General features: G+C 36.5%; 5 protein-coding genes across 10 annotated transcripts; 2 read left to right on the top strand and 3 right to left on the bottom strand.

Moving 5' to 3' along the window:
* Positions 1-11,975: 11,975 nt before the first annotated feature.
* Positions 11,976-14,421, bottom strand: LOC136206339 (thioredoxin-like 1-1, chloroplastic). 2 transcript variants are annotated; one of them, XM_065997359.1, is made up of 5 exons: positions 13,939-14,421; positions 13,481-13,654; positions 13,225-13,389; positions 12,515-12,840; positions 11,976-12,193 (listed from the first exon to the last, which is right to left on the bottom strand). In XM_065997359.1, the coding sequence occupies exons 1-4, from the start codon at positions 14,197-14,199 to the stop codon at positions 12,559-12,561; spliced, it is 882 nt and encodes a 293-aa protein (XP_065853431.1). In that variant the 5' UTR covers positions 14,200-14,421; the 3' UTR covers positions 11,976-12,193; positions 12,515-12,558. The 2 variants fall into 2 exon arrangements, with proteins under 2 accessions (XP_065853431.1, XP_065853430.1); XM_065997358.1 differs by lacking the exon at positions 11,976-12,193 and having other exon boundaries at positions 12,232-12,840.
* Positions 14,422-24,339: 9,918 nt separating this feature from the next.
* Positions 24,340-26,241, top strand: LOC136207102 (uncharacterized). The gene is made up of 2 exons (XM_065998379.1): positions 24,340-25,875; positions 25,962-26,241. Exons 1-2 carry the CDS (start codon positions 24,395-24,397, stop codon positions 26,038-26,040), a joined length of 1,560 nt encoding a protein of 519 aa, XP_065854451.1. The 5' UTR covers positions 24,340-24,394; the 3' UTR covers positions 26,041-26,241.
* A 126-nt stretch (positions 26,242-26,367) lies between these two features.
* On the bottom strand, positions 26,368-28,435 carry LOC136207103 (pentatricopeptide repeat-containing protein At1g09220, mitochondrial). The gene has a single exon (XM_065998380.1). It carries the CDS (start codon positions 28,327-28,329, stop codon positions 26,809-26,811), a length of 1,521 nt encoding a protein of 506 aa, XP_065854452.1. The 5' UTR covers positions 28,330-28,435; the 3' UTR covers positions 26,368-26,808.
* A 7,004-nt stretch (positions 28,436-35,439) lies between these two features.
* Positions 35,440-36,945, top strand: LOC136207324 (uncharacterized). Its single transcript, XM_065998601.1, has 4 exons — positions 35,440-35,501; positions 35,774-36,002; positions 36,076-36,258; positions 36,322-36,945. Exons 1-4 carry the CDS (start codon positions 35,440-35,442, stop codon positions 36,943-36,945), a joined length of 1,098 nt encoding a protein of 365 aa, XP_065854673.1.
* A 13,669-nt stretch (positions 36,946-50,614) lies between these two features.
* LOC136206891 (U11/U12 small nuclear ribonucleoprotein 65 kDa protein) lies at positions 50,615-55,762 on the bottom strand. 5 transcript variants are annotated; one of them, XM_065998094.1, is made up of 12 exons: positions 55,558-55,762; positions 55,141-55,212; positions 55,024-55,053; positions 54,708-54,923; positions 54,058-54,139; positions 53,732-53,911; positions 53,134-53,316; positions 52,881-53,051; positions 52,297-52,384; positions 52,054-52,112; positions 51,505-51,570; positions 50,615-51,197 (listed from the first exon to the last, which is right to left on the bottom strand). In XM_065998094.1, exons 1-12 carry the CDS (start codon positions 55,692-55,694, stop codon positions 51,114-51,116), a joined length of 1,368 nt encoding a protein of 455 aa, XP_065854166.1. In that variant the 5' UTR covers positions 55,695-55,762; the 3' UTR covers positions 50,615-51,113. The 5 variants fall into 5 exon arrangements, with proteins under 5 accessions (XP_065854166.1, XP_065854168.1, XP_065854167.1 ...); XM_065998096.1 differs by lacking the exon at positions 55,558-55,762 and adding an exon at positions 55,419-55,435; XM_065998095.1 differs by lacking the exon at positions 55,024-55,053 and having other exon boundaries at positions 55,558-55,760.
* Positions 55,763-72,089: the final 16,327 nt, after the last annotated feature.

The raw sequence follows: 72,089 nt of genomic DNA, 5'->3' as shown, positions 1-72,089 counted from the left end.
TTCTTAGCTTGCCAGCTCTTGGGTAGACTTCTCAAGATTTTCTTCACCTGCTCTTCTTCTGTGAAGTTCTTACCGAGTCTTTTCATCTCATTTATGATATTGGTGAATCTTACGTTCATTTCAGAGATGTCTTCGTTGTCATTCATCTCGAACAGCTCGTATAATCTCATATGTTGGTTCACCTTTGATTCCTTGACCTTGCTTGTACCTTCATAGGTCACTTCCAGCTTTTTCCATATTTCCTGTGCTGACTCGCAACCTGAAATCTTATTGTACTCTGCAGCATCTAAAGCATAGTGAAGCATATTGATAGCCGAAGCATTATTTTGTAGTTTTCTAAGGTCATCTTCTGACCACTCAGTTTTACTTTTAACAACTTTCTCGTTGTTAACCATTTTGTAAGGCACAAATGGGCCTTGAACTATTCCAAGCCACACACTCATGTTTGTAGCTTGAATAAAGTTTTTCATCATGTTTTTCCAAAATGTATAGTTTGATCCGAAAAACAAGGGAGGCCGACTAATTGATAATCCCTTAGGGAGTATCTGTGTTGTTTGGTGTCCAGGAAGGAAACGAGTGCTGTTCTCAGCCATTTATAGGGATCAGCTCAAGATAGTTATATCTTAGAGTAGTGAGCTACTAAGCTCTGATACCACTTGTTGGTCCCGTGTGATTAGTTCCAAGCGGGGGGGGGGTTAGGAACTAATATAACTTTTTCGTTTAATTACGCTGACTTAATCAATTCTTTAAATTACTTAACTCAGTTTTGGTCAGCACAGCCGAGAGATGCAAGACAGCTTTAGTCAGAGGCTGACTAGAACCGTTTTACAGGTGAGTTGGGAATTAACACTTAAGGTCAGCTTCCAACTCAGCACTCTGATTACTCAGTGTCAGCTTATACAATTTATATCCTGAGTAATTTAAGCAAACAGCACATACATATATATTAAGAGAAAGGGTTAGAAATTACTTAGCAAGATTTATCCTGGTTCGGCCTCACCGCCTACGTCCAGTCCCTAGAGTCCTTCCGGTCTTTTTCAATCCAATACTGAGCTCTTTAAAGGTAGAGCACAAACTGTTTACAAGGCAGTTGAGTATGCAAGAATACCTTCCTCTATTCGTCTACTCAACTCCTACTGAGCGCTATAACCGAACACTCAGATTTTCCTCTACCGCTGAGTACTTAAAACTGAGTACTCAGCACCACTCTCTCAATTTTACAATTGATACAAATCTGTTCTTTCTAGATGAAGAACACTTTAGATGAATACAAATTCAATCTAGCTTTTACACAGAAATAGAAATTTGGTGCAAGATCTTTTTCTTGTTTGAATGTGCTTTGTATGTATGCTATATTTCTCTTGTATTTCGGCAAAGGATCCAAGAGATGGTCTTGTCCTTTTATAGTTGATTCTGAAGCTCTAATCATTTGAATCTGGAAGTATCCGTTGGATTCAAATGGCTCTCTTGCGTCAGACGCTTGGTCAGCATTCAGAATTCGCAGGCCAATCCTGTCGTCTGAATTTAGCAGGCGTCAGCCTTGTCTTCTTCCGCCAGGTTCGTCTTCTAGCGCCAGTTTCATCTTTTAGCTAACGGCCAGTTGACCCATTCATCTCGAAACTATCTCCGTGCATAATTCCAAATCTTCTGTTATTGGTGCAGACAGTTGTCGGATCTTGTCTTTTAGCAAACAGATCATTCACGCTGTCCTGACGAATACTCAGCTTGAACTTTATAGACGTTGCTTTTTTTCTTTGTCTCTGGCGAGACTGAGTCATATTCTACTCAGCTTCCGTGGTCAGCTTCGTCTACAAGCTTTAGTTTAGAGGAAGACTTCTCTTCTTTGATGCTCAGTTGTGTTCTACTCAGCTTCATCTTCAAGCGTTCATTCTGAAGATGACTTTCCTTCTATAATGCTGAGTTACACTCCACTCAGCTTGTGCTGTGTTCTCATGCTGACTTCATCCTGTCTTACTTTTTATTTCTGTTTTCATTTATACTTATACTCAACATTGAACAAACATATTAGTACAATTAAATCAAAGCACTTAAATTTAATTGCCCCTTAATCATGGATTAACTTAAATAATTTTGTCAAATCAAAATCATATGGAAAGGTGTTTCAACAGTCCGTTTTTGTTCGTGTAGCGTGTGTTGTGCTTTTGATTTGTATACTAAACGTTTTTATGTTTCGCTTTTTTGCAGTGGCTGGGGATCCCCGGGCTAGCATGGGTTTTGACATGATGGAGTTCACAGAGGGTATGGTGCCACTAGAGGATGCATTCGATGGTGCTTCCGCCTCCCTAGCTTCCCTCGACTCTTTGGAGGATACAAGCCAAGTGGTTCTCTGCATGGGTGGAGTTTTGGCTATGAGTGATGGGGCCGGGATAGGGGATGAGATTCTGCTTGCTCGGCTTGTTGAGGAGAAAAAGGACACAGAGGCGACGGTCGATGCTGAGATCGTCATCATTGATGATGACGAGGGCGAGAAATTGGAGTGCCATGGTCGTAGTAAAAGAAAGCTGCACGGGGAGAAGGGTAAAATGGTGGAGACAAGTGTCGGGGCTGATAAGGAGGGTGAGAGTCAGTCAGAGAGCTCGAAAAAAGCTCGAGTCAAAGAGATCAAAGCAGCTACCATGGGGCACATTGGTGATCTAAATAGCACGGACCTGGAGATCATTGTTGAAACACCTTTCCACGATTTTGATTTGAAAAAATTATTTAAGTAAAATTAAATATATTCTAAACACAAGTTTAAATGCTTTGATTTATTACACTAATGTGTTTGTTCAATGTTGAGTTAAATTGTTTATAAGACATAAAGACTAAAAGGCTTAAAGCCCAATACGGAAGTCAAAGCCCAAGTCAAACAGATCAAGACAAATCGGCCCGCGTGTGCAAAACGCTGTCGTTATGAACAAAACGCAGCTCAGCGGAAGAAGGATCTAGAAGACCTTCGTTGAACAACTTCAGAATGAAGCTGCTGAGTTGAATCGACAAAGAGTACAAGACAGCAGCTGAGCAAGAACAACTTCCAGATAAAGTGTTTCCACTTTGGGTAAAGTTCAGAAGACACAGGACGCTGTCTAGTTGACCTTACCATAAATGGAGAGACATTCTGTCGAACTGACTAAAAGCTGACCGAGGACAGAAGATACTCAAATCTGATTGGCCGAGAGCTCTGAGCAAGACTGAGTGACAACGACAGGAAGCCGTTTCCCTCCAACTGTTATTTCGAAATTCAAAATGACTGATGTCTCAGACGTCTCTATAAATAGTGCCCTGCAGTTGCTTCATTTCACACACAGAACATTATCAAGCCATTACGCTGACCAAAATTCTACTCAAAGTTCTGTGAAGAAAAGCAAAGCAAATACTTACACCAAATTATATATCTTTCGTGTAAAAGTCTAGAGTGATTATTCAATCATCTAAGGTGTCTTATCAATTGTTGTTTAGGACAAATCTTTATCATTTCTAGAGATTAGAAAGGAGAGGCTGAGTACTCGGTTATAGTACTCAGCGAGAGATTAGGAGTGAGTAGAGGTATAGAGGAAGGTACTCTTGTTATATTCAGCTTCTAAGTTGTAAAAGGTTTGATGCTCTACCGTTAAAGAGCTCAGTAGAGAATTCGAAAGCTCGGAACGTGTTTCGGGGACAGGACGTAGGCTTAGAGGCCGAACCTAGATAAATCTGCTGAGTAACATCTTTCTAACCTTAAAACTCCTTAATATATATATTGCTTGCTTAAACAAAACTGACCAAGTAAAGAGGTCACGCTGAGTTGTGTTGAATTGAGTATCCGAGTTCAGGAATAGACTTAAGTGCTATCTCCTGACTTAATGAAAGAAGCTGACTTAGTCACCAGTTGACTAAGCTAGTATCTTAATTTACTCAGTGCGCTGTGTAATCCTTTTTCAAAGAAAAAGAAGTCAGCCTTAACGTATTAAAATTTAAAGTAGTTCATATCCCCCCCCCCTTGGAACTAACTTGTTACGTTATAAGGGACCAACAATCATAGCCCAAATGGAGAGGATAGCAGAGCGGTACCTGAATTTCATTCGTAACATGACGAATGATGGGACCATACTGAACTCTAACCTAGCTCGCGAAGTTACGAGGCTTGCTACCGTGCCGGGGAGGTCAAGAGGTGCCTCTCAGTGTTTATATTGGAGCTGTTGGGGGAGACCCTGTCCATCATAGGAGTGGTAAGTTACTCCAGACTGGCCTTGTTCCTTATGTGAGACTTGAATCCTTTTAAATTGCTTTTATTTTACTTGATCGTACGCTTGGTGGATTGTAATAGGGCATACACATTGTGTAGTCATGATAAGGAAACGATCAAGTCCTTTCGCCAAGGACTGCTAAATGCGGTGGCTGACTTTGAGAAGTCAAACGAGAATGTTAAAGCCATGAAGGAGGTTTATGAGGAGCAACGAGTGGAGATTAAGAAGCTTCGCAAGCAACTGAGCTCTGCGAATGTGCAGTGTACCGAGTCAGAGGGTAAGCTCGAGGTGGCTCGTGAGGACATTCGTCGATGTGAGCTGGTCATGCGAATGGCTATAGATTGGGTGCGTTGCGTAAAGAGTACTTTCGTGGAGCAGAAAGCTTCGATTGAGTCCGCAGCTATTGAAGAAAAGAAGACTCTATTGGAGGAGAAGGAAAGACTAGAGAAAGAACTGGAGGTTGCTCAGAAGGAAGCTTCTGATCTCCATGACTTCACGGCACAGCATGAAGAGAAACTAGTGAAGATGGATCGAATGATGGTGTTGAGCACTGCGCATGCTGCTGGTTATGCCGTGCCTGCCGAGGTGATCTTCGCACCAAAGGTGTATGATAAGGACAAGCAGCAGAAGGCCGTCTAGTATTGCTAGACTCTAAAGAAGAGTAGTTAGGTGTTTGTAGGTTAGGCATGATTTGTACTGACATTTGTACACTATATCTTTTGTGTTTGATTTCGTGTATTGGAAGTCAAAACATTGATGATTGTTTCTGAGTGATGTGTAAATTTGCTTTTGCTAAACTGTTTTGTATATCACTTTATTTGTTTGGCTATAAATAGCGGTGTTTGTTGATCTTCATTTTTTATACATCTATAGTACTTTTGCTTGGTTTGCTTGTGTTTCTTTATTTCTTTGTTCGATCGTTTGATATGTTGCTTCGGGATGTTGTCGAATCTGCGAAGGTGCTGAAAGTTCAACAAGCCATTTCCGTAATGCCGCATCCTTATATTTATTAGGCCCATCTTCTTCGGATCGGGTACGCAAAAGGGGTGCTTGATATGCGTCCCTGTGTGGATGGATCGTGGGGAGAGTTCTCGCGTTCGACGGTTGGACAGTGAAAATTATGTGCCACATACGAGGTCTATGATCGATTCTTGTGATATAGTTGCTAGTGCTTGGTCTGCAACGGGAAAAGATCCCCAAATGTCGAACGAAGTGATAGGATTTGTAGGTCTAGATGAGCCGGCCATCACCGTAGTCAATCTGCACCCTTCATTGTTTAGAAGGTTGATTATGATGAGACCTTGCGAGTGATGAGCGTGGCGAATGAAGCTCCGTCTCGAAGAGTGGGTCAATATGCTTCCCCGATGAAACCAAATGGTCCTACATATGTTGACCCGCTGAGGCCATGAAGTGTTGTTTCTTTGGAGTTCTCACGGCGAGGGTTGATTGGATCCATTCCCACGGACCCGAGACACCAGGTGACTTATAGGGGTGAAAAACAGATTATTTGTTAAGGAATTTGAGTTCCTAACACGATTAGAAGCTTACACTTAGGAAGGAATTCTATGTCGAGCTAACCGATTATAAAGTAGCGCTTCTTGGGAGGCAACCCAAGTTTTGATTAAAAAGATTCAGGTTTGTTTTTCGTTTTAGTTTATTAATCTGTGAGTTGTCTTTTCCACCCTAACTATTTACATTCTGTGTTCTAATTGTCAAAATTGCAATGTTGGAACTTATTGAAAATTTTAAGTGTGAGGAGGATGGGTAGACAAACTTACAAAAACTTGTGTATTTTTAAATTTTTATTGCGTCGTGTCTAGTCTAGTTTTATGGTGTTTTGAGTGTTTTGTGTGTTTTGCTTGTTTTAGGGCCTAAAAACCCACTTCCTTCGAAGTAAAACTTCGTTACTTGTCATTAGGAATTGAGAATCGAATCTAATATTGCATGCTAACTAGTTTAGGTGTAGAACACAATCCTTGTATCTGTAAAAGTATGAGCTAAGATCATATCTAGACCATACTTTAAAAGAAATGCTAAAATCATTACTTAGGTAGATAATTTAAGAATTGAAGGCATGTGATATTAAACTTGAGCTTGGGAGAACTAATAAGAACAAAATTAAAACGCAACGAATTGTGAGCTGTATTTGAGCCGAAAAGCGAACATAAAAAAACTCTTTTTCTTGACATTTTTGTGTGTATGCTTTGTGTCACGTCTGTACCCAAAATTTATATATATATATATATATATATATATAAAATTTGATATTAGATTATATAATATTTTGAATTCATTATTTGAAATTTAATTCTAGACCCAAAATAACATATTTGGGTTTAATCGGTTTATATTTTACGTGTGATTTTAATAAGAATCGAGATTGATTATATGTGATGATTTTTTTATGATCGAAATAATAAATAATAAAAATTAATGTTAAAAACCAATTGATTATCTGAGTTTTTAGTTCTTGGACGGATATTGAGCAATTAATTGTTTCATTTTTTATTTACTCCTAAAGTAAAAATAACTACGAAAATGATGAAAGAGTGAATTAAAGAATAATTACACGAATTGGAAGATTCAGAGCTAAATTGAAGAATTGGGATTAAATTGAAATGTTAGAATAAATTAAAAGGGGAATTATAGGGACCTAACTGCATATTTTAGTAAATTGAGAATAAATTATAAACTTTCCCTAATTCCAGCTGTCTAACACTATCAAATCTAAGGATTCATACACAAACAGAATGGTCTCTCTAGAAGGGGAGGATGGACTTCATCTTCTTCCTCGCCTTGCTTTCTCTCTCTAAACCGATTCAACCTCTTCCTCACTTCGTTCTCTCTCTATTCGGACATAGAAAGGCTATGATGAGTTCAATTTGTTTCCTCCATCCATGGTCGCCGGTGAGATAAGTCTCGCTATTTCCACTTTGGAAGAATTCTGTTTCGATTTATTCTGGTCCTCTCTCAATTCTAGAGTGTTTTGTTTCGATATCTGAGTCATAACTTGCACTCTTTGTTTGTTTATCACTCACTCTGTTTCTTTCTTATGTGTTTCAATTGAAGCAATAGTCGTGGATATAATTTCTCCTATTTCTTAATCAACAACAACATGTTTCCTCTCTTCCTTCAAAAGACTCCAGGTATCAATCATGCTTAAGATCTTCAACTTTTAGTTTGAGTAAATTCATTTTTATACTATTACCTGAAACAGGACAACTGCTTTGCTGCTTAATTCATTGAATACTTAACAGCTAAAGTTTGTTGTCCATATTTCAAACATCTATGTTTATTACTTTGAAGATAAGCACTCAATTAACTTGTGTATTTTATGTTGCAGGGAGCAAAAGGATGGAAGAACCTGCAAAGAATGTGCATAACAAGTCATTATATTCAAGGTTTAGGTGTTTAGGCTTCTTATATAGTTAAATGTTAGTTTTGTAATGAGATTCCTTTGGTTAGGAGTGCGATCTTCACATATGTACAAGTTTATTGTTATATATAAAGATTATTTGCAATCTATTTTGGTTATATATACAGGTTCATGAAAGAGGTAAAAACAAAAAAAAAACAATGACAAAATTTTTATAAGAAAATGTCATCTTACTTTATATCTAACGACACAGAACTGGTAACCAACTGCCATACTAATTACGTTCCAATAACATGATTTAATACAAATTATATCATATGAATTACGTTACAACGGCATAAAAACGGTCATAAAAGCTTTATTTTAACTTGATATTTTTACAGATTATTTAAACATGGTGTCATGAGAACGTAAATATGGTGACAGTTACTATTATATGATATGTCATATAATTCGGGGTCGGATGACAGGTAGCAATTTGGTCAATGTCATGTGATGTTATTTCAGATGACAGATTTGAACTATCGTCTGAAGCATCAATAGACGACGGCGAGCACCGTGATAGTTTTATTTTCATCGGGATGACGGTTTTTAACCGTCATCTGAAGGGGTTATCAGCGTAGTGTTGGCTATTTGTTAATTTTTTTTATTAAACCAAAAATAAATAAACAAAATGAAATTTTAACGCTAAGAATTTGCATTTTAAAATAAATAGTGATAGTCAATCTGCTATGGCTTTTGCAAAAGACCAAGAGTTTCATAGCAAGTCAAAGCATATAGAGATTAAATATCATTTTGTAAGAGATTTAATTGCACATAAGAAAGTCAGCGTGAAGTATGTATCGACTCGTGACATGGTTGCTGATCCTCCCACGAAACCTGTCACCAGAGATGTTCATGAGAAACATATAAGATCCTAAGGTTTATGTAAGGTCTAGAGATACTTCTTGTCATGTAATTTGAGAACATGAGTATTCAATAAAAGCCTTTTGAATTTTATCAATACACAAATGTAAATATTTATTCGTTGAAATGTTTACTATTATATAGCGATGCATGTGGGACGAAGAAGTAACTTACTTACACGAGTGTTTACTCTTATTTTGTGTTATGATGACAAAGATAAGAATGAGGCTGTTTTTTTTATCAAACGAGATCTTGCTCAATAACTAAAGTCATCTTATAAAGAACTATCAACAGAATCCATTAAGGTACAATATTTTTATATACATATTAGTATATAAAGAGATCGTGGATTGATATGTTGGGTAAAGTTCTGGAATAGTTTAAACCTATTTGTCTTATTGCAGAAAGTAGTTTTGAAAGTAAGGGAACTTAAGGTTAGCTACTCGAAACATGTGAACCAATGCTTTCATATGGTGTTTTAAACATGCACTCTCTTCAAGAGATAAGACACAATACCATAACACATGAGTTCATGTCATGTGTGTTGAGCGACCTTGAGATGGAAAAGTCTGAACTTAGCTTCCTAGTGTAAGACTCGTTTCGTAATTAAATTATTGTGGTTTACAAAAACTTAACCTTTGAACCTTAACTTATTCTAGAAGTACAATTTGGATGTGGTTGTCTTAGAATGATTCTCTCATAGGCTATGTGATAATACTGTTCGGAAAGGGACTGACTAGATAACAAATACAAATTATGATGAAAGGAATGAAGTTGAAGGGAACGATTATCATTTACACATTTCTAGTTTCTATGTTTCACAGTCCAGACATTTATACTGAAATGTATAATTATGGAAATAGAATATTGTAGAGATATAAGTAAAATTACATGGAATGTGATGTGAAAATTAGGATAATGGCATACAATTTTTTCGATATTTTTACAGCAGTATGTATATCCTTAACATGTGTATAGTACTCTGTAATCGATGCTTTGTATATCTCTAAGAAATATATAACAATGATGCTCTTGATAGTATGTTGGTTGTATGGTCTATTTACGAATATAAAAAGAAAATAGAAACATGAATTTATTACATGCAAGTGAAAGATGTAGGAATTATTCATCTATAGTAATTCAGATTCGGGTTTTATTTAATTGTGTTATTAAATAATTAGAAATTCTAATTGAATTAATACTATATAATCTAATTGGTCTAAATTAGAATACTAATTGATACGTTTAAATCATGACCTAACCGTTTATTATATATGTTAGTTGTATCGACATCTTTATATGATTTTATTTCAAGATATTTTTTGAGAAGTACCCTAATAATGTATGGCATAATTAATCAATCATGTCAACAAATGGGTTTGAAAATAGGCTTAATATATCATTTGCACCTTGAACTTATCCAAAAAACTTGATTGACCCCTGAACTCTTAAAGTGTTCTGATAGCTCCCTGAACTTGTATAAAAAGTTCAGTTAGCCCCCTCAACTTGCGTAAAATGTAATCAATTGATCACTCGGTCATAAAAAAGTAAGCTAAATGCGGAAGATGTATTCCACGCATCTTAGAATGTCATTACATAATTAAAAAATAGATTAAAAATGAAGTTATTGCTTGCTCAACTATACAACTTGTCTTCTCTAATATTAGAATCGTAACTCCGATTTTGGTCGTTTTGCTTTTTTTAAAACTCGTGGAATACATCTTTCGCATTTAACTTACTTTTTTACGATCGAGTGATCAATTGATTACATTTTACGCAAGTTCAGGAGGCTAGCTGAACATTTTATGCAAGTCCAGGGGGCTATTGGAATACTTTGAAAGTTCAGAAGGGCAATCAAATTTTTTAGACAAGTTCAAGAAGCAAATGATGTATTAAGCCTTTAAAAATATATACTAATTGTGGACAAGAACTAACACCTTATTGCAAATGGTATTTCGTGGGAAGAGAGTAAATAATGAAATAAAGTAGGATTTCCTTTTGTGTGTTGAATACGTGGGAAGAGAGGAGCTTTTGACAATATCCTTTCCTTTCCTTTGTGTATGGAGAGAAAAGTTCCACAAATACCTCAAATAAAATAATACAAAAGCAACCCTTTCAAAATATATGTAATCAAAGCTAAGGCCACGTTGCTTCACATCCCTAACCCGGTCCATTTATTTGCATTAAATAAATAAATCAATTAAAATTTTATATATTAGTTAACACAAAAATATATTAAAAAATAAAAAATATTAGCCTCTTCAAAAAGTAACATATTTGATTTGAAAACAACAGTGATCACTATTTTTTCTAATTTTTTTCTTTTTAAAGTTATGCACAATGCGTTTATATTAAAGAAGAAAGAAAAATCCTCAAAAATATCGGATGTGATTCGAACCTAGCACCACTAAAAATGTAATTATATGGAGAATCCACGGATCAAACCTGATCCAGTTTATTTAGAGAACACCATACCTAACCATTTAGCTATAAGCATCTTCTCACTATTTTTTCTAATTTAAATAATAAAAAATATTTTATTTTTCAATAAAAAAAAAAAAAAAAAAGTCTCTTATTCAATATTTTCAGGTGAATAGAAGGAACTTAATTATATAATGTGTTTTCTTTTCTTTTTCAAATGGTCCACAGCCTTGATGTCAATCAAATAATGGAGCCTCAATTCAAACCTCACTTTCTGCTCACACAATTACAACAGTTTTTGAAACTTCAAGTTTGCTTTTCTTAATTATTAAGACTACTATTTCACTACTTTACAGAGCCAAACTCCAATTTGAGTATTCAAATATTTTAGAAATTATTTAGATATTCAGTTAAAAATCCAGAATCAACTATTCTAATTAATATCAAGATAGCTATTTAATTACTTGGATTTATATTAATGACACGAGTATATACAAGACCCTTGAATTTAATCAATCTGAATTTAATGGTGGATTTAACGGTAATTGGTCAAATAGATCATGTGACCACTATTGATCTCACGCGAACACTATTGATATCAATGAATATAGATAGCATTACACCATTTGGATCTCTAAACTAAAGTTTCAAAGTCAATTAGAATCCCAAACTATCAAAATCATCAATCAAATCCCTGAATTAAATAAAAATCATCAATTGAATCTCCATCCGATTTTAAAATCGGAAACTGTAATGTGTTGGTTCAAAATGAGATTGAGGAAAAGACGTATAAAACTGAATGATTTTTTCAATAAACCTTTAGTTAATAATTTTTGTTTAATATGAAGATTTAATTGATGATTTTTTATTAGTTCAGAATGATTTCAATTGTTTAAAGTCCTAATTGATTTTGAAATCTTAGTTTAAAAATCAAATAAATATTATATTTATACCAATATAGATTATATATTTATTTTATAATTAATAAAAAAATCAATTTAATGAATAAAAAAATCAATTTATTGTAATGATTTTATTTTCAAATATACATGAAAGATTATTCCTCACTATAATACATAATCTAATAAACTGTATTATAAACATCGGATACCAATTTGATTCAATATCTAAATATTAACAAATCTCCATAATTAGTACAATTCGATTGAGAAAGCCAAAGAATCGGCACAATCCAATTTTAGAGCTTTATATTCAAATATTCAATCCGATTCAAGAATCTCCAGCCATATAACGAATCATCACACTGCAAATAACATTGATAATTAATATTTTTCAAAAAAATTGAAAATTAATATTATAATAGCCATATATTATTAGATTAATTCTACATCACATAAGACACCACATGTTGTGTTATCAACATAGGTAGATAAGTAGAGCAAAAAAAAAAAAAAGTAGACTTTTTTATACATACAATAGATCCCCTCATTCAAGCAAGCCAGGATCACAAAAAACTAAATCCTAAAGCCTGCAATTCTATGCAAACACACAACGAAGTGTGCTTTCAACACTACTAATTTTTTTTTTTTTGGCTGATAAAATGAAAATAATATATCTCACATACTAGAAACTGTACAAGGAAAATGGGGCTGCCGAGTCCGTGGCCACTCATCTCCCGGATGTGATCAAGGTTTTCTCCTCCGCGCCTTGTGCAGACTTCATAGGAAGAGGAAGGGGAAGAGGAAGAGGACGTTGAGACGGTGAATTTGCCGGTACTCTTTCTTCCTCAGCTGGAGTAGGAACAGATTGATCTGGTCTTGGTGTAATTGTGAAGTTGAGTTCTTTATTAGCAGCCAAGGCAGCTAGCTCTTTCTCCTCCAGCCCCTTTGTTGGCCCCAGGCTGCATCTATCCGGGCTGTGCTTCGCTAATGCATCTCTGAATTTCTTGATCTGCATTTCAGCCAGCAAAAATAAATCAACACGATGCTAAACACGAATCTATGTTGCACAGAAACGGAAACAGGGGAACATTATATATATAGCTAGAACATAAATGAAAACAGACACGAAACGCTGGTGAAGAAGAGTTTCTATGCAATATAGGCCCTGAAGCAACATAGTTTTTAGATCATTCAAACAAAACTCATCATCATTAGATAACAAGGTCAAACATGAAGCAAGCTATTGATAGAATGCATAAAAATAAGAACATTCATAAGAATACCAACTTTATACAGCAAGAGCAATCATTCATGCTAAGATTAAGCAACAAATCAAGGAATTTGAGTCACTAAAATGATAATTAGATATGCGAAAAGGAACGGGGAAACTAACCGTGGCATTAGTACAGCTAAAGCTGGAGACCCTGCCTTGTGCACCCCTGTAAAACCTGAAAAATGGAAGCACATGGACATTGAGGCTATAACACATTGATTTATGTTCTTCATAGTTCACTTGAAGAAATTGCACTTCTGGATTCATCTCTGCCAATTGACATATCTGCCAATGCAATACACAACAATCCATTCATATTTCATTCAGAAAAACTGATAATTAGAGCAATTAAATTCTCATTGAACACATATATTACCTTGGGATGGAGAGCTTTGCAGCCACCACAACCAGGAGAGAAGAAATCAACAACTACAAGTTCATCCCCAGCATTAGCAAGGGACTCTACAAGATCTTGTGCAGATGACACTTCCCTCATATTGGGTTGCAACCCCTTCTCCCACCATTTTGGAGCGTTCTTGAGCTTAAGCGTCTGTAAATGGGAAAATCATCACATACTCTGAATTAGAGGGCATCATCAAAATTAGAATTCCCTATATTAGCCAATTGTCATAACTCTAAATTAGGAAATAACATCACAATGAAATTCCACAAATCAGAAACCCATAATCGTTTTTTTATCAACAAAATCAGATTAACAAGCAATTTAGCAAGGATCATGATGGAGGCGAAAACAAAATTAGGGGGAAAACCCCCAAAAGATCACAGGAGACGTCAAATTAGGGAAATTAAAAACGAAACCAGATCTTGACCAACCTGAGCTTTAATCGGAGTACGAGGAAAACTCGATTTCCTAAGATTTCCTTGATTTTCTTTAAGAATAACTCTGTTGCCATAGAAATCAGAGTTAAATGATGTCGCCGATTGTAATCTCAGAGGCTGAAAATCGACTTTCCGATGAAAACTCTTGAGCCTACAGCTTCTTTTAGCAAAACAGGCAGTAGTTTTCTGCTGATTAGGGTAGATATCACACAAAGGAGAAGATGAAGAAACCAAATTGGTCTTAACAATCGCCATTAAAATCCCGAAAAAGAGAAAAGAGAAAATAGAAAACAGTTTCGTTTTGTAGATGGAAATGGAAAAATCTGAAAAGAAAAGAGGAGAAGAAGATGAAGACTTTGATTTGCTTTTGCTTTTATTTGCTTTGGATATGAATAAAGCGGGTCTCTTTCTCTCTCGCTCACTCGCGTTTCTTGTTGAAGAGACGCACACTTTTCCAAAGTATTTTTAAAAGCTGAAAAGCAGACCAAAGCCAAAACCCAATTTTATTTTAATTTTTTTTTTACAAAAACAAACATTTAAAATCCCTGTTACTCATACAGTATTACCCGCCTACTTTGATTCTTAACCGTTTGATTCACTAATCTAACGATCCAGATTGTCTCTGAGTCGGCGACGTTGGAAATAGTGGATAAGGTTTGTTATATTTTTATCCAAATTAATAATTATTTTTAGTAATATTTTTCTCGTCGGCCGGTTTTTATGAGAAGGTGATGTGACATGTGTGCGACACGTGGCGTCATATTCTTTCTTAAATTGTCAGATTTTTGGATATATTCTGGATAAAAGAGTACATTCTTCTTTTAAAAAATTGTTAGTTTAATTTTTATTTATGTAATATTTACAACCTCAAATTTTTAAAAAATAATAATAATAAAATTAGTGAAAAAACAGAAATTGTGGAGAAAAATGGTTCCAACTGTTTCTAAATAATTTTTGAAGTGAGTTTTCAGTGGTAACTAATGGGATGTCGGCATGTCCATTTGAAAACTAACTTTATCCAGATAATTATCTTTTTTATTAATTGTTTCTATAAAAATATTGTTTGTTTACCAATTTCGGTATTTTTTCCTTATCCAGATCAGCTATTTCGTACTGTGGTTGAGTTTAATTGAGATAATATTTATTTATTTATTTAGAAATAAAACTGAAAATAGTTTCTAATATAATTATACATATTCAATTTCTTTTTGTGTCGGCTATTTTTTCTTTTTCAACAGAAAAAAAATCTATTTACCACAAATAAAATCAGTTATATCCTACACAACCACGAGAGTTTACCAATATAAAATAAAATATTCTGACTATCAAAATTCACTTAACATCTCAAAATGATTGTGGAACGAAAAGAAAAGAAAAAGTAGGTTAGAGGGCTCTTTCATTTCACCAATATAATCCGATAGGCTTTCATTGTCCACTAAATAAAAAATCGAGTAAGATTTGGAGGCCAATACGGTATTCGAGAGGGATTGGTAGTCCCATGCAATGTCGTCTATTGGTAAATGCATTTTTCTCGGAAAAAAAAGACAGACTGATATCTTATAAAACAAATCAGGCACGTAGCATCAATGGAGCCTTTAGATATGTCACTGCTGTCCGAATTTAGACATTCAGATCTGTTAAGAAGCTTCCATAGAATGTTTTCCCTCTAAAGGAAACCCTCATGCGGCTAGGTCGAAAACTCCGCATCAAGGAGGATTTTTCCTTAAGCTAAACTCTTAGTAGGAGAAGGGGTTCGACCAAGCATTATAAATGTATATGTGTAGCCACATCCTACGATTCGTTAACACTACAACTTACAACTAGTCCTAATCTTCAATCCTTCTTAAACATCTAATAACTTAGAAATCAGAGCAGGTTCGTCGGACTCTAGCCTTCTCTAACCCTTGGTTATGTTTTACAGGTTAAACCGGGAAGATCCGGTAAGACGTTCAGACTCTCAATTACAAGTTCACATACTCAAATAACATTGGTACGGTGAACGTGGACCTCGAAAAAAACACGAAAGAAATTAGACAATTCAGAGATGGCAGAATCAGATCATATCCAGTTAAAAGTCCACAGGGTTCAAGATTATGTTAACTATTCTGAAGGAGATGTCAGCTCGGCTTGTAAATAATGAAGTCTTCTGCAAAGACTTGAGCAACCAAGTGGCTCAGATGAATCGGAAAAGGCAAGAAAGGCATTAGGATTCTCTCCCAAGCACCACGAAAAAGAACCCGAAGATCCTAAGAAAAGAGTAGGTAGAGGGGTAAGATAGTCGGTTTGTTCCGACTTTGAATAAATTGTTAAAACTATTATTTCGGTTTAATTTAATTCTTCAAATTTTCTTTGTTTATTTCATTTTTACTTACTTTCAGTTTATACAAAAAAAAAAAAAAAACCCAAAAAAATCCGAGTTGAGGGGCCAGCTCGGCGAGCTGAGAGCTCATGTGATTCCCGAATTTCCTCCCAAAAATCCAAAAAAAAAGTGTGGATTTTCACACTTTCCCCACCTTCACCCTCATTTACATCATTTACTCTTTCTCTCTCAAAAAAAAAACCTAACCCTAACCTGGACCCTCAAATCTTCAATCTTTCACCAAAATCAATATTTGAGGTATAGTTTCTTACTAATTTTTTATTTTATGCATGTTTCTAACTTTGATTCTTCAATTTGTATTCTCTAATTTGATTTTTTTTTTGTAGAAAACCTAATTTTTATCCTTTTCCAATTTATGCTTTCCTTTCATCTTTTTGTTAATCTCTTGCTTGTTTGTTTCATAATATGTGATTCTAACATGTTTTGGTTGAAATTCATGCTCCCTAATCTTGAATTTGTGCAAACCCTTAATTTGGGTATTTACACTTTTCTCTTTTTAGGTCAAATTATTGTAATTATGTATGATTCTAACCTCTAATATTAAACTATGCTTTTAGTTGTGACGTTTCCGGTTTATGTTTTATAAAATTTGGGCTAACTTTCATTTATTCACTCTAAATTATGAAGCTAACTTTAAATTGTGTAATTTTTGTATATTATCCTAACTTTTTGTTCAATTGTTGTTCTTTCTCCAATTTGTAGTGAAATGGGACAAAATGAAAGGAGCCTCTAAAGGAAATGGTAAGGAAATTGAGAGTGAGGTAATTGCAACCAAAAGGAAAAGGAAGTGGAGGAGGAAGAAGAGCACCAGGATGACAGTGAGGAAGGGCTATCGGTTCAAGACCAACTCCAATCCATGAACCCTATGATACTGGAGATGAGAAACCTAAATTTTCAGACATATGAGATGGTCCAACGCAGGGGTGTGCATCGGTTCAAAACCGAACCGAACTGAAAAAAACCGAATACCGAAATTACCAAAATAATTCATACCGACACCAAACCGAATAACATATAAAACCGAAATATCTGATTCGGTTTTAAACTGAAAAAACCGAATTTAATTAAAAAAATAAAAACAATAAATAAAATTCACTATATTTGATCATTAAATTTACCTCAACAATAAAAAAATTTTGAAAACAATAAATAAAATTAAAGTTGTAAATTCATATATATATATATGTAAAATAATATAAAATATATGTAATTTGGTACAGTTCGGTTTTTTTACATTTTTTTATCAAACCGAACCGAACTGAATACCGAAATGCACCAAAAATATAACCGATACCGAGCTAGGGAAAACCAGTAACACAAAAATTGAACCCAACAAACTGTAAGCTGTATTTGAGCCTAAAAGTGAATATCAAAAAGTTTTTTTTCTTGACATTTTTTGTATGTGTGCCTTGTCTTGTGAGAAGTTATAGATTTTAACTAAATGTCGAGTTGAGTCTACATGCATAGATTTGAAACAATAAATGATGAAACAGTCTCCTTAGAATTAACCTCTTTTATTTCATTTTATTTTCTCTTTTTCATCTGCTTTAGGAAGCCCAGTTGAACCTAATTTTTCTATTTTCATTTTTTTTCTCATTCAATTGTTTGCAAACTTGAATTGAGTTTGTTTTAGCACTTTTTTTCCTATTTATGGCACCCTTCTTAAAACAAGTGTATAGAGTTTACAGAAATTCAGAATTCACAAACTTAAGTTCTAGTTATGAACTTAGCAATTCTAACTATGAACTTTGTAATTGTAACACGTGTATAGAGTTTGCAGCTACGAATTTTAACCAAGATTTACAACTATAAAACTGAAAAATTACATCTATAAGCTACAAAAATCACATTAACAAGTATGAGTTTAAATTTATATAAGGAAAATCAAAGCTATAAACACAATCAGAAAATTACAACTATCAATGTGTTCAAAATTCAACTTATGTTTCAGCTATAATTAATAACTATATACGAAAAGCCACAGCTATAAAGTTCAACGGTTATATGCGGAATCTATATCTATATATAATATAAAACAGTAACGATGGAACTGAGGTGTCACTTCCTCCTTTTTTAGTGATAAAAAATTTAATATATTAATTTTATTATGTATATTTATCTATAAAAAGATTATTTTATCCCATATATCTAAGAGTACTACAGAATTTAAATTAATACCTAAAATTTCTCTAATTCTCTACATATCTATATATAATATAAAACAGTAACGATGGAACTGAGGTGTCACTTCCTCCTTTTTTACTGATAAAAAATATAATATAATATATAATATATTAGTTTTTATTTTATTATTATATTTATCTATAAAAATATTATTTAAAGTAAATGTGAAAATCAAATAATAATATTTAATTTATATAACACATTTATATCATTAATTGTAATTATTAGATTGTATTTTTATTAATATTTATATATTAAAATGAATCCGTGCATCGCACGGGCCAAAAACTAGTTATTCATAACAATTAATTAATTGATTATAATATAATTAAATGGTTTTTTAGAAATAAAATAATTAATTAGATGGTTATTAAAAATAAAAGAATATTGTGTTTTTTTAAAAGAAAATACTTTGAACTATATTTTGCTAATAAATCAAATTTTATATTTAGTTAATTTGTAAAGCCAGTCTTTTTTATTACTCCAAAACACTTTCTTTTGAAGTAAATAACTACTATAATAATTTTTAACGGAACTCTTAAATTTACAAAATGCATAAACTACAGACTTAAGTTTATAAACTTTGAATATAATATATATTATTGTATTTAAGTCAAAATTAATTTTTATTTGTAACACCAAAAGGCTTTAATATATCCCGTGCATTGCACGGGATTAATGCTAGTTTATAACTATAGTTTCAACTAATGTGATAAAAAAAGTTAGTTATAGGATTGGATGAATATAACCAAAGCAAATCACAGCTATAGTTTTAATTTAACAAGTAAAATATTTAAAATTAAATGTTTAAACTAACAATTTTGACCTTTGGTTCGATATTGCTGGAAAATAAATCATCGACAATGGCGCCAAAAATCTGATGTGTCCCGAGCTGACGTTTAAAGACTCACTAAGGGATAAGTGAACACTGTCATTATCAAGTAATAATCTGGACAAGTCCATGTATCGAATCCACATGATTTATACCGCAACTACCAAACTAATATGCTTCAGATGTTATTTAGGCGGTAGAAAGGTTGATTTTGGGTTTTGTTCTAAGTTATTCTACTCATAGGTTGATTCAAAGCAAAACATATACTCCTAGAATGTTATGGAATGATACAATAACACAAACTCAATATGATGAACAATCTAATTAGAACCTTAATCCGAATTTGCACAAACTTAAAGCAATTAAACTGACTTGTCTTTCTATGCTCCCTATCACAAAATTCCTTTATTACAAACCGTAAGTAGCTCTAAGGTTTAGGAATTTTGGTCTTTTTACTTTGTGTATTGTCAATATCCACAGGCTTCGGTATAGACAACCGAATTTAGACTCGCAATATGAACCAAGTGAATATTTGGACTTTGAATGATTTAATTCAATTTAAGCAGAAGCATAAATAGATAGGTAAAAACGCAATTGAAATCAATACTGAAATTATATTAAAGATGAAAATCAATATGTCCCAGATACAACCAACTCAGAATTCATAGGAAGGATCTGAAAGCTAACATATACTAAGAGGGTAAAAATCCCTTTTTGGAACCTGTCGACTCAAGTAGTCGTCTTTTTGAGATTGGAGGATGGAACTTAAGAATCCTTGAGCAGAGATGGAAGAAACTTCCTGGAGCTTTAATGGTAGATAGAGGATTGGAGGATGAATTCTCAAGGGTTACAAAGCTTTTTTCAATTGACAATGGATGATTTACAGTCCATTTATAGGCCAAAATAGACCCTAAATGCCTAAGTTAATGTTACAATTCAATTCAAAATAGGAAGATACAGGTTGAAATCCCATGAAATAAGAAGCTAGAACAGTCGTTAATGATTAATTCGTATGTCTAGATCACTGAGGTGGGGATCCAGCTTGCCAAACTGGCCCCTAGGGGTCCCTAAACATGATTTTTCTTCCTTTAAGTGTTGGATGACCTTGCCCTTTCCGCATTTGACCTGTAACATCACACTGAAAAATCCAAAAACATTAGTTCCAAGGCTAAATTGACTTACCAAACTTAGGCTTTAAGTACCGAATTAATTTGTGATGATATTTGATGAATCAATTAGTCTAAAAGATTAAAGAAAAAGTTAAGTGAGTGCTTAACTTGATATTATTTTATTCAAAATGACATAAAAGTGATAAAAGTGCTAGAAGCGAACTAAAACTAAATATTTGATAAAAAGTGAAATAAAGCATGGGAAAATGATATTAATTTATTTGAATTAGCATTAAAACACCCCAAACAACATAATAAAAGAAATGGGGTTTTCACCCTTGTCACATATCTAACCCTAATATAGAGAAATACAGAAAAGACAGTGAAAGACTGCCTCTTTCTTTCCTCCCTATTGCTATGCCCCCTCCCTTTCTCTCTTACAACTAAAGTCAATCTTAGTTCGTGGGTCAATCATTTTCTCTCCGTATTAACCTAAATGTAATTGAAGCATGGCCGATAATACAAAGGTCATGGTGATCCGTACTTCCGCTAAAAATTATATCAAAGGCTCCGCGCTACAAGAGGCAAACTTATAATCCGTATAATATATGTGATATTTATCCTTCTATAATAAAAAAAATCGCGGGCCTAGAGGGATATGTTATGATTAGAATAAAATGTGAGTTTAGTTTTCTTTTTTTCATTATTAAATTTGATAGGAGAATAAGAATTATATGTAATTAAGAGATAAGGCCAAATTTGACCTTAACATTTTCGGTGAAGTGTAGATTTGATATTAACATATGAAATAATCCAAATTTAATAACATTTTTCTGTAAGATCAATTTTAGTCCTGCATTACTGAAAAATTAAAAAGCTAATTTGAATGTTATTTAACTGTCAAATTAAATATTCCAAACATCAACTACGTCTAAAATATTTAATGTGTCACTAATACAGTTAAATATTTTTTCTTAAAATGTTAAGAACTAAGTCTACCACATACAAGTTAATCACAATTTTTTTTATCGTTGTGTCTAAATTGTTTATTATGTTACTAATATAATTACAAACAATAAAAAAAAAGTATGAAACTACTTCCATTTATCGACAAATTTATTTGAAATGTCTAGTTAAATAACAGTTAAACCATTTTTTTTTCAAAATTTCGATAATAGATGGCTAACCTTGATTTTTCTTGGAAATGTTATGGTAAAATTTATACCATTTCATACGTTAGACTAAATCTATACTTCTTAAAAAATTGTTATAATATCCCTTTAATTAAAGGGAAAGAGAAAGAATTAATCACTTTGATAGTTGGGGGAACGTGATTCCGTTTCTATAACAAAACCATAAAACTAAACATTAACAAAGGAAATTCACTACTGTTATTTTCATTCCTTATCATAAATTTGAGTTTTGATATTAAGCATCAGATTCTCATGTCATATGGAGGATCATATGCTCATTTTTACACGTGTGTAGTAACCTCACTCAGTAAAACATAATGGTAATGTTTTTTATAGGCAAAAAGCATAATTAAACCCCTGAATTTTATCTGTTTTAAGGATCAAAACCCGAATCAATTATTTTTTCACATTGAGCCCCTGATCATTGATTTTGTTATGAATTTGGTCTTTATTTAACTTTTCCGCCGAGTTTGGGTGGCACACATCATTAGGGCGATTCGGCTTATTGACGTGGAAAAATAAAAATAAGAGTTTATTGACTAAGATAGATAGAGAGTAAAAAGTAACAAGAAATTACAGAAACTAATTTCCAACAAGTTCTTCCTAACTTGATATTCTCCTCTCCCATTTTGTGATTTTCGACATTAGAATCATCAAATCGATTTTCTTTTCTCCCAAACTTGACGGAAAAGTAAAAAAAAAAGTCAAATCCATAACAAAATCAACGATCAATGACTCAATGTAGAAAAATAATTGATCAAAAGTTTGATCTTTAAAACAGATAAAGTTCAAAGACTTAATAATGCTTTTTATCTTTCTTATAACAAATGTGGACCCACTCTACATGTAACAAGATATGTACAGTACATGTGCTCTGTTTGACGGCAAATTATTAGAAGCACCTTGTTCTCAATTGTTGGCCCCTTGTAAGGTTGCAAGTATAGTTCCAAGGGGGGGTTATGAACTATTTAAACTTTTTCGCAATTAGGGCAGACTTCTTTTTCTAAGGAAAAAGGTTTTAACAGCGGCGCTGAGTAAACAGCAAGATACTGGCTTAGTCAACTGGTGACTAGGTCAGTTTCTTAGCTTGAGTCAGGAGATAGCACTTAGAGTCTATTCCTGAGCTCAGACGTTTAACGCGCACAACTCAACTTGACCTCTTTACTTGGTCAGTTTTTGGTTATTTTAAGCAAGCAATATAAATAAGGAGTTAAAGGTAAGAAATACTTTACTCAGCAGATTTATCCAGGTTCGGCTTCTTCTAAGCCTACGTCCTGTCCCCGGAACACGTTCCGAGATTTCGAATCCTCTACTGAGCTCTTTAAAGGTAGAGCCTCAAACCTTTTACAATCTTAGCAACTGAGTATAACAAGAGTACCTTCCTCTATACCTCTACTCAATCCTAATCTCTCGCTGAGTACTATAACCGAGTACTCAGCCTCTCCTTTCTATCTTCTAGAAATGATAAGTGTTTGTCCTATACAAAGATTTGCTAAGACACTTTAGACGATTGAAATAATCACTCTAGACTTTTACACAGATATAAGAATTGTAGTGTAAGATTTGCTTTGCTTCTTTGCTTGCAGAACTTGTGTAGAAATTTGGTCAGCGTAATGGCTTGATCAAGTTCTGTATTGAATGAAGCTTCTGATGGCACTATTTATAGAGACGTCTGGGCATCGGTCATTTCGAATTTCGAAATAACCGTTGGAGGGAAACGGCTACCTGTCGTTGTCATCCTGACTTGCTCAGAGCTCTCGGCCAATCAGAATTGTGTATCTTCTGTCCTCGGTCAGCTCAGCAGACTGTCTCTCCTTTTATGGTAAAGTCAACTGGACAGCATACTGTGTCGTCTGAACTTTACCCAAAGTAGAAATACTTTGTCTGGAAGTTTTCATTAGCCAGCTGCTGTCTTGTACGCTTTGTCGAAACTACTCAGCAGCTTCATCTTGAAGTTATTCCCGAAGGTCTTCTAGATCCTTCTCTTGCTGAGTTGCGTTTTGTCCAAAACGGCAACGTTTTGACAAACGCAGGCCGAGTTGTACTGAGTTGTTTGACTTGGGCTTTAACACTTGTATTGGGCTTGGGCCTTTTAATTCTTGTGTCTTATAAACAATTTAACTCAACATTGAACAAACACATTAGTAGAATAAATCAAAGCATTTAAACTTAGTGTGTTTAGAATATGTATTTCAATTATACTTAAACAATTTTGTCAAATCAAAATTATGTGGAAAGGTGTTTCAACATCAATGTCAAATAGAAGACCTCCCATACATATTTCGGCACGTGTAATATGGACCCACAATTATTATAAAAGGCCCCACTATTTTAATTATTACGTAGAGTCACCATACACGTATCCAAATATGAATTGGAGGTCCTTCGAATGATATAAAAGATCGGATACTTAATATACGAACTTCAGTTTGACATAAAAGATCGTCCGTAAATTTAGCCTACCAAACACTACCTTTCTAGCTATTCCTTTTAATAAAATGATTGATCCGGGTCCGGTTAGAATGGGCTTGACACAAACAACCCAACTAAAATTAAAAAACAAGAAATCTCTTTTGGTCAATGCCATTAAGGAAAATCCTAGGTTTAATACGCTGACTATATTAATATTAATGACTAGAATGCCCCTACTTATGCTCTGCTACTGGTTGGCGGTCCACCACCACAACATAGATTCTCTATTCCAAGAAGATTCTGCAGAGCAACTTCTCTCTCTCATACGAAACAAAACAAAATGCTTCAATTTCCTTGCTCCCTTCCTAAACCCAATTCAATTACCCTTTCAAGATTCAATCTTTCCCCCTTCAACACCCATCCCATAAGTCTCCCCTTTTCCCACATTAAACCCCCCAAAAATCTCACGCCATCTTTCAAACACCCCCTCATTGGCTACTCTAGACAAAACAATACTTCACATTCCATAACTAATTCTCATGCTGACCAAATCACCAATGACAAATGTATCAGAAAAAATCAGCCTCAAAACAACTTCTGGGGTGCTGTTACTTTGATTATAGGAACTGCAGTAGGCCCTGGCATGTTAGGTTTGCCTGCTGCAACCATTAGATCAGGCTCATTTCCATCAACCATTACCATTTCTCTTTGTTGGGTTTATGTTATCTTTTCTATTGTTCTTGTTGCTGAACTCAGTTTTGCGGCTATGGAAGAAGATGGTGTTGAAGAGGTCAGTTTTACTGGCCTTGCAACTAAATCATTAGGGACTCATTTTGGTGCTGTAGTGGCTGTAGTTTATGCTAGTTTGAGCTTTTCTCTGTTAATAGCCTGTGCTTCAGGTATTGGTTCAATAGTATCTCAGTGGTTTCCAAGGATGAATCTTGTATTAGCTCATACATTATTTCCACTTGCTGCTGGAATTGTAATTGTATTCTTTCCATTCAAGGTAGTGGATACCGTAAACCGGTTTTTATGTTTGCTCATGGTTTTATCAATAAGTTCACTAGTTGGAATTGGCTTATCTGTTGCTAGAACAAATGTATTGGGTTCTTTTGCTCATTCCTCATGGAGTTTTTCATCAATTTTGCCTGCTGTGCCTGTAACTGTACTCACATTGGGGTTTCATGTTATCACACCTTTTATATGTAAAATGGTGGGCAATTCTGCATCTGAGGCAAGAAAGGCAATCTTGATTGGTGGGGCTGTTCCATTGATGATGGTTTTGTCATGGAATTTGATTGTTTTGGGGCTTTCTGGGGTTAAAACAACTGCTTCTGTAAATGACCCTATCTCCCTCTTGCTTTCTGTCAATCCTTCTGCTCTATCTGCAGTTCAGGGTTTTGCATTTTCTGCTCTGGCTACTAGCTTGATAGGGTATGCTGTTAGCTTTCCGAAACAACTGATTGATACCTTGGATTTGGTACTTACAAAAAATGAACAAATCGGCTCCGAACATCGTGGAAGTGGAAGAGTTGGAAGAGTAGTTTTCACTGCCGGGCATGATTGTGGAAAGCCAGGTAGTGCTTTATTTGACAGATCAAAGAAATTTGATAATCTGTCATCGAGCATGGCTGGGTCGAATTCGTATCAAAGAAGCATGGTAACAATGTTGGTACTTGGTGTTCCCATTCTCATAGGATCTTTGTTTCCCTCAACATTTTCCAGAGCGCTTGAATTTGCAGGAGTTTATGCAAATTGTTTTCTGTTTGGTATACTTCCTCCTGTAATGGCATATGTTCAGCAATCTAGAAAGAAGCTCAGGTATTTTACTATCTTCACTTCTAATTTTCTTAGTCTTTTTCAAACATCAAAAAGTTAACCAATGAGAACTTGTTCTACTTTTTCAGGTCATCCATTCTTCCAGGAGGAGACATGACACTTCTTTTACTGTTTGGAATAGCTGTTATTCTGGCGATTTGGCATTAGCAGAACAATTTCATTCTTCATATGTTAGAATTTTCATTACAATTTTCTAACGGTTGCAGTATTCTATTAGAAAAATGCTCAAATGTGTTGATAGTGTTGTAGAATATGAGTTTATCAGCTCCAATATGCAATAATTTGAAAGCCAAAAACAGGAGCTTAAATGCTCAAATGCTCAAATGCACTTCAGATTGGCAAGTATAGGCAGAGTTGGTCAATGAAGTATGAACCTTTTTCTGCAATAATGGCAAGTTTACAGATGGAGAATAAAATCCGAAGTTTACAGATCATCTTCAAATATACACAATGAAAATGTTATAATTCAGAGAAGATATTTTCCATTTGTTTCATACTGTAACACAGCTTGAGTACAAGAAAAAAGCAGAAAAGCTTGAGTCCATTCTGCTAGTAATGGATGTTCATCAACAAGAATTAGAAATCATCCATATATTAGGAGCTACTCTAAAAACATCTCAATAATGATCTTAATGTTTATTAGCAACTAGCTTCTAAACTGACATCCAACCTTGTTAATCAGAAGTCGGTATCTACTAATTCGAGTTGGTATGGAAAGAAAGCCCTCTAGTCTCAAGTTCATTCCTGATGTACGCCATAAACTTTAATTGAAAGATGATCTAGCTAAAGGGTGAACTCATCAACCTCAAACCTAGCTAAAGGGTGAACTCATCAACTTCAAACCGATCGATCGGAACACCTACCAAAAGAAAGGGAATATCTTTCTTGAATTCTTTGTTCTATCATAGCAAGTAATCAGACCAAACTATGGCCAGGAAGTTTGAAGGCATTTCTCTCATCCATCAGTCTTCTCAACCTTTCAGCATCTCTGAATCTCCCAACACCAGCAAAGATGTTATACATGAGTACATAATCTCCTCCATATCCTCTTTCCATCTCCATAATCTTCCTTGTCACTCTCTCACCTATCTCGATATTACCATGGAAGCTACACGCACCCAATAGAGTTCTCCATATTACAACATTAACAATTTCAGCAGGAATTCCCAATGCCAATTTCTCTGCTTCTTCTAACCTTCCTGTTCTTCCTAGCATATCTACTAAACACCCATAATGCTTAATATCCGGCGAAATCCCATACTCATTCACCATCTTATCAAAGAACTTCAGCCCCTCTTCAACCAAACCTCCATGACTACAGGCATTCAAAACACTCAACAATGTCACTCGATTCGGCTTTAAACCGGTTTTCTCCATCCTTTCGAAATTCTCCACCGCTTCCTTTCCCATCCCGTGCATTGCAAACCCGGAAATGAATGATGTCCATGACACCAAATTCTTCCTATCTACAGAAATCTCTTCAAAGAATCTTGATGCACTCACTATGCAACCACATTTTGCATAAGTATCTAGAATTGAATTAGTAATGCGAATATCAGATGCATTAAATCCTCTTTTCTCCACATAACCATGAATCAATTCACAATCTTTTGACTCTCCCATATTAGAAATCGCTGGTAAAATTGAAAGGACAGTAATCTCACTTGGACTGATACCCTCACAGCTAACCATTCTATAAAACAAAGACAAACCTTCACTAAACCTATTCATTCTTACATACCCATCAATAATCCCAGTCCAAGATACAACATTTTTCTCTGGCATCTCATCAAAGAGAGAACGAGCATATTCAAGCTCACCCCACTTAACCAACCCAGTGATCATGACATTCCAAGTAACAGAATTTCTTTCAGGCATTTCATCAAACAATAGAAGAGCATCCCCCAAAACCCCACTAACCAAATACATATTTAACAGAGCAGTTTGCACATAAACATGAAATTGAAAACCCACTTTGATTATGAGACTGTGGAACAATGTTCCTATTCTGAGGCGAGATGAATTAGTGCTGGCATTAATAAGGGGGGTGTATGTAAAGCTATCAAAAGAAAGAGGCTTTATTAATGGGGACTGAAAGTGAAGTTGTTGGAATTGGATGTAGAGCAAGAAGGCTAAATGTGGGGAATCACTAAGAGAATAGTATCTGAGCAAAATGTTGAAGAAACGAATGGGATGGTTTAAGAAGCCAGTGGTGAGTAGCTGTGAGTGGAATTGCTGGATTGACAAATGGACTGGTGGATTTTCAAGTAATAGAGAGAGAAAGCGTTTATCTTTTTTCTCATCTTCTTGTTGTTCTTGTTGGTGTTTGAAGATGTGAGAATATTGGAAGAAAAGAAATGTTTTGGGTTTAAGATGAGCAGTTGGTGTAATTGTGTTTGTGAAGGGGATAAAGGAACAATTTTTTAGTCTCAACATGGATTTTGTTTGATCGGATTCAGAGAAACCAAATCAAATGAATCAATCATTATGTATCATCTTCATTATGATTTCGATATTTGTTGTGTGTTTTATTCAGCTGAACTTTTTCCATTTTTTCACTAGATTTATTTCCTATGTGACATTATAATTAAGACTCTTTATTATCTTTTGTGCGTCTATTTAGTAAGACCTATTTTTATAAAGTTAGTGCTGAACTACAATCCATTGGTCATCTCTTAGTTATAGTTAGAGTTATTCATTTCTAACATGATAACACGATTTATAGAGATAGCTAAGTTAATACGACATGATTAACATAATTATTATTTTTCTTGCATTTATATTAAGAAAAACTATAAAAGTAATAGTTGTGGTTCTATTGATTTGCATGTGGAGTAATATGATATTTTTATTAGCAAAAGAACACATTTGCTTGACATATTTAAGAAAAAGATTGAGAAATAACTTTTTTTTACGAGAAAAGTTTTGGAGTGCAATAAAGAATTTTTCAAGAGATCAATTATCTTATTACTATTGTCGTTCAAGCACGTTTAATTTTGAAGTTCTGATGAAATCCGGTGCACTGCTGGTATAATGTGACGTATTGATTTGATGAGGTGAAAAACAGTTCAATGATTAATCAAATTAATCTTGTATCATTTTTATCAGGCTAGTAATCAGCATGTGCAAGATACACTTGCATAGACTCCTCAAACTAAGAGGGTCTATTTATTTTTAATTTTGAAAAACTTTATCTTGTTGTTTAAAATGTTATTCATTTTAACATTTTATTATATTATTATTTGATTATATTTACTTTTTAATTAGATTATCTTTCCTTTCTTTTTTTTTTTGAAGAAGCTCAAATGAGAAGGACCTAATTTTATTATTATTATTATTATTATTATTATCAAATTAGAAATAAAAAAATATTATATATATTGTTATAAAAAATATAATAACTTTATTTATTTATTGTTTTGAACAGATGTATATTTTTTCTAAAATATTAAGGATCCAATTTTTATATATATATTTGGGAAATTTACAGCAAAATTCAAATTTAAAAACTTATTTATATTTTTATCAATCACTTATTCCAATTATATCAAGTATCAAAATATGGCGGTTGAAAAAAAATCTTTCAGTTATTTCTCACGGCCATTTCATGAATTAGAAATTTACTTTGACATTTATAAAATAAAAAGTTATGTTTTGATATATTAAAAATTAAATTATCACAATTGATAAAACAATAATATTATTGTTATATATTTAGCACAAGCCCAACAGTGTTTCCCACTGGCCTGATCTTCATTATGATATCCATATTTGCTATGTTTTTTTTCAGCTCAAAAATTTCCACTTTTCAGTAGATTACCTTGATTTGTAGTTTACTGATTAAATTGTCAGACTTTGTACTAATTATTATGTGTCCGTTTATTTCCATTTTTCAGAACTCCTTTTTATCTTTAAATACTAAACACGAGATAGAACGTGTTTGGTAAAATTATTAAATAACTGTTTTTTTTTTTTTTTTTGCAGAAAAAACAACTAATATCTACTTTTTATCAGCAACTGCAAACAGGAACAACGGAAACAAACGAGCCTTATATCAATCTATAATTAATCCATCGTATCTTAATTATACTTTCCTCGAAATATAATTATGATCGGGATTTAGTCACAATTAAGACTTCTCATTCATTTTCTTTTTTGTAGATGTATTTAGTAAGAATCCAACCTGAGATATATTTTCATAAACTCAAACTGCATTGTCAATTAAACTACAACCCGTAGGTTGTCTTAGTTATAATTAAAAATGTCAATTTCTGACATGGTAATACAATTTACAGAAATAGCTCGACTAACACGATACAATTAATACGATAATTTTTTTTTGCATTTATATTAGAGAAAAGTACAAAATAAACATTGTAGTTTTACCATGGTTTTAAAAACCGGACCAGACCGGCCGGTTGAACCGGTTCAACCGTGAACCGGCCAGACTTCCGGTCCGGTTATCCTACTTGGGGGTCATTACTAATGACCCCATGTGAACCGGGGAAAACCGACGAACCGGTATCAACCCGGGGAACCGGTTTCACCCGGTTCTTAGTTAAAAAAAAAACTGGTTCGCAAAAACAGCTTACTTTTTTTTTTTGGTTACAAGGAGGGAAAAACCCAAAAACTAACTACTAACTAGTTTAGGAAAGGAAATCCCTGACCTATCCTGAGCAAGGAACACCTGGATGCCTGCAGGCGACACACCACACTCGTGATGACCCAAGGCTAGAGAGTCCGCGAAGTTTGCCATCCAATCAGCAGCTTGATTACTCTCCCTGTAGGTGTGCTGGAACCTAACAGTCCAATCTCTAGCCAACATCATCTTGCACTGTTTAATTAACCAGAAATATCTGTGCTGGGTTACCTCTTTCTAGATGAGACCGATGACGACTTGCGAGTCAAGTTCCATGATCACCCTTCTAAAACCCTTCCTCCAAGCATATTCCAACCCGAAATAGGCCCCCCAAAGTTCTGCAAGGACTGCTGTGCAAATCCCTAGATTAGCCAAGAAACCCCCCTGCCAGATGCCCTCACTGTTCCGAGCAAGGCCTCCCGTACTAGCTAGACCTGGATTGCCCTTATTGGCTCCGTCCGTGTTGATTTTTATCCACTCTGGCTCCGGCGGATCCCAACCCACATAAGTCTCCAGACGATCTCGTAGGTTCCCACCTCTTGTTATCGAAAATGCTCCGACGAATGAGGCGGTCTGGTCATGTAGGAACTGATATATGTCGCTAGGTCTCCTGAAGTCCGGGTCAAAGATGGATGAGCTCCTCCATCTCCAGAGCCACCAAACTACAGTCACAAACCACACATCCCATCTCCTTCCATTCCACTGAACTTTTGCCCCCAGATTCTTCTGAAGCCACTGCTTCATACCACCAGTAAAAAAATCGGTAATAACTCTATCCGGCTGAAGCAAGGCCCACACTTCTCTGCCCCTGCTTACAATCCCGTACGATATGGATTGCTGTCTCCGGCAAAGCACAGAAGTTACAAAGAGGGTCAGTGGCGATGTGCCGGTAGACCCGCATCGCGTTGGTTAAAATATTCTCCCCCGCAAGCAACCAAATGAAGTATCTAATTCTCTCAAGAGCCCACAGCCGCCAGATCAAGTCGTAGATGGGGTCAATTTCTGGAGGATTCCCCTGATGGCTGTGAATGTGATAGGCCGAAGCTACAGTGAAATTGTCGGACGGTGCACTCGGCCAACTCCACTCATCTTTTGCCTCAGTTTCCTCAAAGATAACACAGGAAGCAATTTTTAGCAGCCAACCTGCCGAAATATAACTCGCAAAATCAGCCCATTTCCAACCCGAAGACTTATCCCAGTACGAACTGACGCTTTTATGTCTAGCCTCCTCCGGTATGTCCCTAACCGCAATTTCCTCTAGTGTTCGATCCTCTGCCCACCTATCAGTCCAGAACATACATGATTCGCCATTATTCACGATACATCCTATTCCCTTTCTCAGGACTTCGGCACCTTTCACCAGGCACTTCCAAGGATGGCTGCAAATAGGATGTCGCCGAAATTGATCCAGACCTATCCTGTTGTTAGCATATTTACTCCGGAGGACCTGTGTCCAAAGAGTGCAATCTTCCGTCAGATATCGCCAGCTGAGCTTTGCGAGCAAGGCTTCATTGAATAACCTTGTATTACGCAGGCCAAGGCCGCCTCCTCTTCTATTTTGGCAAAGAGTATCCCATTTGACTAATCTGATTCTCCTTGACGCATTCGTATCCCCCCCAGAGGAAACTCTGGTGCATGCTATCTAGTTTTTTTGCAAGTACTCTTAGGAAGAATTGTGGTCTGCATAGCATATGTCGGGATTGTCATGGATACCGCTTTGACCAACGTCGCACGCCCCGCAAGGGAGAGGGTCTGCACTTTCCAACCGCTTAGCTTGGCTTGGACTCGCTCAATAACTGCTGAGAAAGTCTCCTTACGAACCCGCGAGTGAAGGAGCGGAACACCCAAGTAGCGTCCAAGATCCGTAGTCTTCCCGATACTCAGCTCACCGCAGATCAAGTCTTGTAACCTCTCTAAGATGTTAGTTGAGAAGCAAATCCTGGATTTCTGGAGGCTGATTCGCTGACCCGATGCATCACAAAATTTGTCCAAGACTCCCTTAAGAACTCTTACCTGAACCACTGAAGCTTCCGACATAAGAATTATATCGTCGGCGAAGAAGATGTGCGAAAGGCTAGGCCCTCCACGAGAGATTTTGATTGCTCTCCAGTCTCCCAAATTAGTAGCATCCGCAATGAGGTGACTCAACCGTTCCAAACAAAGCACGAACAGATAGGGAGACAGGGGGTCACCCTGTCGGAGCCCCCTAGTCGGGGTGAAAGCATCTGTTTTGTCCCTATTCCAAAGCACTGAGAATCTGGGAGAAGTGACACAAAGCATTATGACCCTAATCAGTTTCGGTGGGATACCCAGCACATGTAAGGTATCTTCGAGGAATCTCCAATTCAGGCGGTCATATGCCTTCTCCAGATCCAGCTTCAGGATCATCGTCCCTTTCCGCCCTTGTTTCCGCTTAAGGGACGAAACAACCTCCTGCATCAGAATAATGTTGTCCGTAATCTGCCTGCCCGGAATGAAGCTACTCTGGTTCGGACAGATTAGGTATTCACTACAACAAATCATCACTTGCGCCACGAATCATGCCACAGGAATTTAAAATTCGTGGCATATTTCCATTTAGCCACGAGAAAAAGAGATTCCAGCACAACCTTTAGATTATGTGATATATTTATGCCACGGGTAAATAGTTTTCGTGGCAAAAATACACTTATGCCATGAATTTTGCCACGTAAACTTTTTTTTGTGTGGCTAGATCTATTTATGCCACGAAAAAGTTTTATACGTGGCAGAAATTTAGTTGTGCTACGAGTAATTTATTTCGTGGCAAGAATATATTAATTATTTTCAATCTATTAATTTAAGGGTAATAAATTATTTACTACTTATGTTTTTACATATAAAGTTTGTGTTTTTCTAAAAATAATTATATAATCTATAAAATACGTTTTTATCAACTATTTAGTATATTAGATAAAACTATAGGAATTAACTAATTATTTACCCTTAATTTTAATATTTCAATTTCTTATCTTTATTTTCTACTAGGTAATGTGGCGGGGAGAATACAATTTCATTTGCACCCAAATTTTAAAAGTGAGACACTCCCAATTTGTGTACTATTTCCTTAACCCTTAACCCTCAATCTGAAATTCTTTTCCTTAACCCTCAACCAGGAGGGTTGGGGTGGGCTCGAGTCCCGGCAGCCAGCCGGGAAAAAAAGAAATTTTTATCAAAACGACATCGTTTTGCTGTATATTATGTTCAATTTTCACTTAAATCAAAATGACGTCGTTTTGATTTAAGTGAAAATTGAACATAATATAATCAGTAATACGAACCATCCCTAATTGTGAATACCTACTGCGCGTAATCAGTCTCCACCGCCAGTCGGCAAGAAGATCGATCGCACAAGAGGAGGAGACGACAGTTTCCACCGCCGCGCAAGAGGAAGAATCCAGTGGGTCGGCCACCATGCAACTTGATAACACTGGAGAAAACTTCTCGATCGGATCCCGTCCCTGTGAGGCGCCGCTGGGATCGGCCGGGGACACTCCGATGCCAAAGTCAGTAGAATATATGAAGAGCAAATCGTATTGACAAAGCTTAGAGAATGTAAAAGTAAGTGTACCTTGATAGCCTAGAAAGGTAGGCTATATATAGTTGAGGAATTCGTAACCCCTAGGTAACTAGAAAGCCTCCATTAATGCTCATTTAATGGCGGTTACAAGTTACTCTTAATTTGGCGGTTTGAGACTATTAATGATTCATTTAATAATCATTTATGGCCGAGACGGCGGCCAGCCGTTATCTAGGTAAATGGAGAGATTCGCCTAAGAGATCCGCCAGCGGATCTCTTAGAGCTGATCTAGGGTGATCCGCCAGACGGCTTCCTTTGCTACGTGGCATATCTTAAGGTAATTATCTCTTTTGGTCCTCATGATAATATCCTAATGTTATCAGAAGCCCCCCCAAAATGCCCTTAAAGTCCTTTAGGGCTTTTGGACTTCTGCGCGCCGTCTTATGCTTCCGCATTTAATGTGCACTCTGTCCAACGTCCTTTGATGGCCGACACGTGTAATAGCACACTGCCCTAGAAATGTTTCAAAAACCATCTTCATCTTTCGGAGTTTCTCTTTCTTTCTCATTTTCCATCCTCTCCCATTTTCGAAGCCTTTCCTCAGAAACTTCAAAGATCCTACACAGGCTTCTGCATTTCCATGTAAGTGCTTTTTATTTTACTCTGAATGTTTAGAAGTTCATCTTCATCCTCTGGGTCAACTTCCGAACTCTTTAATTCAACGTCTTCTCCTAAGATTGAAGTAGATTTTAGTTGGACCACATCCTCGTCGGAAAATTCCCAATCTTCTGTTGGCGAGATTAATTCTGGTCCAACTGAGTTCAATAACTCGGCGCGTAACCCTTACCAGACTCGTTCCACCGGAAACCCTTCTTTCTTTTCCGGTTTTACTCCGGCCGGTGCCCGTAACCGGTTTCTGGGTTTAATGGCTTCTTCTTCTGTTCCTGTTAGAAAAAAGAATCCTCGAGCGGAGTCTACTTCATCTCGTATGAGTGCCGCGGATTTGGTGAGTCTATCGGATCGCTTTCCGTGGATCAAAAATTATGAAACCCAACTCCCAGCTTCTCATCAACGCCCCTCCAATCCGCCGAAGGGCTTTTTTACTGTATTTTGTAGTCATATTGAGAGAGGGGTTTGCCTTCCTCTTCCCCAGATGTTGGCGGATATCCTCTCGTATTTTGACATCGCCGTCAGCCAGCTACACCCCAACGGCTGGCTTGACATGGCGATAGATTGTTATCTTGCGTCAAATTTAGGCGTAGTGTATAATGGCCGAATCTTTAGAGCCTTTCACAAACCCTCCAGGAGGAAGTCGGAGTCTTATTCTACATTCGCCAAATTTGGTGTTTATTCGCCCTTTTACGACAAAATGTCCAACGTTCATAGCTGGGATGAGAGTTTCTTCTACGTGAAGATAAAGGAGGATGAACCGTTAGGTTTTCCTTCTGTCTGGAACTCTCGTCCGCTACATATGGCGGGTGACATGTGAATCTTAACACACAATGATGAAGAGGTGGCGGATCTCATGAAGCAGATTAAGGCGGATGCATGGACATATGCGGATGCCTTAGCCTTCATGATAAGTGACATTCCTCTGATCCGCCGAGTGGAGGATCAATTCATTTATTCAAAAATTACTCAGTTTGATCAAGGTACTTTGTATAATTCAGGAGCTTTAATTATTCTGATATCTTCTTTGGCAGGGGTGTGTCTAAGGCAAATCGTGCTCTTGCAGAGACGCGCAGGATGTTTCAAGAAGAGGAAGCCCGCAAGAAGAATCAGGCGGCTAACCCTCAACCTGATACGGGCAAACGCCCTATGGAGATGGCTATCGATCCGCCGCTGAAGAAGAGGCGGCCCAATACTATTGGGAGTACCAAGATAATGGCGGACGCGATTAAATCCGCCAAACCTACTGAGAAAGTGGTTCAGGTAATTCGTCTCTTGATTTTGTTTCCTGCTCATCTGATTTTAAAGCGGCGTATGGTTTTTCCTGTTTGCGCAGATGGCGAAGCCTGATATCGGTGGATATTGGTCCGCCAAGTTTGGGGTTCAAGGAACTTTTGAGAATGAATCTCTCTTGAATGACCTGGACGAAGCTTTAGGACAGGTGGGAGAAGTACAAAAGGATTACGACCAAATCCCCGAATCGATCCACGTCCATAAGGGAAAGTCTGAGCTTCTTTCGGTGAGTATTAAAAGAATATGATGATTTGTTTCGTTCTTAGACTAAATCCTTTTGTTTCCTCAGCTGTATGCCCGCTTGCGCACTTTGGAGAATGGAGTTCTTCAGAATGTGGCGAATAGGGCGACTATTGAAAAGTTAGAGAAAGAGATAGCGAATGACAATTCCACTATTACCACCGCCAACGCGAACCTAGCTTCCGCCACAGCTGCTTTAGTTCTCCGAGACGGGGAGATACAGAATCTGAAGGCAAAAATAGCTTCTGATGCTAAAAGCCATGAAGATGCTCTTGGGGAAGCGGAATACACGGCGGGCGAACATGCATTCTTTTATGGAGAGATGCTTATGGCGTACTTCTCTTTAGCCCATCCTGAAATTGATTTCACAGATCCTGAGTTCGCTGTCCCCGAACCGGAAGATGTGGCAAGGTTCAAGAAGATGCCCAATGCCAAGGAGTACCTTCGCAACTATGTGCGAAAATGGATGAAGGGAACCTTGCCGGATGCCAAACCTTCTACCACAGTTGTGATGGATGACCTCCAGGAGATGCCGTCCAAAGCTGATTCTGAACAAAAAGGGGATAATGAAGTATCTCTTGAAGGCGGATCCCTGACTGTGGAGAAGAAAGACCCTCAAGCGAGCATTGGGGGCGAAGGAAGCACAAAAGAAGATGCTCCTATTATCATTTAGTTAGCAATTTTTGTAAAAACTTTTCAAGTATAATTCCAAACATTGCTATGTATAAACATTATTTTACTTTTATCCTTGCGCAGGACAGTGTTTTCAATGTGAGTATGTTTAGGATTTTTTGTTTGAAGTAGGTGGCCAGCCATACTTCACTGTATGAACCTTTGTGAAGGTTTGAAGTTGTTCTATTCCTTCTTTAGAGGAAGTAAAGCTGCCCATGGGTTCAATTTGCTACCTATCTTTGAGGTGAAATGACCCACCCGTAGGACTTGTGAATTCCTTTTTGAAAAAGGATAAGAGAGTGTAAAGACCTTGCGTCCAAGGATCGGTTTAACTCTTATTGGAGATTGGGATCCGCCCGGAGACGGATCCGCCCATAAGATTAATCCTCTTATGTGCTTTAGGATAGCGATATATTGCGAATGTGGAGAGCGTTGGGTGCCTCCCCTTCTTTTTAAGACTGGAATATTGATATTGCAGCAGTAAACTATAAAAAGAACATGAATAATAAAACCAACGATATTTATTAATGGGATGAACACCTTATTACAGCGGACAAGTCTTTATAGATGAGCCTCATCAAAACCCTTAACAAGAAAAACCCCATGGGAAAAAGCTTGTTAAAGGAAAAAGAGTACTCAAGACCGTACTTTATTTTCTGACAAAGTATTTGCGGAGATTTTGGAGATTCCACGTGCGTGGCAGCGTGTTGCCCTCCGTATCTTGTATTTTGAATGTGGCTGGTCCCACCTTCTCCACTATCTGGTATGGACCTATCCAATTGATCCCCAACTTGCCTTTGCCTTCTCGAGATTGGACTTTATCAGCCTTGCGAAGCACAAGATCTCCCATCTTTAGATCCATAATCTTGGCATTTTTATCATGATAGGATGCAATCCGCTGTTTATATGCTGCCATGCGTACATAGGATTGATCCCTGCGATCCTCAACCTGATCCAGACGTTCCCTCAGTCGTTTATCGTTGTCTTCTTCACAATAAAAGGCCACTCGATCACTGGGGACTCGTATTTCCACAGGGATTACGGCCTCCACTCCATGAGAAAGGGCAAACGGCGTTTCTCCCGTAACGGTTCTTGGGGTTGTGCGATAAGCCCATAAAACACTTGTAAGTTGATCCGCCCATTTTTTGTCATGTTCTCCCAACCTCTTTTTTATCCCCTTTACAATCGTCCGATTGGTCACTTCGGTCATTCCATTGGACTGAGGATAATAAATGGAGGTGAATCTGTTCATGATGCCCAATCCCTCACAAAAAGCCTTGAATTTGCCACAGTTAAACCGTGTCCCGTTGTCAGTGATGATGGTGTGTGGAATGCCGTATCTTCCCACGATGTTGTCTTTGACAAACTCCACTATCTGCTCTGCTGTAATGGAGGAAACAGCCTCGGCTTCTACCCATTTGGTGAAATGGTCCACCGCTACTATTACGTACTTCTTTTGCCGGCGAGTTGGAGGAAATGGTCCAACGATGTCTATTCCTCAAAGGGCGAACGGACGGCCTTCAATGATTGGCCTTTGAATGTGCTTGGTAGTGTGTGACTCATTTGCGTGAATCTGGCAACTATGACAAGATTCTACCAAACTCTGGGCATCTAACTCAGCTGTGGGCCAGTAGAACCCTGCTATCCTTGATTCCTTCAAGATCGCGGCGGATGCCTCATGTGACCCGCAAGACCCCTCATGTAGCTCTTTGAGGATCTGTTGCCCTTCTTCTGGTAGAATGCATTTCATCCAAGGATGACTAAAAGACCTTCTATAAAGACCATTATTGATCAAGGAGAAGTAAGCTGATCTCCTGACAATCTTCCTCGCCTCTTCCTTGTCTTCAGGTAATGTTCCATTCAGTAGGTATTGGCGAATGACTGTCCTCCAATCATCCTCCATTGTTGTAAGTACGGACACTTCTTCAGCAGCAAATGCTGGAGCCATTTTTACTTCGAAGGGACAATCTGGATCCGCCCAGTTTACTTCACTAGAAGCCATTTTGGCCAATAGATCAGCCTCTGTATTGGATTCCCTTGGTATGTGAACCAATTCCCACTTAGTTTCTTTAGCTTCAAGGTTATCCAGAATCTTTTTGACTTCTGCTACATACTTGGCCAGAACCTCGTCCTTCACCTCGTAATTCTTGATTACTTGGTTGACCATTAGTTTAGAATCGCTGTAGATCACGATCTGCTCCGGGGTGATTTCTTGGAGTAGACGTAAGCCCAATATCAGAGCTTCGTACTCAGCAGCATTATTAGTAGCATGGAAATTTAACTTTGCGGCGTATCGCAGCCTTATGTAGTGGGGACCTTTGATCACAACTCCCACACCAGCTCCATCTGCAGAAGAAGCTCCATCTGTATACATTGACCATTCTTCTAACGGAGGCTTGGGATGAGATATCCCCTCGTCAGTGAATTCATTCACGAAGTCCGCCAGGACCTGACTTTTTAAAGATGACATGCTCTCGTATCTTACATCAAATTCACCCAAGTGAATCGCCCATTCCATCAACCTTCCCGAAGTGTCCGGCTTCTGTAATACCTTTCTCATCGGTATATGGGTTCGAACTATCACGGTATGCGCCTGAAAGTATGGCCTAAGGCGGATGGCCGTGGTCACGACAGCCAGTGCCATTTTGTCCAACTTCGAATATCTGGTTTCGGCATCTTTCAAAACTTTGCTCACGTAATAAATGGGGAATTGTTGGGCATTTTCTTCTCGCACCATGACCGTGCATACGGCTTTATCCGTAACTGACACATACATGTATAGATCCTCCCCCTTCATAGGTCGACTCATCATGGGTGGCTCTGTAAGGAACCGCTTGATTCCTTCGAATGCATTTTGGCAATCTTCATTCCACTCAAACGCCTTTTGTCCCTTGATAACTTCGAAAAAAGGCTGACATCTACGAGCTGAGCAAGAGATAAACCTGCCAAAGGCTATGATACGCCCATTGAGGCATTGTACTTCTCTGATATTCCGAGGAGGTTGCATTTCTAGGACTGCTTTGACTTTGTCAGGATTTGGGCTAATTCCTCTTTCACTAATCATGAATCCTAGAAATTTGCCATATGTTGCCCCGAAAGTACATTTCTCTGGATTTAGCTTGATGTTGTGATGGCGAAGTATTTCCAGTACCTCCTTTACATCTTCTGCATGCTTTTCCGCAGTTGCGCTTTTAATGATCATATCATCTACATAGACAGAATAGTTATCATTCTTACTGTTCGAGAATATCTTGTTCATCATCCTCTGATAGGTAGCACCTGCGTTCTTGAGCCCGAAGGGCATAAGTTTAAAACAATAAGTAGCTTGATGTGTCACGAACGAGGTCTTGATTCTATCTGAGGGCTCCATAGGGATTTGATGATAACTTGATTTCACGTCAGTAAAGGAATACATTGCATGACCGGCAGTTCCATCTACAAGCATGTCTATGCATGGCAAATGATAGTTATCCTTGAGGAAAGCTTTATTAAGATCTGTGAAGTCAATGCACATGCGGTAGGATCCGCCAGCTTTCTTGACTAGCACGACGTTCGCCAACCACTGAGTGTAAAGTACTTCCTCAATGGCATCCGCCTTCTGGAGCTTGGCAATTTCCTCCTCTATCACTTTTTGTCTTTCTGGACCATGATTCCTCCGCTTCTGGGCCACCGGAACTGCATCTTTATCAATGTTGAGTTTGTGGGTGATTATGTCCGGACTGATTCCAGGTAGAATTTCATCCTTCCATGCGAAGACATCTTCGGCCTCACAGAGTACCTTAGAGATTGCATCTCTAATATTGCCCTGTAGTCCTTTAGCTATCCGTACCTGCTTTTCTTCTGCCATCAGGTACATTTTGGTTTCGCCTAAGGCCATTGTGACACGTTCTTCTTCATCTTCCTCCTTAGATTGAGGGCGAATCATTAAGGAAGCCGAATATGTCTCTTGGGCTACTTTTTGACAACCTCTAACCATCACGCCCCCCTTGACCATGGGGATGTAAAGCGTTAAATGGAGAATAGAGATAAGAGCTGCAGCTTCGGAGATGAAAGGTCGCCCGAGGATAATATTGTAGGCTAATTATCCATCCAAGACCGAAAACTCCAAATCTCCTTGCCAAACTTGATCATCATCAGTAAGCTCGCAATTCAGAGTAACTTGGCCTTTCGTCCGGATGGTATGACCTGTCACTCCCAAAATGTCCACCACAGTTGGTTCTACCTGGACAGGATCAATCTTGAGTTTGGCGAATGCTCCTCGGGTAATGACATTACATGAACTTCCTGTATCAATCATTACCCTCTTCATCTCCCAACCCTCAACCATCATAGTGACGACCAATGCGTCCGCATGGGGTGGAATTTCAGGACCTGCGTCTGAGAAATGGCGATTTAGTGATGTCATGTCAAGGGTGGTCGTCTTTGCCTTTTTCAATGTTGGCTGATAGCCAGGCCCACCTGCTATGACGTTGATGGTACCCTTTCCTTTCTTCTTTGGGTCCTCTTTGGATTTGTCATCTTCCTTTCCTTCCGTTTGGATGAACCGATCCAATTTTCCTCTCTCAATGAGTCGCTCAATTTCTCGAGCCAACTCCCAGCAAGCATCCGTATCATGACCATTCTTCCTGTGATACTTGCAATAATTTTTAGGATTCTTTCCTTTGTTGGTGTACTCCCCCCCTTTTGGCTCGGGGTATGAAATGCTCCGTTTGTGCTGGCTGTTCTCGATCCACATAAGAACTTCAATTTTAGAAGCATTGAGAGGTGTGAAGGAGGTGACAAACGTTGATTTGTTCCTAGAATCCCTTCGTTTGTTTCGAGAAGAAGAATCTTGACGTTTGTCTCTGTCCCGGTCCCGAGGGCGGGACTCGCCTCTATCCTTTTTTGGCGATGATGGGGTACCTCGGCGAATATCGTCAACCTCTATAAAGTCTTTACAGCGCTCCATCAACTCTGCCATGCTGGTGGGCTTTTTACGAATGAGGTCTTCCTGCAGACTTTTACAAGTAGTGTTTCTTACAAAGCACTCCACAGCTACGGAGATATCTACATCAACGATTTGTATACACAATTGGTTGAAAGTGTCTACATAATCTCGAAGTGGTTCATTCGCCTTCTGTTTTAGCTCAAAAAGCTTTCCAGATTTCACCACTGCAGGGATGCAGCCAGCAAATTTTGCACAAAATTCCCTGCTTAATTGATCGAAGCTATTTATAGAGCCTGGAGATAGAGATTGGAACCATAAATAGGCTGGACCTCCCAAAGTGGTGACAAACATCTTGCAAAGTACAGGTTCGGTGGCTCGATTGAGTCTGGCCAAGATTCTATATTTTCGAACATGAGCCTCCGGATTGTCTTTGCCTGTGTAAATTGCAAGATTAGGGATTTTAAACGCCCTTTCAGTTTCCTCTGCTTCAATCCAGGCCGCAAAAGGCGAATCTCTATTGGCGAATGGATTATGCCTAGCATTTTCCTCATTCATTTGGAGCACTAGGGCCCTTACTCTATCATCAAAATTCTCCGGATCCGCCCTGGGATGATCTCTTCGTGGCGATCTGCTTGGAGAGGAAGAAGAACTTGATTCTGACGATGAATCCGATGGCGAATGTCTGCCTCGTCCGCCTCCCCTCCTTCCTCCGTCGCCTCCCCCTCCACTTCCTCTATTTGGAGGAATTGGACCGTTTCCTCCTTGCTGGATTTCTGGCAGAGTGTGTCCAACAGTTCCTGAAGATGGATGGGGTGGTGGTCCACCTATATGAGACGTTTTTTCCGGTCTCTTGCTCCTTTTACGACCAGTAGATGGAGCTGATCTGCCACGGCGTGGAGATTTTGTTCGCCTCGGCGAAGGAGATCTTGCCTGCTTATCTTTGTTCTTTTTACGCTTTTTACGAATGGGTTCTTTAAATCCGCCATGGGACGAATTCGTCCGTGGGCGCCTGGGTACATTCGGCCCATCACGATTAAACCTTGGAACTTCTGATCCACCAGGAGGGACCGTATTGTTCCCGTGGCTTCCTTCACCAGGAAATAGCTCCCTGATAACCGGTCGCGCTCCACCTGGCGCCGTGGTAGTTACCGTAGAGTCAACGTTGTGAGCTTGAAGGAATGAAGAGTTACGAGCCCCAGGTCCCAGACCGAAGTTTAACGGAGGTAGAGATGAGATAACTGATGTAGGTACCGTACTACTATGAGGAGAAATAGTCATGAACGCCCGAAGGCGGTTTCCAATTTCAAGCCCATATCGCGCCTCGATATCCTGAGCACACATATCAAGGAAGGATGCCGTGGGCATATTTCCATCAATATTCATCGTAGGGGCGATTGTGCTTGTGCATCCAACGCTAGATGGTGTAATTATCGTCGATTCGATCCCTGAGGAGGGATTTTGTATTTCATTATTCATGATGTTTCAACGTGAACGAAAAATCCTTTATTTGGTCAAGGATTCCACATTCACCGCACCAATTGATAACACTGGAGAAAACTTCTCGATCGGATCCCGTCCCTGTGAGGCGCCGCTGGGATCGGCCGGGGACACTCCGATGCCAAAGTCAGTAGAATATATGAAGAGCAAATCGTATTGACAAAGCTTAGAGAATGTAAAAGTAAGTGTACCTTGATAGCCTAGAAAGGTAGGCTATATATAGTTGAGGAATTCGTAACCCCTAGGTAACTAGAAAGCCTCCATTAATGCTCATTTAATGGCGGTTACAAGTTACTCTTAATTTGGCGGTTTGAGACTATTAATGATTCATTTAATAATCATTTATGGCCGAGACGGCGGCCAGCCGTTATCTAGGTAAATGGAGAGATTCGCCTAAGAGATCCGCCAGCGGATCTCTTAGAGCTGATCTAGGGTGATCCGCCAGACGGCTTCCTTTGCTACGTGGCATATCTTAAGGTAATTATCTCTTTTGGTCCTCATGATAATATCCTAATGTTATCACAACTAGTCGCCGGTCAGTACACCCTCTAATCCCCTAATTTTTGTTTTGTATTTGATAAAAGGTTAACGTTTGGGAATTTGGAAATTTGTTAGGTATTGATTGATTTAGCATACTCTGTGTTTTTAGTTTGCGATTAAGTTAAGAGATTGTTGATTTAGCATAAATTTGTGTATTGATTTATTAGCATCACTATTATTTGCGCCATCTCCAGAAAAACAGACACCTGATGATGATTCATGAATATGAATTAATGTAAATTGATTTAGCATCACTATTATTTGCCATCTCCACTATTATTTAGCTGTTTGTTTTTATCTTATTTTGTGTATTGATTTAGCTCCTGCCCTACACAATTTTGTTTTTTATTTAGCTCATGCCCTGCTCAATTTGTGGGATTGTTGTGGGATATACAATGCAATGTCTGCTTGTATTCAATCCTTTTATGTTTAACTTTGTTTCAGAATGGAAAAATTCGTAACTAAAAGACCAAGGACAAATTCAAATTTTTTTTTGACGTTTTGATTTTTTTTTGCTGATATGTTTGAGCCCCGGATCATCTGGGGTTCTGGTTCCGCCACTGGTCATACTGGTTTGCATCTTATTTCCTATGGTTATGCATCTTCTTTCCTATGGTTATGCATCTTCTTTCCGATCGCCTACATTAGGGATTTGAGTGGATAATGCTTGAATGGAGTTTGAATGCTTGTTTATTGATATAATATATAATATTCAAACTTCAATTGCAATTGGGATACTTTCATATTTATAAGAGGATTCTTTTCAAATGAACATGAATAGTGCTCAAAGCCTTGGTTTCGCAACATTATCCACTCAAAGTATTATCGAGCATTTTATTACTTTCATATTTAATTTCATAAAACTTTTCATTTGAAATTATATTTATTATCACTACATAATCGATGCTCACGACCTATTTTGCTTCTTTTGTGTCAGCATAGCCAGTAGGACTTCACGACAGAAGCAGTGCATCCAAAAGTCTGGCTATTGCTCAGAATCAGCAGCAGTTAAAGACCATGCAATCTGGTAACTCTTTCAATCTTTGTGCTACTACTTCTCTCATCAGGTAAAAGATAATGGAGTTATGGGTTATTCTTATACCTTTTCCTTATTGTTCTAGCATCCATTTTTCTTTTTCAAAATGCATGAATACTTTCATTCGTTACAAGTCGGAAGGAGATTTTTACAGTTTATATACAGTCAGATTAGACCTATATATACTGCTTTTTGAACTATAAAAAGTTGTAATTTTAGATGCAAGTGAAATAGGCTACACATTATTTATTTGGTTTGATAATTGGAGCTAAAGGTCTCGTTAGGTAGACTCGATGTGCGTGATAACAATTGATGGAGGCTGAGTATGACAAACTGAAAAATTGGGAGCTGAATGCAAAAAAAAAAAAAAAAACAGAATGTTGATTTAATTGGACTAGAATTGTCACATCTAATCGTAATTACTCATAAATTTCATGGATTATAAGATAAATTGGGTTAACAATTATTTAGCGCATACGGTTATACGTAATACAAAGCCATGTAAAAAGCATCATGGATGCCAAGAAATACTTTTTGCATTTTTTGTTTTTAGTCCTTCATTTTCCCTCATATGGTTCCATTGATATCATTACCAGAGAACAAAGCTTCAAACAAGGGCACTTTTTAGTCTCCAAAATAACAAGTTTGCCTTTGAGTTCTTTGCTCCCGGTAGTTTAAATTACATATATCTTGTAATATGGTTCCATAAAATTCCATAATTAAGTTGTTGAATCACACAAGTCCTTACAACATTAGACTTCTTCAGCTTTTTTTATTTTCTTTTACGATTATCAACTGAGCTCTTATGTGCTTGTTCCTCATAACCGACCTTATTTCATTCAAAACAATAAGACTAATAAGATGAACTGTTACTATGAACCAGCATGCCACCATTTGAGAATTTTAACAACAGATGACATTGTACTATATGTTGTTACACTATAATGTTTTGTTGTTACACTACTTGATCATTCAGCTTGCCTCATAATACATTTGACAATGAAATTTAAGTTCAATTTTGATATACTAAAAATGAATTTTTTTTCTCTCTTAATAAATGATTATTGTTTGGAATTTGCAGAAATTAACATGGAGCTGATGGATCAGGGGTACATTGTAACTTTCGAAAATTGATTATATTCAACTCTGCGATTTTTCCATTGTTATTCGTATGGATTATACCATCCGGGAATAAATAAAATCTTTGTGTTGTATACTTTTATTTTAGAATTGGGGTTTTCTTAATATTTTTTTTCTAATTCGGAGATTTTTTTTATGTTGCTAGGAGTTCTTTTTGTTGAATGATGGAATGATTGATATTCATTTAATAATTATTTATTTTTCATTAAGAATGATTAAGATTTTGGACTTTGTTTATTTTCTAATGTTTCATTTAATTTTAGTGTTGCTCCCTTCAATCCAAAAGTTAAAATAATAACAGAAATTACCAAAATTTGTATCAAGTTTGCCACTATTATGTTTGTGGCTAAGTAGGTTTCTAGAAATGAGTGTTTTATTTTTGCCACGGTTATGCTTGTGGCTAAGCAAGATTTTTAGTAAAGTGTGTCCTATTTTCGCCACGACAATTCTCATGGCTAAGTAGAATTCATTGCCACGGGTCGCTATGTTTTGCCACATGTATTTTACTTTTGCCACGATTTTATCCGTGGCAAATGTATATGATTAGCCACAGATTTTCACGTGGCATAAAAACCAATTTATGCCACTACCACTATTTTTCCGTGGCAACCACTTAGCCACGTTCACTTGCGCCACAGAAGTACATACCTTGAATTTCCGTGGCTAAATAGCATAGCCACGAAAATATTACACTTGGGCCACGATTTCAACCGTGGCGCAAGTGATGATTTGTTGTAGTGATTTCAAATGGGCCTTCAACCTCTTAACAATGCATTTCGTGATAGTCTTATACAGGACATTGCAAAGACTAATGGGCCTAAACTGACCCAGCTCCTCCGGATGATCAACCTTAGGAATGAGAGTAATGAACGTGTCGTTTACCCGGTCTTCAAGGATCTCGTTGTTCAGTGTGTTAAGCACGCACTTGCTAGCGCTCTGTCCGATCGTGCTCCAAAGAGCCTAGTAGAATTTTGCCTGAAAGCCGTCCGGGCCCGACGCCTTTAACGGGGCCATTTCAAAGATAGATTCTCTCACATCTTCCATTGTAAAGGGACGGCCAAGCTCCTCCACCCCTCCTGGATGCCATGTCGGAAAAACGACCTCAGTTTTCAGACGGGGTCTGGCCGGACGATCGTCATGGTACAAAGCTTGAAAGAAATCCTGAGAAAGCTGTAACAAAGCCGGTTTCTCCCACACCCAGATCCCGTTGGCATCGCGCAGCCCTGAGATTTTGTTTCGTTGGCGGCGGATAATGGTGGAAGTGTGGAAATAGGTGGTGTTCCTATCCCCGCAAACAATCCATTTAGCTCTTGACTTCTGGTACCAGAGGACTTCCTCTTGGTTCAACACCTCATCCAATTCTCGCTGTAGTTTTTGTTCCAGTTTTAGAAGCCCCGGAGCCAACCTGTAGTCTAGTGTGCGCTGGATGCCTTCAATACGGGCCTGAAGCCGCTGCTTCCGGTAAAAGATGTTCCCAAACACTGTTCTGTTCCACACTAAGAGATCTTCTCTCACCTCCTTTAGGCCCACATCCATACCTCTGCTGCCATTCTAGTGAGAATCGAAAAATCTTCTAAAATCCGGGTGTAACAGCCAAGCCGCCTGGAAGTGGAAGGGGCGATCCGGAGCCACAAGGTTGGTTCCCCCCAAGTGAATAACTATCGGTGCATGGTCAGAATGAATGCGCAGGAGATGTCTAACGAAGGCCTCAGGGAACTCACTGCGCCAGCCCACATTGCAAAGGGCTCTATCTAGGCGGCAGGCGACTCTCGTGCGAGCTGTCAACCCTCTCGACCAAGTAAAGGCTGAACCCACGTAACCCAAATCAATCAAATTCAGAGAGTTTATCCAATCAGCAAAAATCGTGCAGCGGCTTATAGTAGAACCTGATCCTCCTCGTCTCTCATTCGCTGCCTTTATGCAGTTATAATCCCCTGCAATCATCCACGGGCCCGAGACATTTTGATGGATATTTCTCATCTCCTCCATGAAGAGTCTTTTGTAAGAGGTTTGGGGTCGAACATAGGCAGCCGTGAATAGAAAAGCTTTCCCGGTGTCCAGCCCAGTTTTCAGAACCACCCTCGAGTGAATGAAGTGCTCATTACGAGTTAAAACTGACACATCCACTCTAACATCATCCCAAAATAGCCAAATACCCCCTCGAAAGCCATCGGCCTCCACAATCTCCTTGTTATTAAAACTCAGTCTCTTCTGTAACTCCGCAGCTCTTGACCCAGGGATCCGAGTTTCTAGTAGGACAAGAATCTCCGGCTTCTTATTCTTGATAAAGTGACCCAAAGTTCGCTGAAAAGATCTGCTCCCAGCGCCAAAGCAATTCCAGATGAAAACTGACATAAGTAGATAGATAAAAGTGGAAACAGGCCCTAACCGCAATCATATTCCCGGGCTGAACACGCCAGAACTCCCTTCCACACCTGAATCAACTCGGGTCTGTTTCCCTCTTAATCCTGTCGTTTCCTGTCCCGGGGCAGAGATATTCATATTGGAATCCTCCGCAAGGAAATCCTCAGCAAGAGCCTCGAAGACATTCTTACCTGTGAATCGATAAGGTTGATCGTTAGCTTTCTTCTACAGATAACGGCTGGTGCTACCTCTGCGTAAGAATGTTTTTCCTGTTAAGAAGCTCCCCTTCTCACCATTAGGATCCCGATTTTCTTTGTTGGCCTCTGGCGGCAGGGTACCCCTGGCTTCTTCATCACTTATTCCAATTATATCAAGTATCAAAATATGGCAGTTGAAAAAAAATCTTTCAGTTATTTCTCACAGCCATTTCATGAATTAGAAATTTACTTTGACATTTATAGAATAAAAAGTTATATTTTGATATATTAAAAATTAAATTATCACAATTGATAAAACAATAATATTATTGTTATATATTTAGCACAGGCCCAACAGTGTTTCCCACTGGCCTGATCTTCATTATGATATCCATATTTGCTATGTTTTTTTTCAGCTCAAAAATTTCCACTTTTCAGTAGATTACCTTGATTTGTAGTTTACTGATTAAATTGTCAGACTTTGTACTAATTATTATGTGTCCGTTTATTTCCATTTTTCGGAACTCCTTTTTATCTTTAAATACTAAACACAAGATAGAACGTGTTTGGTAAAATTATTAAATAACTGTTTTTTTTTTTGCAGAAAAAACAACTAATATCTACTTTTTATCAGCAACTGCAAACAGGAACAACGGAAACAAACGAGCCTTATATCAATCCATAATTAATCCATCGTATCTTAATTATACTTTCCTCGAAATATAATTATGATCGGGATTTAGTCACAATTAAGACTTCTCATTCATTTTCTTTTTTGTAGATGTATTTAGTAAGAATCCAACCTGAGATATATTTTCATAAACTCAAACTGCATTGTCAATTAAACTACAACCCGTAGGTTGTCTTAGTTATAATTAAAAATGTCAATTTCCGACATGGTAATACGATTTACAGAAATAGCTCGACTAACACGATACAATTAATACGATAAATTTTTTTTTTTTTTGCATTTATATTAGAGAAAAGTACAAAATAAACATTGCAGTTTTACCATGGTTTTAAAAACCGGATCAGACCGGCCGGTTGAACCGGTTCAACCGTGAACCGGCCAGACTTCTGGTCCGGTTATCCTACTTAGGGGTCATTACTAATGATCCCATGTGAACCGGGGAAAACCGGCGAACCGGTATCAACCCGGGGAACCGGTTTCACCCGGTTCTGAGTTAAAAAAAACTGGTTCGCAAAAACAGCTTACTTTTAGTGCTGAGATATAATTGGTATTTTATAGATAAGATTTCAACTCCTTAATTTACTTTCATCTGATGTGGGACAAGGTTGTAGTTGGAACCTTTACAATGAGCACAATTAATACAGTACTGACAATTAATTACTTTATTTTCGTCCGATGTGGGACAAGTTATTTGTAGTTAAAATCTGCACTACTCCCTTTTCTTTCTTTCTTTCTTTTTTACAATATAGGACAATTAGTTTTGAGTGGGAGGACAACTAATAATATATAGTGCTGACAATTAACAGAAAGATTAGCCCTAAATTTCTAATTTGCTATTTTACAATACACTATTTTGTATATATTGATTTTTTGTAAGGTTGTAGGAAATAAATTAAAAAATATTAGATTCTGGAATTTATTATATTTGGATGTATTTTTTTTGGTAGGGGGATGCAATTTATTAAAATTTTAATATATATATAATATATTATTAATGACATCATCCGGTTCAACCAATCCGAGTCAACCGGTTGAACCCATTGACCCCTGAACCCTTTGTCACACCGGTTCAATGTCCGGTCCGGTTTTTAAAACCATGGGTTTTACCTTGCAAGTAGAAGAATGTCGTATTTTTATTTCAAAAAAAAAAAAAAGGATTTTGACTAATGATATTAGTATTGGATTTGACTATTGACTCTAACAAAGGGATCAAAGAGTTGAAAGAAACAAAAACGTAAAAACTTTATAATTATTTCTAAAAACATAAGGTACAACATATACAAATATAAAGATCGATAAATTATTATATATAATCATAATTAACATATAGATAAATATAACACGATAGTCGATATCGTAACCCCTACTTATAACCAGCATAATGCACAGGAATACCTATGGTTCACTATTCCCAGTAATAGAATGAGAGATACAATCACGTTCCGTTTTTCTGAACTTTGATGAAACTCATTATAAATTACAAAAGTGAAGAAAAAGTTGATTCAAATGTATTTACAGAAACTACAAACTAAGTTAGAACATCTGAAAGGAAAAAGAAACAACTAAACCATCTCCTTTCTGGGGTTGGTATACAAATGATTTTCGCCTAGCTATTTTTATCAGTCAAAAGCAGCAATTGGCAAAGCCTGCAATCTAATTCTGTGAGGCTACTCAACAATGGCATTCCCTATTGGTTTTGGTGTATCTTTGAACAGAAGATATAGTAACAAACCGTAAGACTTATCGGCCTTAAGCAGCTCCGCTTTCACTGTAGAATCTATTTCACGCTGCCAGTTGAAGGACTCCGACCAAACTGTATGATCATAGGCTTTCCTTTGAACACATACCCATTCACTAGGTTCTGCAACACAGGCAGGACCGCATAAACAAAACTTAATCACAACCTCATAACAACAAGAAACATTGGGAATCTGATATTATCTTTTTTTTTTTTTTGAATGAAAGAATTTGTATTAACATCAAGGAATCTGATATTATCTAATTGTTACACAAATCTTCATCTAATTCCCAATTGTGCTTAGAAGCTTGCTGAAGGAAAGAGATATATGAAAAGTTATCCAGTCATTACAAAACCAGTTAAATGGAAAAGTTTACACTGCTAGAAGTTTTCTCTAGTATGTGTAAGAATAGATCCCACATATACATACCAGTGCTTGATGCGCAAGTTCAGCTGATGGGAATGTCACAAATGCTTGGTCCCTCATTCTTCCCTCCTAAAATTCAGAAGTTAATTTAATTTCAAGTTCAGAATAAGGTAGCAATATCACTTCAATTTTGATTACTTGGACGGTAGCAATCGCTTATGCAAACATGTCATGCCCAGTATCACAATTTGATCAGCTCTTCATTAGCGTTTTTGCAATTGGATAATAAATAAGATTTTGGATTACATTCAAAGGGAAGTGTAAACATATAGTCTCATTTCTTGGATACTAAGTTCATATATAATCTATGAATTTTATTTGCTCATTCTCCATGGACCAACTGTCTCACTCCAGATACACGTGATCCTTTTTTTCAATTCAATAAGAGAAGAAATTGTCATTCTTCAAGGAAAAAGCACATCAACCAAATGTCAAGAATGTCACTTTATTGCATGAATGAATTTAGTGGTATGCAAAAAGATTGTTGAACAGAACCTGAAACTAGCTAAAGATGCGTAGAACAAAAATCAAGAGTTCAGATATAGAGTCTACCTTCATCAGTTTCACTTCAAGGTCAATTTTAGCAGCATCGGTGCTTCCAAATAATGATCCTATAGTACATGACAAACAAGATGTATAAATAATAAGGTATCACTTTCTTTGTAATTCCAAAAGGTTGGGTGTTTAAGTAACAATGCATGGGCAAAGGTGAAATGACAAACATTAGGATTACTGATTGGGCACAAAATTGAGTTTGAAGCACAAACAACTGGGCAAGTTTATTTGCTAGCTCACCAAATATGTAGAAGAAATCATCAGCTACTATGTCCTTGCTCAAGTTCTTTATGTACAAAACAGATGAAGGATTCCCAACTGTATAATTCTGCACAATTCAAGAAAGCTTAAGCACTTCACAAATCATAGTCCACTCTCCATCATCAGCACTGATTTCATAATGCAAATATAACAACTAGCACTTTGATAATACAAATATTAGACCATGCATCCGCAATTACTGACTTCACCAATGAACAAAAATTTCAAATATTAGTAACACTTCCGAACTGACAAATACTAAGATATCAAAATATGACAAAGGTCACAGATTAAAACCATTCGACAAACAGGGCCAATGGAAAAGGTATGTCTAAATAGGACTATCAAATGTATGGGTTACCATATGCATATAGTGATATTCTCTTGAACCTTTTTGTGTAAATGCACATCTCTTCAGCAAAATTAGCATTTAATTGATTATGTTAAGGTCTTCTTTTTTTGGGAAAAAAATTGGCATTCATTTCATCAAATTAGATTCAATAGATTATTGAGTTTCATTTATTCATTTGGCTTAGGTACCAGTTAAAATCTGACTTTGGTACCTTAAACTTTGGAAGTGACAAAATTTCTTCTGGGGCCAGCTTGTTGCTCTCTATTTCTTCTGGAGTTGCATAAAGTTTATGATCCAAACCTTCTATGGCTGGCTCCTCAGGCTCTTTCATAATACTATCATCTTTTTGCTCATTCTGAATTACTTTCGGCACAATTTTGATCTACAATGAAACAGAAGGTTCTTAAATGAATTAAAAGTTGATCAGCTAACCCAAGAATAATTTCCATCAGAAAGAATATGACCTGCAAAACAGAGTTTTTCTTTTTCACGACAGGAATTTCTTTAGGAACCAGGGAGGAAGGTTTCACTCCAACATCCTCATGAACCACATCTTTGTCAAAGGCAGGACCTACAATTGATTCCCGTTTGACACGCTTTCGTCCAGATTTAGCTGCTCTTAAAGGAGAGACTTTGCCATCAACATCCTGAAAAAATTCAGTGAAAAGTAATCACAATATATTGGGGAAAGCAACTGTGACCAGAGAACAAATTCAAGACTTTCCTTCAGTAAAGAAAGTAAAATATTTCAGCTATACACATAGCATAGGTTAAGAAAATGAAGACATACACCAAGCCACCCAAAGAAATTGTCACAAACACTTGTTACACCAGCAAACAAGCCCAATTATAGAGTGGAAGGAGGAAACACACACACATATAGATACCTTTCAGTTTAAAATAATGCCAAACAGAGACATAAGTATACTACATTAGTCCAGTTAAGGTAGCTCATGTTTTTCATTCCTTAAGAATGTCCAGATTTCATACATATTAGTAAGCCCAATCATATGCTGAGACTGTAAGTTGGGATATCCAGGGATTTTCGCAACATAAACATACCTCATCGGACTCCATTTCAGACTCACTACTGGATAAATCTGCCAACTGACGTTTTGTAGCTACAGCGGGGGGAGGGGGAGGCGGTGGTGCAGGTGCGGGTGCTGAAGGCGGTAGTGGTGGAGTGGGCAGAGCCATTCGAAATGGAGCTGGAATGTTCATTTTGTTCATCAAATGCAACACCTAAAATTAAAATAGTAAGTAGAGCTCATCATCATTCCAATATAGCTGCACCTTACTAAATTAGACCAATAACAAAATCCACCTGTTAAGCTGATAGAATAAACATGTACAATCATTCCATGGCTTTACGAGAGATTGGATACAACCTGTGTATAAAAGCGAGGAACAGCAATCAGGGCATTGACAATATTGGTTAGAATGTTTCCATCTGGAGGAGGATAAGCATACCTGTAGTAGAACATAACCAAACATGTTTAATCTAACCTATATGGTTGTAGCAACATGCTAAAAGGAAATAAGGACAGTTGATTACAGGACAGGTTTGAAATGTAATAATGAAATTCCAACATGCAAACTAAATTGCTGGGTAATTGCATACCCTTGAATCGTTTATATAGCTTTTCACTAACAATTTTAAGTTCCATGTGCATGAATCTAAACAGTGTACACCATAATAAGCAGTCAAGCACCAGACAAACAATTAGTCTGTCAACTTACTTTTTTCCACTAGTATGCAAAACATATTATAAAGTTTCGGTACCTTGAACCAATCCCTTCTCCTTACCCTTCTATTCATTCATCTAAGCAAAACTGTTCAGTAAATGGATATAGAAAGATGCAGGGTTCCATAAGCTATAGAGACATGTGCCTCAACTTCAAAGCCATTATTGTAAGAAATCACAGCAAAAAGTGAAACTGACAATGGTGCACTATAGTATAAGTGAAACACTTTGCAATAGGAACATAGAAGGAAACAAAGAGAAAAGCTTAACAATAATGAAATTTGAAAATTTACTCCAGATGAGGAGGAAATGGATAATCTACACCAAGCCTTGGAGCAATTGGCTCACTAGCAGGCATTGATTTTGTACAATCACCAGAATGATCCTTTTTCATTGAAGACACTGAAATATAATCCTTCGGAAATTGCATCTCACTTTCTTTATTCTTATTGTCCTCATTTTGCTTATGAGCTCTCTCAACTGCTAAGACCTTGCCAAGAAATCTCAACCTAAACAAACCATAATAAGATCAACGATATTAGCTTAATCAGAAAAAAAAAAAACCATATTTAATGGTGATGAAATAGAGAAAGGGGTATGGAAAGATACCCTAAATTAAAGAGAAAATTGACAAAGCACCTACAGAATCAAAGTAATAATAAAAAGATTTGATTGAACAATTTGCCAAGTAAAGAAACATTTTCTTAGGAACAAGCTGGAATTTACCCATTTAACTGACATTGTGCTTGATAGGCCAAGGCTTCATTTTGGAAATCCACAAATGCACAGTTCTTCATTCTGCAATAGAAGCAATATTGTACAGAATAAGCATTCAATCTGTGTACAAAAAGTAAGGAATTCCATCCATAAAACATCCACAAGAACAGAAGAAAAAGTGCAAAACAATTCTACTTAGACTTCCGCTTTCAATGAGAGTGTATAATTTTTGTTATCAAACCATTAAAATCGACAAGCTCAAAAAAGTTGAAGCCAACCAGAGATACCTCTTCCAAGTTGGAAAACAATATCAAAGTACCATGTAAAAACTATATGGCTCTCATAATTAAGCTAAGATCATGCATTAATCACTTGAAAAGGCCACAAAAAAGGGGGAAAATAATAAGTTTGATCCTTAGGTATGACCTTCCGGCGGAACATGGACGGACAGAAGTAGCACCGTAGTGAGAGAAAAGACGAGACAGCGTGTCATGAGGAATTGCCTCAGGAAGGTGACGTATCAAAAGGGTAGTCACTGCTTCCGCTCCTGTCTTCACTTCCATTAGCGATTGCCCGCTTCTTTCCTCGCCGGAGGAGACATGCGGCGGTTGCGGAATATGGGACCTTCTAGTGGGCTGGGTAGCCTACTTACTTTCTCCAGCCCAACTTTCAAATTTGTTTGGGCTTTCTACATAGGGAAAAATACACAGAAAATCATCTTTTAATAAATATTTACAACTATGTCAAGTCATAATTTTCCCTTAAGTTAAACTAGTAAAATCAGTATTTTTAATATATTTTAAAGATTAGAATTTATAAATTAGAAGTCTAGAATATATTTTTCAGAGTTTATGATTTATGATTTGGAGTCTGGAATTTTTAAACTATAGAGTAAAATCATAATATATAGAGAATAATGACATATTAAGAATTAAGTTTGGTGATATGATTTAGTTGTAATTTTATAAGATATTCATGTATTTGACCCATACCATAAATGCTTATAAAATCACAATCAAATCATAAGTTTTTTTTACATGAAAATCACATTAAATATGTTTAATATGTACTATTTTCTATATATCACAAATAAAATATTATTTTACACTTAAATACTAAATTATAAGCCCCCATTAATAAATTCTAAACCTAAAAAAATATATTATTAATCTTAATTTATAAACTCTAGTTTTTAAAATATTTAAAATATATTAAAATAATGATTTACTTAATTTTACGTAATTACAGATAATCTTTTAAAACTGATTTTCTATATAATTTTTTTTCCCTAAAATCACCGTAGATAGAATCTGGTTTAATTGTATACTGAAAACCATATAGTGGCCATGTCACTTAACTAACATAGACATGTACAAGTGATCTCAGTAAACTTGTGTAAAATTCTTTAACGTCAACTAAGATTCTTCTTGTACATGAGATAAGAAAGAAAAGAAAATCAAATTATGGGTCGGGGGCTGATGATCCCACTATTATACTAAACTTAGCAGAATTGAAAAAAGTTAATACTAAAAAGGATGCCATTAGGGCTTTCGTGTAAGGAATGTATATGTACCTTTTCCTGTGTAGCGATTTCTATTTATAGGGTGCTAGGAGTAAATCTGATAGTTGGATAGATTGTACACCCTAATATGGCTTGTAGACATGCGTGACCTTTGAGTGTGGAATGTCCGTTGTCAGCTCATGAGAATTTGCGCTTGCCTAAACTGTCATCCTGTGATTCCAGGCGTGGAATCAGGGACAAATGTTGGTGTGATTTAGAACTCCTTTACTACTGGTCCACATGGCTTAGCAATTATATGTCATCATTCAACTTGATCCTGCAGTTCGCCTTGTGGCACACACTAGCCATATAATGACTTCTTCAGCTTACACACCTTACTCTCAATGCCGAACTTCTGTGAGAACCCTATAATCACAATCCTTGCCTTGAACCTTTCCACTGTGCCATCTGTTTTCATTTTCCTCTTGAAAATCCACTTGCAGCCTATAGCTCTATTACCTCTTGGTAGGTCCACCAACTCCCAGGTTTGGTTTGCCATGATGGATTCAAGTTCACTATTGATCGCTTCCTTTGACTTCCATCTCCTGCTTTTAATCTTCCTCCTGCTTTTAATCTTCTTTTTCTGGCAAGCATCTTGGGCTTTCTAGCTTTCTATTGCGAGTTCTTGCTTCGCTTTCATTCTCCTTGATAAGGAAAGACTATATGCTTGGTAAGGGGCTGATAGGCAATGCATTTACTCGTTCAGCAGCAAGAGCAGCGAGAGAAAGCGGAAGGACAAGCTATTGTCAAGTTATCAGTAGTGGAGCCAGAGATGTGTTTTTATTTTAAGTCGATCGATTGCGGGGGGTGTGAAAAGAAGGTATCTGGTTAAGGAAATTACTTCTTCTGATGGGACCACGTGCCCATCTTCATATGTTTGCATGATGCCAGATGTCCCCCTATGGTCTTTGAATGTTTTTAGGACTTCATCCAGGTGCGAGACTCAAGAGTTGAAAGTCAATGAGAGACGGTTTGAAATGTCTGGTGACAACCAAAGTAGAATAAACTGGAGTCAGATCCCTTAAGGATGAAATATGATACATGTCTTGCATTGCACCCGATTTCTTTTCTATGATATGTAAGGAATCCAAATACATGATTAGATAGGATGAAATATGATATATGTCTTGTATTTCACCATTATATACTGGTATGTTACTCATAGATTGCTCCCTCATACAGCTTTTAACACTTTGCGTGACTTCTTGTACCTCTTCGTCTTGTTCACTCCCATTGTCATCATCAATTTCAGCTTCATATAACTCATCATCTGTTGTTTTTGAGTTTGTGTCACTATCTGGTGTTGCTTCTTTTACATTGCCTTCACCATCTTCAACAACAACATTTTGATGTACATGATCTTTTCCATCCGTAGCTTCTTTATTAATAGAATTTCCCCTTTCTGTAAAATGAGAAAATGAAGCTACAACCTTCCTTTGAGTATTTCTTATCACTATATCAGCAACAATTTCCACCTAGTTTCCAACTCAGTCGACTTCACAAAATCATCTGGTAAAGCATCCACGTACACATCCATCTAATCACAATTACCTTTTCCATTTATCATATCCAAAACACTTAAATCATTTGTTAATTCTACATAATTACTTGAATCTTTGTCAGCAGCATAATAAAGAGGCCACAATTTGTATAGCCTAACTAAAAAACACACCAAAATATATCTAACCTACTTAACTTATCAGGATCTATATGTGATTTGCAATGGACCTCACCACTAATATACTCCCAAATTCCCCCAACCCCAACAACAAACTTTCCTCCATGGTGAATATTAACATTCACGAAGTCATCTCTCATCTGTTATGTAACAAGTACAAAAAAATCTCTTAAACAATGACTATTCACAATAAAGAATCTCAAAACAGTTTTACCACCCTACTTGCAATAGAGTAACTTAAAAATCATCCCATATTTGCTAATATTTTAACCAAAATCACAAATTTACTAATTCATACCTTGAACAACCCACCAGTACAACATTAAAATATTGAACAACTTTATATGAAATAGCATAAAAGAATACCTTAATGAAACGTTCGAATATGGGTAAAGAAAGTGGCTTGCGATTTCTGCTTCACAATCGTGATTTCTTCAACTCTCAACCATATGTATTCTGCACGTCAATGATCTTTGTATGTACTAGTCTCGAAAAGCTAAATTCTTTCCCCTTCTTCTTGGGATTATGAGTTCCTGTTCCACTAGAGCTAGACTAATAAGTGCGTATAAGCTCTTTGTTTCCATTGTGAATTAAATACTTCCACGGCAAATGCAAGCATCTCATAGTTCACATTTGATCGATTAAAACCTGCTTGCTCCCACTCTGTATTTTATTAGAAGATAATAGCCCAAGACAGTTGTGGCATGCCCTGTTTACAGCTGCTTATCCTCCTTTGTCTTTCCATTATCTCAACCTCGCACCTATGTCTTTCCATTAGCTCAACCTTGCACCTAATCATCACGTTCCTAGGGACATATACCTTCAAGCTCCCTGCTTTGCTTTCGCTCCGCTCATGCATAATACTCATTTTCTGCGATTTCTTCAATAGAATTTGAGGGATGAGCATGTTTGTAAAAAAGAAATAACTTTTGGGAAAGGATATGAACTTCCAAAATTAGGGATTTTGGTTTCATGCAAATAGAAGAACAACGATGAGATTTTAAGTTCATAATTTAGGGGTTTAGTTCGTTAATAATCGTTTTTGTAGTTTGATATTTTTTATTTTTCTTTTTTCTTTTTTCTTTTCAGCTAATTATCCCACGTGGCGTTTGACTTTTCAACAATTAAAATGTAACTGACATGTGGCAGTGCGTGGTGTTCACACAAAACTCTTTCTTGAATCCGTCAAATTAGAGGGGTAAGTAGTTCGAAAAAGGTATGTTGGGGGTTAGTTGTTACAAGTCTAAGTTTGGAGGTCAGCTGCAGTATTGGGACAATTTGAGGGTGGAAATGTATTAAGTCTTTTAATTATTTATGCATGTTTGATAGTTGGAATATCAAGATTTGAATACCAATATTGAGAATGCTGTTTTTTTATTTTATTTCAGACAATGAATTTTTTTATAATTAATTTCATTTTAGATTATATGTTTATAATGTTCCTTTTTCTAATTATATTTATGACTTGTGATTTATATTATTATTTTAATTTTTTATTTTATGTAAACAAAAGATATACAGTTAAGGTTTTTCTTTTTTAATTTTATTTTTTTGTCAGTTGTGAATTGAAAGGTTGTTTTCAATGAAAACAACATTAGATATACTATATGATGACATTGAGATAATTAATTACTTATCATTTGAATTAAATTAAAGTATTCACATAATGAAAACGAGTTATAGCTGTCTTCTGAACAAAAAAACGAGTTATAGCTTTTAAATGTGTGCGTACTATATGAACTGCGTTAATGATAAATTTTTGTTTATCTGAACTTACGATTGAGAGTCCGAATATCTTGTCGAGTCTTCTGGAATTAATCTATAAAACAGAACCAAAAGTTAGAGAGGGAAAGAGTCCGACGAACTTGCTCCGATGCCTAAATCGATAGATGTTTTAGAAGGATTGAAGAGTAAGGACTAGTTGTGAGATAATAGAGTTAACATACCATTTAGTGTGACCATACCTATTTATAATAAGCTTGTGCCGAATCCTTCTTCTTATAGGACTCTCTTTTATATTGAGATTTATTCTTGTATTAGGAGTCTGACTTTGGGAGAAGTCCTTCATGATATCGTGCTTCTGCCTTAGCCGTGTGAATGTTACCTTAGTGAAGAACGTTCCATAGAAGTGCTCTGGTTTATCTAAGGGTATGTATTGCTACACGTGTCAATTGATCTGAAGGTCCATTTAATACCACGTGTTCTGAGTTATTTCATACGATATCAGATGCCCCCATTCTTTTCTGAATCCTTACAGAGTTCGATACAAGGGGAAAAACGAAAAAATGTGTTTTTTTTTCCTTCGACCATTTCCCTTCGGTCTCGTGCCTTTGTTTGTCATCCTCTATGTTTACACGTGTCGTATGAATTTTCTCAGAAATTGTTTTATAACAGTCAAACCAGCTTTTTCAAATTTTTGGTAATGTAAGCTTAAAATTGATTTTGCTTAAAAATATTAGAGTTAAATTTGAAATATTTTATACAGTAGAGCTAAATTTATATTTCACCGAAAACGTTAAGATCAAATTTGATACTCTGCCGCTTCTAATCCCCACTCCAGCTTCCGCTAGTCTGCTAAGCTGGGTCCATCCATTTGGTTTTGGGCCTCAAAATCTCGGCCCATATCAGAACGATCTAACCTTTTAGAGAACAGCTTGCACTCGATCAACCTAAAATTGAAATAAAAGGCTATAACAAATTACCACCAAAATTAACTAAAAATTATTCTTATCATTAGGTCTAATTTGATCTTATGTGAAAATCAGTTATGTGACTAATATTTAATGCTTTAATTAATCAAAGGTTAATATATTAAGGTCTTCTTGAATTTAGTTCAACAAGCTAATTGACTCTTTAAACTTACAAAGTATCTTATTAGCATTTTTTTTTTTGATATGAACATAACTCTTATATCAGCAAAAATATCAGCAAGAAGCAGAGTTTACATCAGCACAAATATAAGAGGATACAAAGCTTGGAAAGTCTTCCATCAATACTTCCGTTTGAGATAGAGATCTAGCCCACGCCGCTAGTTGATGAGCTGCGTTATTCACTTGACGACGTTCATGAGTCCAACTGATTTTGTCAAAACTTCTTCCTATTTTCCAGATATCCTTTAATAAAACACCAAGCCAATTGAGCCATACCTCTTCTTTACAAATCAGGTTTATAGCTTGGATAGAGTCTGACGCTATTATTACCGTCAAATAACCCGCCTCCCTGACTAACTTTAGACTGTATAGAATTGCTTGAAGCTCCGCATGGAGGGCTGATATAGAGAAGCCCATTGGTCCTCCACCTGACATAAGTACAAATCCTAAATTATCACGGACCAAAAAACCAAATGCACTACTATTGTTACTCGGATCCACAGCTGCGTCGCAATTGATTTTGACCATGCCATGAGGAGGAGGCAGCCATTTAATTTGCAGCACTTCAGCTTTAGACTTCAACAATTCCTCCCTCGAGTTAGTTTCACCGCCAATAGTCGCACCAGACTCAGAACGGACAGCAGCACCTTTAAAAGCATTTATCGCACAATCTGCAGTTTTAGCTGGACCCATAAACAGTCCCTCATGATGAAAACAGTTCCTCTCAAACCAAATAGCCCAAATAAAACAGCAAAATAATGAGAATTCCATTAAATCCAATTCAATGGATACATTAATCATCCAATCAAGAACCGTACACCCTGGAACTCGATAAACTTTGATGGGTAAATCAAAAGTCTTTCAATAATTCCTTACCACATCACAGTCACGGAACAAATGGAGAAGATCTTCTTCAAATTTTCCACAGAGAGAGCAGCTTGCATCAATATCAATCTTTCGTTTGATAAGGCTACTTTTGCACGACAATATTTCCTTCCCTAAACACCAAACAGTATGGATAATTTTGGGAGAGATTTTTAGTTTCCAAATCAATTTCCAAAACGGAATGGGATCATTGGATGAGGAAGCTCTGTTAATTATATCCTTACCCATAGCCTGTGCCAGATGATATCCCGCTTTAACCGAATAATCGCCATTTTTAGAATTGAGCCAGAACACAGAGTCTTTTGTATTACTCCTGCTGAGGGGCATTCGAATGATAGCAGCAGCAACCTCTTCACTACAACAATGATTAATAATGTCAGTGTTCCAAGCGAAATTATCAAAATCAATGAAACTAGATACCCAGACTGAGGGAGGCTCATTAACAAAGAATAATGGACGGTTGCATGGCACACTAGGGATCCATCTATGTTTGGTCATGTCAATTGTTTGCCCAGTTCCCACTCTCCAACAGCTTCCTTCCACAATGATTTTCCTAGCCTGTAACAAACTTCGCCAGACATAGCTCGAGGCATAGCCACGTTTTGCTGATAGAATATCTGATCTTGGGAAGTATTTGTGACGAAAGATTTGTGCACATATAGATTCAGGTTTCTGCAGAATTCTCCATACTTGTTTGGCTAGCAGAGCCAAATTAAATGCATATACATTCCTGAATCCTAGGCCACCTTCAGTTTTGGATCTGCCCAATTTCTCCCAACTCAACCAATGAATTGAATTTGACTCAGCCACATTATTCCACCAGAAGTTTGCCATTAATTGTTGAAGCTCATAGCAAAAGGTTCTAGGAAGTAAGAAGCAACTCATAATGTACTGCGGAACTGCTTGAGCAACAGATTTGATGAGAACTTCCTTCCCGCCTCTAGAGAGCCTTTTTTCCTGCCAACCACAAATTCTTTTCCACAATCTCTCTTTAAGAAAACCAAAAATTGCTTTTTTGGATCTACCAACAACAGTGGGTAGGCCTAAGTATTTTGAAAATTGTCCCACCTCTTTCACACCAAGAATAGCAGCCAAGTTACATCTAGTATGCTCCTCCACCCTCGAACTGAAACTCATCTCTGTTTTATCCAAATTAATTCTTTGACCAGATGCTTGTGCATATAAATTTAGAATTCTTTTGAGATTATTACATTCTGTGACATTTGCCCGACAAAATATAATGGAGTCATCTGCAAAGAACAAATGTGAAACAGACGGACTAGATCTGCTTACTTTGACCCCATGGATGGCTCGATTAGCTTCTGCTTTCCTAATCAATGCTGAAAGCCCTTCTGCACAAATAAGAAACAAATAGGGTGATAAAGGGTCCCCTTGACGGAGACCTCTAGTTGGTTTCACAAAACCTTTTGGGACCCCATTTATGAGGAAAGAAAAGGAAACAGAAGCTAAGCAATTTTGAATTATATTCACCCACCTCACAGGAAAACCAATAACCGTCATCATACTCTTAAGAAAAGACCACTCCACTCTATCATACGCCTTGCTCATATCAAGCTTCAAAGCGCAAGCACCATGTTTACCCTTAATTCGGTATTTCATTGAATGAAATATCTCAAAAGCAACTAAGGCGTTATCAGTAATTAAACGCCCTGGGACAAATGCACTTTGGGAATGATGGATAATAGAGCTTAGAGAATGTTTAAGTCTATTAGCAAGGGTCTTAGAGACGAGCTTATACACAACATTACACAGACTGATTGGCCTGAGGTCTTTCAATTCGCATGGATTTTTAATCTTAGGAATTAAGGCAATATAGGTGTGATTCAAACCACTTGGGAAAGAGCCCCCATTAAGAATATTTAACACAAGCTGCAAAGTATCCTTACCCACTATATCCCAGAAAGCTTTGTAAAACATACCTGACATTCCGTCTGGTCCAGGAGCTTTTGTTCCACCCATCTGCTTTAGAGCTTCCACCACTTCACTGGCTTCGAATGGGCGATTAAGATTATCTATTTGCTCTTCTGTAAGAAAAAGATCAACTGCATTTATAATCTCATCAGATATACACGGTTGAGACGTCAAAAATAAGTTGTCAAAATAATCCACAACAATCTTCTCTATGTCCTCTTGTTTGTCTCTCCATACACCCGAATCATCTTTCAATCTATGAATCATATTTGTTTTTCATCTCATACTTGCTTTTGCATGGAAAAATCTAGTATTTCTGTCACCGTCCCAAAGCCACTGAATTCGAGATCTCTGTTTCCACATTGTCTCCTCCAACTCTTGTAGATCAGCAATTTGACTCATTATCTGTTTGGATTTGTCAATATTTACGTTAGTAAGTGGACTGCTTTCTATATCTTTAAGCTGTTGCTCGAGTAACTTCATTTTCTTCCCAATATGACCGAACTGGTTTTTATTCCATGCCTTTAATTTCTGACCACAGACAGCTACCCGATCACAAACTGTCGCATCCTTAGGAAGAGAGGAATCAATCCATGCTTGTTTGATAACATCCTTGCAGGTAGAGTCATGAAGCCACATTTCCTCGAACCTGAAAGGTTTCTCTTGGCAATGAGAGCCACCCGTAGTGTCCAGCAGTATAGGTGAATGATCTGAAAAAACACGAGCCAAATGGATTACAATGGCATTTGGAAAGATAAGCTCCCATTCCACTTGGCACACCACTCGATCCAATCTCTCCCTGATAGCCTCCGATCCTTTTCTCCCATTACACCATGTGAATGGTGAGCCCCCAAACTTCAAATCAAAAAGGTCACACTCATCTAAGCAAGTGCGAAAAGCCTCCATACTCCTGAAATCAGGGTCACTACCTCCCTCTTTTTCCCGAGAGTACATAATCTCGTTGAAGTCACCTATACACATCCAAGGTAAAGATTCCAGACCGTGTAGCTCCCGTATAAGCTCCCATGTGAGATATTTACGTGAAGTTTCCGACCATCCGTATATGCCAGTACCTCTCCAGACAAGATCACCATTATCTGACTCGACACCAAAGTGGATGCAATGTTGTGAAAAACCAAGAATTCGGATGCCAACCTCCTTTTTCCACATCAAAATTAGTCCACCATCTCTTCTTATCGAATCCACACTGAAGAAATCATATCCCTGAAACCTTCTTTTCAACCCTTCAATTTCATCCCTTCTAAGTTTTGTCTCCATTAAAAATACTAGATCTGGGCAATTAACTCTCATAATTTGTGAGAGTGCACGAACCGTCCTTGGGTTGCCCAGCCCTCGGAGGTTCCAACTTAAGGTTTTCATTGTTGTAGGCGGGGTTGCATAGCAACCTCCGCCTCTGAATCTCCATTCCCAATCATACTGCAGATACGTTTGTTATCAATCTCCCTATAAGCCATGATTACATCCTCAATCATTTTCCTTTTAACCGTCTTCTTTTCGACATCCTCATCCGCTCGCTCTCTGCTTTTTGGTTCGCTGTCATTATCAAGTCTGCCTCTTGCTATGTTTTTCACCCGAGCCAATCTTGTTGATAACGCCTTTCGGTGAGAACTGTTCTCCTTTTTCTCAAAAACATTTCATGCTTCCTCCTTTATAGCACTTGTCATTTCCCCTTGTAATCCAACCTCTTCCAACCTGCTATTTTGATAGGAAATTAATTCCACATTCTCCTGAACACTCTTTAGATGTTCCTCAGAAATAAGTTCCCGAATATCTGTACTTGAGCTTTTATCTTTCCCTTCCTCCATATTGTGTTTGTCTGAATCCGTGTCTACCACCTTTGAAATTACTACTTCTTTGCCTGAATCAGCATCCCCTTCAGCCTTGTCTTCTCCACCATTATGGTTAACATTGGGTATACTTGTTTGAAATAGTTGCTTTTTAGCCCCAAAATCAATGTGCTTACCTCCATTAAATTTCCTGCTCTCGACTAAAACACCTCCCCTATTGGTTGAGCGAAACTTAAATGGAGAAGCTCTTAAATTCTGCGTATATGGCCAATCTTCTAATTCTAGGTTCTCAGGGAGTAATTCACAATCATCTTTATTATGTCCCATATGTCCACACCAATAACAGTAGTTAGGGAGTTTCTCATACCTGAAACTAACCCATAAGATTCTTCCTCGTCCGTCCTTAATTTTCGAACCTCTTACTATTGTTTGATTAACATCCACACGCACCCGCACTCTAGCGAAGGAGCCCTACTCATTAACAGACGTTTTATCAATTTGTGTCACAAGTCCAACTTTTCGAGCAACCGCACTAATAGAGTTTTCATCCCTGCAGTTCAATGGTAGATCATATATTCTCATCCAAAACTCACAGTGGTTTAATTCAATAGAAGAAATTTGGTCCATGCCCTGAATATCCGCCAAAAGAATAATTTGCCTCTCGTAATGCCAAGGGCCATCCCGTAACACCTTCTCTTTGTCCCTTCTTGTGGCGAATTCGCATAGAAATCTCTGTTGACCAACATCCCTAATCTGGAACCCATGTCCTAGCTTCCACGCATACTCTAGGGCTTGAGACATGGCCCTCAAATTCAGAGGCTTATGGGTCATAACTCGCCCCAAAATACAGTGCTTTGTAACAACTATTTGATTTGCCCTAGCACTTCCTTCTAAGTCGACAACCGCATCTTCGTTGTTTGTCAAACTGAAATTAGCTAATCTCTCTTCGAGTTCGTCTGCCGCCATTGCTAATTGAAGAATCTCAATAAGGAATTAAGAAGTAAAGCAAAGCAGGGAAGAATAAAAAACCACAAGGGCTAAGATCCTCACTTGCATCCAGGAACCCTAGAAGCCGAAGGAAAGAAAAAGAGACCGCATCTTTGTTTAAAGTGGTTTATTAGCCGTCTAATTTTGTTTAAAGTGACATGTATTTGCTTTCTGAACTTGTTCAAATAAGCTTTTGACTCTCTAAACTTGTTTAAATGATATGGTTAAGCCACTCAGTCCACATAGTAGAGTAAGAGAGGATTTGGATAAAATGAAATAAATATCACTTTAAACGAGTTTAGTTGGCTAATAGATCATCATAAACAAATTGAGGAGGTCAACAAGTCAATTTAAACAAATTCAGATGACTAATAAGCCACTTTAAACATGTTAAAGAAGCTAAAGAGATAATTTATAAGATCGTGTGACAATCAATTTTTTAGGACACTTGAGAGCAAGTTTGATGTATTGAGTTAATGATATATATTTTAAGTTATTCAAATCTTCTTTTGCTTTACCACATAAAATCAAAATTAAATCATATTATTTTAAACAAATTGAAGAGACTTATACAACAATTTATAAATTTTGAAGCCAGAAGATTTGTTGCATTTGAAATAAGTTAATGGAATTCCATATGTTTAAGCCATTAACCAAAGATGTATCACATGCTTTACTAATTAATTAATTGGATTTATTCTATTTATACTTAATACATAGGTTGCCCCTAAAACTTTAACTATTTGTCCGAACTTTTAGAAGTTTCAAATAATTCCATATTATTGTGCTGTTACATTCATTCACCTTTTGTTCATATCCAATTGCATTTAACAATCCCATATTTTTGTCCAATAATATGAATAACATAGATCATATGATTTGACTGTGGTAGATCGTGTCTCTCATTTTCCACATCCAATAAATTCGATTGAAAAATATAGAATTATTGAATGCAATTAGACAAAAAAAATATATATATATAGATCATCTGAAACTTTTAGAAAGTCAAGAAAATATTTGAAGTTTTGAAACAAATGCAGATTAACCTTCAATTTCTAAAATGAACCATTAAAACCTTTTCAAAAAATAAAATAAAAAATTAAACCCATGAAATGTACTTTTGGGTCTGGAAATGTCAGAAACAGCGTTGCCCAGCTAGGAATATGAATTTTACAGTATCCAAACATGTGATGCCAAATATGAAATTTTATTTTCGTCGGAAACTTCTCTAGAAAGAAATATCTGTGCCTCAAATGTCGGTTATTGTTCTTTATGCTCTTTTCCTTTTATAGTTTGACTAATAACTAATTACCATACCCGATCAATAAATAAAACAAATTTTACCTACTAATTCAAAATTAACAAATCAGATATTATTAGGTTATGAGCCTGTTTGATTGTTAGTTGTTACTGTTACTGTCAGCTATTAGATATAGTAGTCCGTCGTTTGATGTTATTATTAACAGTTTGTTATTAACTGGTTAATTATTAGTATTTGATAAAATTGTGATGAATTATTACCTTTTTAGGGTTAGGCTATGCTACTTTGTTTTTGACAAAGTAAGCTTTACAAAGCTTACTTTGTTAAAAACAAAGTAAGCATAGAAGGTACCTACTGTTTTAATATGTAAAATGTTTGATATAGATATATTTTAAATTAATTAATAAATAAATTATAAAAATAAAAAGCTAATTTTAAATATAACTCATGTGATTTCACCGGTTTACAAACGGGTGTCTATGATTTTTTTTATGCAAAAAGAAGATTAGGGTACTCGTCATTAGCAAAACTAGAGATTTTTAGCTTGACACTCTCAGTTTTGATTGTTGATGAATTTAAAATAGAAAATTTCAATAATCGATGATGTGCTAAACAATTTTAATTCTTCAACTTTTTAATTTTGAGGACATTTAGATATTTTTTATTAGGAGAGAGAAAAAGCTTTGAAGATTATGCTTTTGGAAAACAAAAAACGTAGTTCCATGGTAAATGTAATACTAACTAAATTTAATTCTTGGAATTTTTTAATTTGAAGTTATCAACGGTTAAAACTGAAAATCTCAACCTAAAAGTTCGTAGTTCTTAGTTTTGCTAACGGTTCTTTTAGCAACAAAAAAATCCACAAACACCATTTGTAAATCGGTGAAGCCACAAGGTTATATTTAGAATTTTTCTAATAAAAAATTCAATATAAATTAATAAAAATAATAATCTAAATAACTAAATAAAAATAAACCAATAATAATTTTATTAAATGTGATAAAACTTTGTTTTTTCGACAGTAATGTTATAGAAATATAAATAATATTAAAGAAAAAATAAGTTTGGAAACTATAATACAAACAACTTTTCACTAAAAACTTTGCTGTTGTTTCCATAAAAAGATAAACGATGTTGTTGTATATATCATGAAACCAATTGAACTAAAAATTCAAGCTTATAATTAAGATCCAACCATATATCTTATATTAGTCTATGACACACCCCCACACGCAAATGTCATTCGGACTTGCAGTGTGTAAAACACAAGCTCTGAAACCATGTCATGCAACCGATTGAATTAAAAGTTCAAGTTGATAGTTACGGTCCAATCATAGATTTTATATTAGTATCTGACAATATAAACTTAACCAAATACTACGTTTTATGCAGTTTAAAGTGAAACTCTAAACGTTGTTCTGAAAAATTAATTATTCCCATTTTTCCTTAAATTAGATATTAACCAGTCTTTTTTACCTTTTAGCATTCTAGAAACCAGAATGATTAAGAACATAATGTAGTAATTAAATGAAGTTTGTCAATTTTGATGAATATATATTAATTAGAATGACATGTGAAATTTACCTAAACTATACTGAACCTGCATGTAAATATGCAACAATTTCTTTGTCAAAGCAGGTGATAAATAAGAGATTAGGTTTAAAATTGATTAAAAAGTCAATTATCTTTTCTGCAATTTCCCATTATTTCAAGCTATATTTACACCAATATTTTATTAAATGCATATTTTTTGGATAGATAGATAGGACCATATTTACAGCAATGATAATAATTGATTATGAATTATCCAAAACATAGATGCCTCATCAAGTTCATAAGTTCTCCATCTGCATCATTACTTTTAAATCTTTTCTACAATTGTATAATTTGTAAATCAATAATACTACTAATATTTTTCCTTTTATAAATAAAATAATGAATTAAATACGTGTATCACATCGGTTTCATTATCGTATTATATACTATGATATTTTACTTTAATTCTGGACTATATTCTTAAATATATATTGACGACTCCTCCTATGTCAATATCTATGATTTATTACTAAGAAAATGCTTAATTCCTCTATATGTTCTAGACGATTGAGACTGCAACTAAAAAAACCAAAATTATCGGATACTACACACACTCTCCCTCTTTTTAATTACTATGTTAATTATAAGATCAAACAAAACTTATATCTAATATATATTGATTTGGAAATGAATGTGAAAGTTACTTTTTCTTTTTTAATAAAATCAAATAAAAATTTATTAGAGATATAATAGATATTTTCAGCTCAACACTCGGAAAAACTTAAAGACTATATATAACTTAATACATTTCCAATCAAGCATCAAAGTGATATTGGTAAAGAGATTTGATGTTGATTAAACCGTATGCAACAATTTGATAAATACAGTTTTTTTAGTTTACATAGTGGATCCGTCCCACTCTCCGAACCTCAAGTGCAAAAGTAGAAGGGAACTGTATTACATCATCTAATTTGATGCAACCTTAAATAATATTGTATGTTATTATATGGAAGATTTTTTTTTGATTTGGAGAGAGAAAATGAGTTAAAGCAGATTCACTATTGCAACATCAAAACAGAGAATGAAAATGAGAAAAAAATACGGTTTGAAGTAACAAAAATGAGAAATGGGTTGCAGATGCCCTAAAACAAGGCATATATATTGTTTATACCTATAGAATTTTATCGGTAACACCATGATCCAAAATTTGGATGGAGGGACTACGAAAACCGCTTACTTACTAGCTCAACAACCACCCATATAAGCTCCAGTAGTCTTCATACTTCATATAATATATGTAAGGGATAAGGTATAATACTCACAATTTTGCCTCTAACGCTTAAGATTATGTAATTTTATCCTAACGTTGGCAACCCAAAGCAATTTTATCTGTAACGTTGACACATATGTCAATTTGAGAAATAATTCATCAAATTCGGTTTTTTCAGTCATGAATCTTGTCATCTCTACAACATACTATATCTTTATCACTTACTAGTAACAGATCATACCATATGTATACACGTGAAAAAAAATTAAAAAATTAAATTGTGTTCTGTACGAGTTGGAAAAAAAATACAAATATTTTGTCGAATTTAAACATAACAATCTCCAATTCTATTATGAAATTTCAAAATGTAAAAATAAAATAAAATTAGAATCAACTAATATGCAACTGATGTAGAATGTAGAAACAAAATATCTATATATTGTTTTAATGATGTCTGAAATTGACTCAACTTATTAATGTTATGTGATATCAGACGAATATAAACTCGTCACGTGGAACTTAAGAGACTCAAACCAACACCCAATGGAGGGGAACATGTGGCGCCTCCTAAACCAAAATGGACAATACGACCTCGACTCAAGAAGTCTGAAAACAATGATCTATCTGTTACAATAATAGTACCCGATCACGTGAATATTAGGCCTAGTTGAGGAATATTAGACCTTGATATCTTAGTGCACGCTCACCTATCAATAGGTGACACGTAGCACATCATGCTCCTCAGCTTATAACTGTATTCTATAGTCTGATCACAGTATAAATAGAATAAGCCCAACTCAAGGTAAACTACTTCATTCCTTCATTCATTAAGCTTACACTATAGTTTTGATTTACTGTTGTGTTCATCCTCGAGTCATATCTCAAACTGAGTTAACATCGAAGTAGGTTAGCCAGAATATCCCCTCGCGCTCTACATTATTTCTGGCCAATTGCAAGATTCCAAGTGGATTTTCAGAATTCAACCACATAATTAGGGATGAAATTGCTATTGGTTGCCAACGTTAGAGGTAAATTTTCACCATTTTGAATGGTAAGATTAAAATTTCTCTTGACCGTCAATATTACGGATATTTTTACATTTTATCCCTAAATAAAATTTTGGCTCTAAATGAAGGATTGATGGAAAAGGTTTGAATTTGTTGAAGTCTT

Source organism: Euphorbia lathyris, chromosome 9 (assembly GCF_963576675.1).
Source record: "Euphorbia lathyris chromosome 9, ddEupLath1.1, whole genome shotgun sequence".
NCBI lineage: Eukaryota > Viridiplantae > Streptophyta > Magnoliopsida > Malpighiales > Euphorbiaceae > Euphorbia > Euphorbia lathyris.
Note: the sequence above shows the minus strand (reverse complement) of the source record. Positions and strands in the feature narration are given on the sequence as shown.

Bases quoted from the DNA above. Each gene is read 5' to 3' on its own strand.
- LOC136206339 (XM_065997359.1), bottom strand. From the start codon at position 14,199: ATGGCGATTGTTAAGACCAATTTGGTTTCTTCATCTTCTCCTTTGTGT. The intron at 13,390-13,480 runs GTAATATATGTG...TTGCATTGGCAG, and splicing joins GCAAAGCTCTCCATCCCAAG to ATATGTCAATTGGCAGAGAT. The intron at 12,841-13,224 runs GTTAGTTTCCCC...GCTGAAATGCAG, and splicing joins TTAGCTGTACTAATGCCACG to ATCAAGAAATTCAGAGATGC.
- LOC136207102 (XM_065998379.1), top strand. From the start codon at position 24,395: ATGCTTCAATTTCCTTGCTCCCTTCCTAAACCCAATTCAATTACCCTT. The intron at 25,876-25,961 runs GTATTTTACTAT...CTACTTTTTCAG, and splicing joins CAATCTAGAAAGAAGCTCAG to GTCATCCATTCTTCCAGGAG.
- LOC136207103 (XM_065998380.1), bottom strand. From the start codon at position 28,329: ATGTTGAGACTAAAAAATTGTTCCTTTATCCCCTTCACAAACACAATT.
- LOC136207324 (XM_065998601.1), top strand. From the start codon at position 35,440: ATGTCCAACGTTCATAGCTGGGATGAGAGTTTCTTCTACGTGAAGATA. The intron at 35,502-35,773 runs GTTAGGTTTTCC...CTTCTTTGGCAG, and splicing joins AAGATAAAGGAGGATGAACC to GGGTGTGTCTAAGGCAAATC. The intron at 36,003-36,075 runs GTAATTCGTCTC...CTGTTTGCGCAG, and splicing joins CTACTGAGAAAGTGGTTCAG to ATGGCGAAGCCTGATATCGG.
- LOC136206891 (XM_065998094.1), bottom strand. From the start codon at position 55,694: ATGGAAGTGAAGACAGGAGCGGAAGCAGTGACTACCCTTTTGATACGT. The intron at 54,140-54,707 runs GTAAATTTTCAA...GTTCTACTACAG, and splicing joins CCATTTCCTCCTCATCTGGA to GTATGCTTATCCTCCTCCAG. The intron at 51,198-51,504 runs GTATGTATATGT...CCTGTGTTGCAG, and splicing joins AACTTGCGCATCAAGCACTG to AACCTAGTGAATGGGTATGT.